This window comes from Bemisia tabaci, chromosome 8, assembly GCF_918797505.1.
Source record: "Bemisia tabaci chromosome 8, PGI_BMITA_v3".
NCBI lineage: Eukaryota > Metazoa > Arthropoda > Insecta > Hemiptera > Aleyrodidae > Bemisia > Bemisia tabaci.
In genome coordinates this window covers 26,374,449-26,446,537 of record NC_092800.1, presented here as the reverse complement: position 1 = coordinate 26,446,537, position 72,089 = coordinate 26,374,449, and positions in this window count along the sequence as shown.

Here is a 72,089-nt window from a genome sequence, read left to right as displayed (position 1 = left end):
ACGAAGGGTCTTTCACAGCTGAAAATAAATTTAGGGTATTGAGAATGAAGACGTGCGGGACTCATACTTATTGCGGTAATCATGGCGACAATGTGTTGTGTTACAGTCGATGATTTATTTAGCGGGAGACAAACGACGCATCAATTTCGGAACTCGGCAAAAAAGAACAAGTGCTGAAGTGGAGGAATGAGGATATTTCCGCTTCCTTGGGCGAGTCTTCACAGCGCACAGTGGAACGAGTCAAAGAGAGGAGTCGAACATAAAGTTTCTTACTGAAACTGCAAATTTTTATATTTAATTCGTCACATTTTAAATTTTAAGGGGTGTTTCCAAAAGATAATTTCACGAGGAAACCAATAGAACCACTTTTAAGACCTCAAAGTTTTGTATGAACGGAATAGAGAATTTGCAGGTGTCTGAAATTCGATGAATTTTGTGTTTAGGTCGAAACTACTGAGTGAACTGAACACGAAGATACCCGCGGCTCATGAATTGAACACTCATTAGAGAAGATATGACAAAATTATCTAACCTGCTAAAATACGTGTGTTTAAATGGGGAATGCCGCCAAATGACGTCACTAGGCGGTGCATTTTCTCACATTTAAATCTATTCTTACACTATTTCCCATATCAGAAAAATTGGATTAAAAATACTGTGAAATCACCTCTTTAAGCACTTTCAGATGAAGCAACTGGACCACTAGACAAGGCACGAATTCAAGCATTCTGATACCAGTGGCTTGGCGTGCTTTGCGATATATCGATTTTTATGCCATTTAAACCTATGGAAAAAGATCGATAAGTAGAGTGTTCGCAGCGAACACCTTAATAATCGATTATTTACAATAGGTTTAAATGGTATAACAATCGATACATCGCAATTCACGCCACGCCACTGTCTGATACATGTTTCTTAACCAGAATTTTACGTAGAACGCAATTCGCGCAACGAAAATTACTGAAACCAACTCCTAACAAAGATATTAACCTTCTTATTATAAAATTACAAAATATACTGTGAAATCAGCTCTTTGCGCACTTCCAGATGAAGCAACAAAAACTTTGCATGCAAATTCTCCATTGTGACTATTTTGAAACGTTCCGGGTTTGCCCTTTTCCCCCATTAAGTTTCTATTTTACTACGCGTTTTTGGCTGATTAAGTTGTTCTTCGTTCGTAAGTGCGTACACTGTGAAATAAGCTCTTCACGCACTTTTAGATGAAGCGGTAAAAAATTTGAATGCAAATGGAGATGTTGCATGTGTGAGGAATTTGCGATTTGACTGTTGATACTTATATCGCAAGAAACGCGATGGTGCCACTGGTTTCCTCTTAAATCAACTCCCAAGCTCAAAAAAAGCTCTCGAGTAGAGGCCACAATGGAGGGATATCCTACGCTATCCTGAGAGTCCACCTCTACATCAAGACAAACTCTCCATGCAAAGATGGGGAGCAAATACATTGACGGGGTTGCCGTGATTTCAGTTAAAGAGTCCCCAAATAAGGTGGCAGCCCGGTCAATGTATTTGCTCCCTATCTTTGCACGGAGAGTTTGTCTTCCTGTAGAGGTGGACTCTCAGGACAGCGTGGGATATCCCCTCCATTTTGGCCTCAACTTGAGAGCTGTTTTTGAGCTTGGGAACTGATTTCAGAGAAAACCAGGGGCACCATCGTGTTTCTCGCGAACTTTTGCGTAAGAATCAACAGTCAAATCGCAAATTCCTCACACATGCAACATCTTCATTCTCCATTATAATAAGCTTTTAAACCAAATTTTGTCCAACTTCTCTCATTGACTCGTTCCACTGTGCGGCGCAAAAAAATGACAACACTTTCTATCCGATGAGTTCACCGCTTCATTTTTATGTCTTTTTCTTTGCGCTCGTAAATAAGTTATGAAGTAGGAGCCACTCACAGAGAGAGAGTTCCCAGACGTAGCTCCGTCCGTGCCTCACACGTAACGATAACGCGGCCCGGAATTTTCATCAAAAGTTTCCTCCGATGTTGTCTCGAGGAGCGGGCCATTATAACTATGTTAATACTCCCCGGGCAAAAATTACGTGAGATGCGCGTCTTCCGAGCAGTAGCCCAGGCACGATTTGAAATTTTAAAGGAAAAATTGGGAGCGAGCCGGTTTGAGAGGGGGAGGGAGGAGGGGATGGGAGGGGGGAGGGGGGGGGGGGGGAGGGGGATGGGGGGGGGGAGGGGGGTGGGGAGGGGGGAGGGGGAGGGGGATTTTATTTTAAAAAAATTAATGTCATTCTTGTAGGAGATTGTGTTAAGAAAAAAATCGATATCCTAATATTTATCTCTTTTCTCCGCAATGGACCACTAGACAAGGTACGAATTTCAGCATTCTGATACATGTTTCTTCACCAAAATGTTACGTAAAAACGATAGGCACAACGAAAATTACCGAAATCAACTTCTTCCAAAGATATTTAGTGATTCTTGATGCGTGAATTCAAACCATCCGCTCATGAAAACTCAATGCTCTACGTGATTTACATCGCGCGCTAAACGTCATCATGACAGTCTCTGCGATATGAAAATCTGGCTAACCCCAATATCGACGCTTTGGCTCAGCTATAGCAAATTACTCATCGTTTGAACAACACACGGTGGGAAATGAACATTGCTCGATTGAGAAGCTTGCTGAAACCGTTGTAGTGCGCGATTTGACTCACGTAGAGTTTTGAGTTTTTTGTGAGCGGGCAGTTCAAATTCCTCGTCACCAATGTGAAATATAAACGTTAATATCTTGGTTAGGAGTTGATTTCAGTAATTTTCGTTGTGCGAATCGTGTTCTACGTGAAATTCTGGATAAGAAACATATATCAGATTGCTTAAATTCGTATCTCGTCTAGTGGTTCATTGAAACGATTATAAACTTGTGAAGTGTGTACACGTTGAAGATTGGAGCGCCTTCAAATTGAGTGATACGTTCAGCATATTCGTGAAGTTGGTTTAGTTGCGTGACCTAACTTTACCCAACCTGACTCTATTCCAATCAGTTGCCGAGCTTTGTGACCGATCAGGATAATAAAATTCGGACTCACATAATAAAATCACAGCAAAGACAAAATGTATTCCAACGTTCCGGAATCACTTTTTTTAAACATTATTTTTTACAACGAATCTCATCAGATTTTTTTTCTGGAAGTCAGTTAAGTAATTTTCGTTGCGCGATTCGTGTTCTACGTAAAAATTTTGTTAAGAAACATGTATCAGAATGCTTAAATTCGTACCTTGTCTAGTGGTCCATTGCGCGGGAGGGGGGAGAGGTCAAAATACGATCAGAACTGTTTATTTATTTCGTCGCTCCGGTTTTCGGCGTGCAAACCGAAACTCCCACCGCCCAGCGACCCGGGTCGCGGGAACCGGGAACATCTGCTCGCCCCCCCCCCCCCCCCCCCAATATCTCCGAATCTGACCTTTCCCGGCCCCGGCTCGGAGCCGCACGAAGTCACGGACTAATTGTTTTCCATCCGCCGATATATTTGCCGTTCGGAATCATTCAAAACTTTCCCAGCCCCCCCCCCCTCCGGCGGGGCGGGAGCGGGGGGCCGGGGAAAAAACCAGAGTAAAAACGGTTTCCTTTTAATTCCCATAAACCCCCGCCACCGTCCATCGATCATTTTCAATCATGGGCAGCTGTCATAATTTCCACATTGATACCGCTGACAGTTTCATTAACTACCTCGCATCGCTCACGCTTTGGCAATTAGTTGTTGATACACCGCGTAGCCGCCATTTCGGTGTAGCGTACGCTCGGCGCATTAATTCCGGAAAAGAAAAAGAGAGCCCGGTCCCCTGCCCCCCCAACTCTCTTCCAAGAGAGGAAAAATGCCGATTCAGATGGATTCTGAACTTTCCCAAGCCATCGAACGGTTCATTAAAGTAAGGACTGCGTTATTTGAGAGGAGGAAGATAGTATGTATCACGAAGGAGCTTGAATAGGTCGGGTATAATGGAGATGTTACATGTGTGAGGAATTTGCGATTTGGCTGTTGATTAAAGGTTAAAGGTTGCGAGAAACACGATGGTGCCACTGGTTTTCTCTGAAATCAACTCCCAAGCTCAAAAAAAGCTCTCAACTTGAGGCCAAAATGGAGGAGATGTCCCAAGCTATCCTGAGAGTCCACCCCTACATCGAGACAAACTCTCCATGCAAAGATAGGGAGCTAATAAATTGACAGGGCTGCCACTTTATTTGGGGTCTCTTAAACAGAAATCATGGCAACCCTGATAATGTATTTGATCCCTATCTTTGCATGGAGAGTTTGTCTTGATGTAGAGGTGGACTCTCAGGATAGCGTGGGATATCCCCTCTATTTTGGCCTCAACTTGAGAGCTTTTTTTGAGCTTGGGAGTTGATTTCAGAAAAAACCAGTGGGACCATCGTGTTTCTCGCGAACTTTTACATAAGAATCAATGGTCAAATCGCAAATTCCTCACACATGCAACATCTCCATTCTGTATCAAAGAACTTCGAGACACAAGTACAGTTTTGCAAACAAAGAATTTGAATCATTCGAGTCAATTTTGCAACATTAGAATGGAGTTACGTCCCTTGGTGTGGAATACGACGATGAACAAAATAATATTACCGGCGCGAAATCATGGCATGCCACCTGCTCATTCAACTTGAAATTTGGTCGTAGGATTCGGGCCGCAACACCATCTGCATGGCGGGGTACTGCTTTCAAAAACCTTTTCACTTCTGCTCCCCAAAATTAATTGAAAAACTCGCTTAAAATTAAGCTGGAGGCCACTATTTAATAGCGAACATGCCTGATGCATCCGACGCCAACACCAATAAATGAACCGCTCATGGTTGCCATGTTTACGCATTTAGTTAAGGGCCACTATATTTTAGAGACCTTTTTGGGCCTTTTGGAAAATAACCTCTCCGTTCAGCGGAAGGATTTTGAGTACGTTTAGTCGCGAGGCGGCTGAGTTCGGAGTAAGTTCAGACAAAAGGTCCAGCAAAATAGAAAATTGAAATTAGAGTAGCCTTTTGCGCGGCTTTCAGTGGATAGAACGGGGTTGCTTCTACATTTTTGCTGGCGTGACTGGTACTATTAAATTGTGTTTATTGAGAAATTGAACAGGTTATTTGAAGGAGGGCGTAACCATCAAATTCTCAGAAATTGAATTTTCAGCGGTATACTATTCTTTAAGGGGAGGGGGGGGGGCATTTTACTACCGAGCGGTCCTACTAAAAAAGGCTCTATGCCACAACTTTTTTAAACATTTAAATATATGAATGGTGAAACTACCAAACTACCGTATCTCGTTTTAGGTGTTAGAAAATCTCCGATCCATTTTATTTTTTTGGAAAAGACACATCAATATAATTCCTTGAAGTTATCACAAAGTTTTCTTTGCAGATAGGAAAGAAAAATCACGGAAGTTTTTAAAGAATTTATTCAAGTTTTCACAGAGTCTTCTTCAGACAGGGAAGAAAAATCACAGAAGTTTTCAAGAATTTAGTTAAATTTTCAGAAAATTTTCTTCAGACAGGGAAGAAAAATCACGGAAGTTTTTAAGAATTTAGTCAAGTTTTCACAGTTTTTTTTAGACAAGGAAGAAAAATCACGGAAGTTATCTAGAATTTAGTCTCTTCAAAGAAATAAACTGGGAGCAGAGATTTTAAACGACCGCAATAAAGATAAGTAGTTTTGAACTTTAGCCGTCGATATGTTATAGTGCTGTATAATTAGATACGTCTTTTTTCAAAATTCTGAATGTAGATTGTAGGTATGACTGTTTCCCTTATAGATATATCAATTTATATCTTTCACAGGACGAAAGAGATGTGAGCCCTGGGCATACCATCAATATCTGCTTCAATATGCGTACCCATACGGTAGGGGTGCATATGTATCAGCTCATTTATCTTTGATCCACTGGGAGAATCTCGTAAGTTTCTCGTTTGGCGGCTAGCGCATGAATCATCGATCATCATTTCTACCAATATTCAGTGGCCCGCGGGTTCTTTATGGAACCTTCATGCATGTGGAAATGGCTCAAGATTTTTAAGAGGGAAGCGAGCTTCGTAGTTGCCGGGCTCAAGGGGTGAGACCCCTCAGTATTGATAACTTGATCAACGCTCTTGCCACCGCAACGTCTATCTTGCAACGTGAAATAATGGGTCACTAAAGGAGGTAGGAATCAAATTACAACATTGTGTGTCCTCCCTGAGAATTTGACGTAAATAGCATTCTATACAACGAGAAGTTAGGAAATCAACTTCTAAGTAAAATGTTAACATAATACATTTAAGATAAATCAAATCAAATACTAATCATATATATCACAACTTTTGTATTTCAAAACTCAACGAGTGTTCATATAAAAAACCCATATTTTCTAGAGGCGTTGATTCCAAAATTCCGGTCCTGAACAGTCCCGGCGACGCACAGGAGTCATAGAATTCGGTGCCTTAAAAATACTTAAAAGTGGCACCAGCTCCACCATTCCTATTACAGTAAAAGCTCGTTAAGACGAAATACGATTGAGACGAAAATCCGCTTAAGACGAAATTTTTTTCGGTCCTTTGATACTTCCATAAGAGTCAATGTAAAAAAAATGCGGATAAGACGAAATTTCGAAATTTTGACCCGTAACCAAAGCCGGTTAAGAAGAAGAAAAAGTTCCGATTGTTTCCCCTGAAATTGGGTAAGAACGACAAAAAAAGAGCCAATTCTTAGGGAAAATAGACTTAATTTTACGTACCTTGACATAAAAAGAGTAGGTTGAGAGTAGATCGTGGGTATCCTCCGTTTTGCTGGATGACTGAGATGCAGTCGACAGCTGACGATAAACCGATTTGCGTATTTTAAAAAAATTCAAAATTTGGATTTCGTATTGTATAAAATTTAAACAAGTTGGTTTTTGCAATCGCTAGCGATAGCAATATTCGTCATGGGAACTTTTGCTTCTGGGATATGAAAATGTTAAGGTACAGTTCGTTTGTAGTATCTTCAGAATTGAAGGGGCTATGTAATTTTGTGTCGACATCTCTTTTTTAACTATTTTAATTTTTTTTCTTTGCATACAAGAAAGCTGTTATTTACCAATTATTTATTTTCGTTGGATTATGTATGGTTTTTGGAAGTTAACGCATTTAACTTTCAGTTTCGTTTTTTCGGCGTAAAGTATGATATTTTTACTCTACGCATATGCCCGAATACGCATCATAAGTGACCTATGTGCTTCCTAAGTTGCCATTTTTTTCATTCAAATAGATGTAACTGAAATGTTAGATGTGTACTACCTATACTACTTTCATGTCATTGCTTTATTTATTTATTTATTTATTTATTCATTTACTTTTTGCGTAGGTATAAATTGTTATTTTTTGCTGAATTTTGGAGAAAATATTGCTTTCAGAACGTGGAATGTAAATTAATTTTATTGAAAAAAGAAAATACCATCATTAATTTGGGCGAACAGAGAAAATATACATCAATATTTGGGTCAACATCTCCCTGATTATATAAAGGATGAATATATTAGTATTTCTGTATCAAAAAACTTAGCTTTTATCTTCAGAGATACAATGATTCTAGTCCCAGTCAATTTGTTTTATTGAAAAAACAAAAAAACAAAAAATAAATAAAAAAAAAACAACTGAAATGTTAGACATACTATTTTCATGTCTTTCTATTTGTATCAATAGGTACTTTTTGCTTAACTTGCGAACGTTGAATGCAAATTAACTTTATTGAAAAAAGAAAATAACGTCATTAATTTGGGGGAACATGTGGCTGATTATATGAAGGAGGTATATTCCAGTATTTTTGTTTAACATATTAACTCACGAGAAAATGTGCGTACATTTATCATCTAGTATTAATTATTTTTTGATGATTAGTCTAAAACATTCAATACAACCATTAAAAAGTAAGACCCATCGTCGGGTATCGAACTCCCGATCGCCTATTGCCCGCACCAAATCGAAAATATGAGCCGGTTTAGTCAACTAGGCTACAACGGATCGGCAAGTAAATTAGTAAAAATAGCATACAAAAGACTCGGACGATGGGCGGGACTTATCACAAGAGTTGTCCTTGAGACGCTTCGTAGCTTCTGTTTTTCTAGGATATGAGAAAAATGAGCTAAGCGCATTACTGTAGGAGCCATGGTTCGCACTGTTTTAATGTGTCTCGAGGTTCATCCCAGCATGCATTCGCGATCGCGGCAGTTGAGCTAAGGCAATATTTGCGTATCCATGAATTAAATCAATCAATCGAGGTCTGATTTTGACTTATTTGTCCATAACGAGTCCTCCAGAGCAATTTTCCACCTTGTACGATGGTTATTATGTCTTTATTTCTATTTGTAAAATTTGAGGTGGGATAATGGCGGCTTCTCAAGAGCACCGAGGTAGGCGATCTTTTGCACCAACGAACAGAAAACTGATGGCGAAAAATAACCAATCAGAACCTCCCAAAAAAAAGAATTTGCCCAAAATCGGAACTTCGTGGTTCTGCGCAGATTTACCAGTCAGACACGACATCTCAAGGTGGAAAAAAACTCGCTGAAAGCGAATTTTAGAAATCAACACAACTTGACGTAGAGACACGATTGGCTAAAAAATACAACGGTTTTGATACATCGGAAAATCAACCGAAAATCGAAGACTGGGCGAAACGCTCAAGGTCGCAGAGGCATAGGGAATCCCATAGCGAAAGCAACGGAACGATTGTAATATCATGGGGAACTCCGTTCCCATGACAAAATAAAACTGATAGATAATAAGGTCCCTTTAATTTTCGTCTTGACGAGCTTTTACTGTACAACTCTATGTACTCTATGCTTCTGTGCTAAGGAATAACGCTGAGCATTCGAGAGTTGCTTATTTTCCCCGGATAAAACATGTATTTTTGAAGAGAATTTTGCGCATTTTTCCTCGAAACTCTCAGCGATTTTAGATTAAATTGCGTACAACATTTTCTGAAAATATGAAAAAGTTATTCACAATTTTCCGAGTGAATTCGGATTTTATCGGCGAAAATGTGACGATGGCTGAAGGCTCATACTGCATTTTTCCTTAGCACGGTTGTCTATGGGCACACATGACAACCCTACTACACTGCCGTGCTAAGGAAGAACGCCGTATGATCATTCGAGAGTTGCCATATTTCCCCGGACAAAGCATGTATTTTTGACGAAATTGATGCATATTTTTCCTTGAAATTTTCAGATATTCTAGATTAAATTGCGAACAAAATAGTCTGAATAATCGGAAGAAAAATATTCACAATTTCCCCAATAAATTCGTATTTTATCAGAGGAAATTGGGCAACGCCTGAAGGCTCATACGGCGTTCTTCCTTAGCACGGCAGTACAGGGAATAGGACACACATTGCGACGCACTTGTTGCCGTTGCAGGCCGCACGTCATCGCCCGCACCGGGAGTTCGAATCCCAGGGCCAAACCCAACGCCAATGGCCGGCCCTGGGGACAGGGAGGGTGTGAAGAGCTGGGAGCGACCGCAGTCCACGCCCGAAGATCGGTCGAGAGACCCGAGCGGGGACGCTTCTTTGGAGCCGCAATTTATTTATTTCATTAAAAGCGGGCACGGCGCAATTCCGCAAAGCCGCGCCGCCTAATTACCCTCCTTCCGGCCTCGCCGCATAGCCGTTGCCGAAACGAAATCCTCACCTTCCGGCCAAAGTGTTACAAGCGCCATGCGACGTTTTAAAATTTCCGCCGCCAGTTAATTTTTTTTACAGAGAATCTGCTCAACGAAGCTGTCCGAAAATTTTACTGAATTTACTTGGTGTTGTCGATAAAATTCAAAGAATTTTCAAAAAGATTCAACCAACAATTTCTTTCCTTAAAAACACAAGGACAATTTTGGTAAAACCACACTCGCTTGCGTAAAAAATTGTTTTTAAAATAACGAGACGCGTTTCGGGACCTTACCTCCCATCATCAGCCGCGACTCAACAATTTTTTACGCAAGTGAGTGTGGTTTTACCAAAATTGTCTCTGTGTTTTTAAGGAGCTTTAACTTGTGTAGGCCTCTGACGGTATTCAAAGCAACAATTTCTTTGTAAAATAATGAAATGGCGTCGGGTTGAATCTGTTTGAAAATATCACTGAATTTCATCCCGAAATGAAATCGTCACCTTCCGGCCCGAGTATCTCAAGGGCCATACGACGTCTCGAAATTTCCGCTTCCATTTTATTTGTCTACAGAGAAATTGTCGATTGAGTCTTTTCGAAAATTTAACTGAATTCTATTCCGAAACGAAATCGTCACATTCCAGCCAAAGTATCACAAGCGCCATGCGACGTTTCAAAATTTCCGCCGTCATTTTATTTTATTACAGAGAAATTGTTGGTTGAATCTGTTTAAAGATTTCGCTGAATTTTATCGGCAGCGTCAAACAAATTCAGGGAAATTCTCGGACAGCTCCGTTGAACAATATCTCTGAAAAAAAATAAAATGGCGGCGGAGATTTTGACACTTCGCATGGCGCTTGTGATACTTTGGCCGAAAACGACGAAATGTCCACGATTAGGCAAGTTTCAGGCCTCCACAGTGTGAAAAACCGGAAATAAGATAACATTTTCACTAATTGCAAAGATTATGGAGCTTGTGTATACCGGCGAATTGAGTTTTGTCAGAGATCGCTTTAACAGCATGGTGTCTAGAATTCTAACTCATCCTTACTCCTTGATTTTTCCCTGATTTTCAGGGGTACAATCCCTAATGAGAAATCGAAGTTTCTCTTGCACTTCCTCGGGATTTTCTGGCGAAACTATATACTCTTGGAGTTTTAGATTTGAACATCGAATTTTGTTCATCTTTGGGCCGATTCTTTGACCCACATTCAAATGTTTACTTCCAAAAGCGTTCATAATGTTTGAATTGTCTGGCCAATAAAATATGTTCCATTATAATGATGATTTGAAGATTCAAAAAAGTCATTCAAGATGTCCAGAATAGCGGCTCAGGTGCTGTGACATGAACCTTAATAACAATTGGTGCTTAAAAGTTCCGCGAAATTCGAAAACAAAATGGTCTCTGAGCGGTAGAGGTAGAGAATCCGGTTTCTACGACAGAATCTCTGATTTTTCCTTCATTTTCACTAGAGAACTCTGGGTTTTCCCAGGACCAGGGGCGGATCCAGAAATATGGCAACACCGGATTTCCTCCATTTAAACCCTTGTTAAATAATCGATTCTTGTCGGAGACCTGGCCGCTTCCAGAATCGATACACATCCATAAGTTTAAATGGGGAAAAAACCATGTTGCCGATTTGCTGGATCCGCTAATACCCGGGACACCATGCTTTACAAGATACTTTGTCCTCGCTTAGGACAAGCTACCATTGGAACACCGAGTCTGCTCTAGGGCTCCAAATAAGGTGCGAAATGCAAAACAAGTTTTACTCACATACTTAATACATAAAGGGCAATCTCGAGAGCACTTGTGTTTTTCCAATAGAAACTGCTTACCTGTAACAGAAGAAAAAATTTGAGTATTAATTATTGTAAAAAATTTGAATAATTGAAGTAAATTTTGCAGCTTTGGAATAGAGTTCCGTTCCTTCGTGTGGGGGACAAGTAGTGATAGGTGAGGCAAACGCAGTTTGAAAGCAGTGTTTTAAATGTTCTACTTGAATAATGACTTTCATTTTTTTAAGACTACCAAAAATAAATACCTCCACTGCCGCGCTAAGGAAGAATTCCGTATGAGCCTTTAGATGTTGCTATATTTCCTTCAATACAAAACGAAGTTACACGACTTTTCTACAAATTAATCAGACAATTTTGTTCGCAATTTTATTGATAACGTATGAAAATTTCGAGAAAAACCATGTTTCATCCGAGGAAATTTGGCAACTCTTAAATGGACGTGTTTATGCTAAAAGGAGATATGTGCAAGTGGAAAGATGGGGTGTGCTCGTTAGTTGGGTCATAAGAAACAATGTAAAAGTGGATATAGCTCCTTTTGAGAAAATTGAAAAGCGGGATTTGACATTAAATCAAAAGGAGCTAAACGCCAAAATATGCTAACTCATGAGCCGCGGGCATGGCAAGAGAGCCTTGTGGACAGGGCTCACGAGTTACAGCGCCCCGACGACCATCTCCCCGTCGTTAGAGTGCGCACTCATTGCCGCTGACGTCACTGGCGCTTTATATTCCCCATTCATTCTTATGGCCCGACCACTAACGAGCACACCCCATCTTTCCACTTCCACATATCTCCTTTTCGCATAAATACGTCCAAATGTTCATACGACGTCCTTCTGGAAGCACCGCGATGGACCTGTTGCAAACATTTGCTAAAGCAAAAATAAGAGTTGTTTCCTATAGAAAATGGTTCGAAAATTACGATGAGCGCATCAACAAAGTCTGAAATGCACTCCTAACTTCACAATGTGCGTGAGAAATTTGCGTTTTTTTTAGTTTCCCGCTTTAAAAACGATACTACGGTACAAATGAACGTTTCGTTAAAGAAGTCGTTCCTTCAAGCCTATGTACACTAGGATACGGCACAAAATCCAACAGGGCTGACGCTAATCCGCCGAAATCGGCCAAAACTCATGTGCCGAGATGAGATTCTAACCATTTGTTAACAACCTGACGTGTTCACTTTCACGTGTTCCTCGCGTTGATAAAGATTCGTCTTTACAACTGGGTTATGTTGAGTGTTGCAAAACATTCTAATGCACAGGGGTTGAATGGTACGACTCCTCTGAAGAAATGTCCACCTCTACCGTGGTATCGTTTTTGAAGCGGGAAGCTCAAAAAAAAACGCAAAGTTCTTACGCCGATTGTGAAATTAGGAGTGCATTTCAGACGCGCTCATCTTGATTTTTGACCCATCATTTCCCATGAGACCAACTCTTATTTTTGCTCGATTAAAAGTTTGCAACAGGCCCATTGAGCAAATTTCATTGAAAACATCCGAAAATTCCAAGAAAAAACATGTTCAATCGGAGGAAATTTGGCAACTCATGAATGTTCATACGGCGTTCTTCCGGGAACAACGCACCGACGCGCTACACACTGCGCGGCAACGATGAGTGTCTCATCGCTCGACGGCTATTCCAGTTGCACGACCCAGATTTTAATAAAGATACGAGCGGTTAAAAGTGCATTCTCTCCGAATTAGAAAACGGAAATTCTGTCCATCTGTCCTGCTCCCCCGCCGAGCGCGGGCGGCGCACAGTGGAACGAGTCTTCGGGAGAAGTCGGACATAAAATTTTTCATAAAATTTGAAAAATGTTACGTTTATTTTGTCCCAATTTTAGTTTTTAGGGGTGCTTCTCATAGAAAATTTTGAGAGAAAACCAATGAAACTACTTATTGAACACCAACATTTCATATTACCGAAGATGTACGCTTTTAAAGTTCTTAAATCATGTCCGACCTTTCCTACTGACTCGATCCACTGTGCGGTGCGCCGTGTGGGGGCGACCGCCCCTGTTCCGCGAAACGGCGCCGTGACCACTGCGTTCGCTGTTATTGTTTGTTTGCGTTTTTCCAATTAAAATTTCTCGGTCCTGTAAAGCGGTGCAGCCCTTTCTCCTCGTCGAGTTCCTGACCGGACGAGATAAGAACGATCGTCGCGGTGGGAAAAAAACCGCTCGGCAAATTGAAAAAAGGATCGGGAATTCGTGCGAGCGAAGAGCTCGGACGGAGTACAAACAACCTTGAACAAATGTAAAATGGGGCGAGATGACTCTTCTCTCGCGCGTTTCCCAGAAGTTAAAGTGCATGCATGCATGCATGCATGTTAATGGCCAAAGTGCGGAACCGCGTATCTCCTCTGCATTGTTTCAAAATCTCTGCTCCTTCATTTTTTCGAAAAGGAACAAGTCAACTGTATAGCTCGTATTCGATACATCGAGCAAGTGAGATTGTATCGATATCGATTGGTTCAACATGTAAACATGGCCTCTAAAGTCAGTTGAGTAATGTGTGGGAACGAGCATTTTGTGACAGATTTTTTATTCTTATCAGTGGCGTGGCGTGTTTTGCGATACATAGATTGATCTGTCATTTAAACCTATGGAAAAGGATCGATAACAGGGTGTTCGCAACGAACACCTTAATATCGATTATTTACCATAGCTTAAAATGAGGAAATATCGATAATCGATCATTCACCTTGTAAGTACCACATGGCAATTAAGAGTGAAATTGATAGGTATTTTCTCTTTTTCAGCTATTCTAACTTTAATCCAGGTATTTGTGTTTGGGGTTATGTTTTGTTGTTTTGAACCAAACGATACATCGAACCACCATCAAATACGATCTGTATCTTGACAATTCTACGGAATATTCTTCTAATAGAGAAGAAAAACCAAGGAAGTTTTCAATAATTTAAGTTGACTAATTTTCTAATGAAAAAATTAAGTATGACAGGAAATTAGCGACGTCGTAAACGAAGTGACGTGGTTTTTCACCTTGCTTATCGATGTATGAAAAACATGTTCTCAATGGCTCTATGGGGCCGTCAAAACATACAAAAGGTGTCAAGGAGAGAGGAAGGTCAATAATTGCTTAGGCAATCAGTAGTAAATGTGCTGGGATAGATTATTTAGCGATGCTTAATAAATAGTTTCAATTTTGTTTAGACTTCATTTTGCAATTAGGAGCTGCAATTTCTGGTTCATTTGTAAATCATTTATGTGCATAGGGAAACTAATGGCGCATATGTTGTTCCTAAACTGAACCAGGAATTGTAGGTCCAAATTGCAAAATGTATTCCAATCGTTGGAACATGAAATTTTATTAGCAATGATGTCAGTGGTGAAAGCAATGCTGATGATAGTGATGATGGTAGTGGTAACAGTGATGCAGATGGCAAAGTTAACAATGGTGGTGGTGGTATTATGAAAACATCAGCTAGTCCCTTGATACATCTCTATGGATCGAGTCAATTATATTTGGAAATCAAATCATAGAGATCAAGTTCTTTCTCTAAATGTTATTGCATTTTTTCAGACAGTTCATACGAGGCGCTTTCTGAAGCTTTTGGTGCCAAAATGCTGTATTATAATGCGCCAACTTCTTTTACACAACCTACGTAAAAACAAACAAAAAAGGCCCGCCCGAATCGTTATATTTTTCCATCAAAATTGTGTTCTTTACGAGACTAAATTGAATCTGAAAAAGTTTTCCCCTTCCTCGAAAGCCGGAATCCGAACTTTCGGAGATTGAGCCGCTTTGTAAGACCCCTTTTTAAGCCTACCTGCCTTTGTTTTGTAAACTTCCGAGTTTGAGCTAGAGACCGCATAAACTCTCAGAATTGCTAACTTGAGAACTTGGAGCAATCTTTAAGTGGAGAAAATAAATGTTAAAAAAAATTCCCGTGGTGATCGCCGATTCTGGCGATGTATGTGAGTAGTATAGGTGTATGTGTGTAGTACTGCCGTGCTAAGAAAGAACTCCCTACGAACATTCAAGAGTTGCCAAATTTCCCTCGATAAAATGTTCATTTTTGAGAAAAGTTATGAATATTTTTCCTTAAAGTTTTCAGGGACTTTAGGTGAGATTACGAACAAAATCATCTCAAAAATTGGAAGGAAAATATTTATAAGTTTACCCATAAATTCGTGTTTTACCATGAAATTTGGCAACGCGCGAAGGTTCATACGGCGTTTTTCCTTAGCACGGCGGAGTAGGCGATGTAAGTGCGAAGTATGTGCCTTTTTCTCCCATATAAAGCATGTAAACTTTTCAATGGCACTGATCATCAGACATTATTGAAAATGCTTTCCAAATCGTTCCGGACTTAAAATTGATTTATAAATCAAATCTTCGACACCAAAAAGAATCATGCCCACTTTTACATAGTTTCTTGTGTAGCTTTCTAGAACACAGCCCCCCCCTTCTCATCCGTCTCTAGCTTTTTCCGGCATCAATACGTTCAACACTAAATTATTGATAGATCCAACACTACTTTTTTTCCCATGAATGGTCACACATCGTCACTTTCCGGCCAAAGTATCACAAGCGCCTGGCGACGTTCCGAAATTTCTGCCGCCATTTTATTTTTTTACGGAGAAATTTTTTTATTAAATCTGCTTGAAATTTCAATAAATTTTATTTGTATTTCCGATAAAATTTAATGAAATTATCAAAGAGATTCAACCTACAATTTTTCTCCGACATTCAAACATTCTTGGTTGAATAGTACCGTACATTGAATTGATCAAAATAGGAATCGTGTACTATACATTTCTACATTGCCAGTGTACCCATGACCTATACATGTAAGTAAATAATTGATAAAATTTATAGTACCACGGTGTGGAGCAATCCTATTGATTGAAATGAGTATTTCTCATAAACAAAAAAGTAAAGGCAATGTGTCACTAGACAGGATATATAATAATATAGGATAATAATATAGGAGTCGTGTACTATACATTGCTACATTGCTATACATTTTGCTGTATCCTTTACCTATCTATGCAAGTAAATGATTAATAAAATGTAAATTACCACAATTCCTATTTTGATAATGTTGACTATTGGATTGCATTTTGCAAAAAGGAACCACTAGCATTGCAATGTTGCTAAGATTGTGCAACTTCTTTTGTTTTGGAGGAAAAACCCGATTATCCATTAATAGTCTCCATTTTACTCGCTAAAAACTGTGAATTTAAGACAAAAATTACCATCTAAATTTCATAGTTTTTCACGATTTCCGCAAATTTATTGCAAAGGATGAAGTTGCACAATCTTAGCATCATTGCAATGCTAGTGGTTCCTTTTTGCAAAATGCAATCCAATTGATCAAAATAGGAATCGTGTACTACACATTTCTACATTGCCATACATTTTGCTGTACCCATTACCTTTCTATGTACGTAAATGATTAATAAAATGTAAATTACCACAATTCCTATTTTGATAATTTTGACAATTTGTCTGTAAAAAAATAAAATGGCGGCGGAAATTTTGAGAAGTCACGCGCACGGTGCTCATGATACTTGGGCCGGAAGGTGACGATATATTCATTCATCCTTGCCCAATAAAGTCACACTTTTGCTCAATCATCATTACTTTATTTATCTGCGGACGGGCTTTCGAATCTTTCCGCACTCGGTTTGATTTATTTATCGTTCCATTCGTCGCCGGCTTAATACTCGGCATTGTGCGCATTGTTATCGGGCTGGAGCGGTAGCACCTGTCTGGCGCTTCATATTTCATCCGAGGTCCCGCTGCCGCAGCCAAAGGGCCGCTCCACCTGAAACTGAGGTGCGGATAAGGAGACGCGACGACGCGACGCACACTAGTCCGAATCAATGGGAGGAATCGGAAAAAATCTGGGAACTTTCAAAGCTTTCAAAGTATCACTAAAAAAATAAAAAAAAAATATAAGAACAAAATAGAAAAGAAAGTAAAATCAACTTTGCTTTAACTTCGACCGGATGTGGTGGAGTGTGAAAAAATTATAAGTTTCCTTATATAAAATAATGTACATAGAGTGATTACGAAACGTTGGAACAAATTCTGCCTTTGCTGTGTTTAAAAAGTCCGAATTTTACAATCCTGATCAGTCACAAAGCTCAGGAACCGATCGGAACAGGGTCAGGTTGGGTTAAGTTAGGTCACGCAACTAAACTAACTTCAAGGATATGCTGGAAGTATCACTCGAATTGAAGGCGCCCCGATCCTCAACTTGTACACGGTAATCCTACAACTTCGATCGATAAAACTTGATCAATTAATCCGTGATATAACTTTAATATGAATACTACCGTATAGTGCCAGGTAATTACTTTCTCAAACCGACTAACGTACAAACTCATCATTATTTATTCTTAAAGAATCATGATTTTTGGTGAGTTTCTTTGAATCAGTGATTTTTAGATACCAAGTAGAAAGTCTTACTTTTCTTTAGAAAAAAACGGGTTTCAAAAGAACTATCGCGCTTTGGAGTGCTGTGCGTCCGGAAAAGATTGTGAAAACATGTTACCTAGTAGAGGAAGTATATGTTGAAGTACAGGAGGAATGTGCTGAGGACAGTCGCCGGCTGTGCCCAAGTGTGGATTGGAAAGGTATGGAAAAAACATCATCCGCTGCATGTTCTGAGGAGCAGATTCTGGTATTTAGCGCGGTTTCATTTTTTCCGGGTATATTTGCGATAATACGACGCAAAAAATTTTGAGAGAAGTTCTATTGAGTTTTTCGGGGGATTCTCTTTCAGAAACACCCCTTGAAATCGAATCTGAGGGGAAATAAACGTCAAAATTTGAACATTTAGTCAAAAATTTCATGTCTGACTTCTTCTGTTAGCTTGTTCCATTGTGCGACGGCGAAGCTTTGAATACATCTTGAGACGCAGCGACGCTTATTGGACCGAATCAATAGAAGGAGTCGGGAAAAATCTGGAAACTTTGAAAGCTTACATATATTTGCGAAAATATGAGGGGGGAAAAGTTTGAGAGTGGTTCTATTGAGTTTTTCGTGGAATTCCTTTCTGGAAACACCCCTTGAAATTGAATCTGAAACGAGTTAAACATTAAAATTTGCAATTTTAGCCAAAAAATTCACGCCTGACTTCTTCTATTGGCTCGTTCCACTGTGCGGCGGTGGGGCTTTGAATACACTTGAGACGTGGTGACGCACACTGCACCGAATCAATAGAAGGAGTCGGAAAAAATCTGGAAACTTTCAAAGCTTATATTTGCGAAAATATGAGGCAAATAAGTTTAAGATTGGTTCTTCTGGGTTTTTCGTGAAATTTCCTTTCAGAAACATCCCTTGAAATTGAATCTGAGTCGGAATAAATATCAAAATTTGAAATTTTAGCCAAAAATTTCATGTCCAACTTCTTCTACCAGCTCGATCCACTGTGCGGCGGCGGAGCTTTGAATACACTTTCATGAGAGTGGGAGTATGGGGGCGAGCAGTGAGTCAAACGTAATAACTTCGCTAACAGACGCTAACGTCGCGTCGAGTGCTTGAATCTTGAATCCTCACTCGGAAAAACTGTCGCCAAGTGTAAAGTGATTATCTGTAATTGCGAGTCCTTGTCATATTCTGTTTCGATGACCAAAAAGCGAAACCAACAACGACCACGGTGAGGTAATGGTGATGAAGTAAAGTGTAGTAAGTGCACTTATTTTTGTATATTTGCAGTATGATTTGTAGGATATTTTATATCATAGATTGAGTCGTGTTGCATTGGCCATCTGTCGGGGATTTTTAAACGTAATCCGCCGGGATTTGGCTCGTTCTGTTGAGGATTTGGCTGAAAATTAGATACTCGATTCTGATTGGTCCAAATTTCAACGATGATACAACAGTCTTCAATCCAAAAAATTAGCCAAATTCAGTCGCAAAAATTCGTCTCATAACTTTGTCAGTCAATTACAATAATCTACCCGCTGTCTAGTGCCCTATTTGCCTTTCCTTTTTGGTGTATAAGAAACATCCATTTCAACTGATAGGATCGCTCCACACTCCTCACGTATCTTTGTCTATCGCTTTGTCTATCGATTCAATAATCAGCCTACTACATAGTAACCCATTGCCTCCACTTTTCTACAAGAACCATCCGTCCCAACCAATAGGATCGCTCCATACTCCTCAGGTATCTTTATGTATAGCTTTGTCTATCAATTTCAATAATCAGCCCGCATGAGTCTCCAGACCCATTGCCTCCACTTTTCGTCTATAAGAACCATACATATCAACCAAAGGATAGCTCCATACTCCGTGTCTTCTTTGTCTATAGCTCTGTCTATCATAATCAATAATCAGCCCGTTATCTAGTGACAGATCGCCTCCACTTTTTGGTTTAGAAAAACCACCCATTTCAACTTATAAGATTGCTCCATACTTCTTACGTACATTTGTCTTTAGATTTGACTATCAATTTCAATGATCAGCGCATTGTCTGGAGACCCATTGCCTCCACTTTTTGGTCCATGAGAATCATACAATGGACCACTAGACAACGTACGAATTTAAGCATTCTGATACATGTTTCCTGATCAGAATTTCATGTAGAACACGATTCGCGTAACGAAAATTACTGAACCCAACTCCTAACGGAGATATTAACATTTTTATAATCCATTGGTTACGAGGAATTTGAACTGCCCGCTCACAATGAAACTCAAAGCTCTACGCGAGTCAAATCGCGCACCAGCACGGTTTCAGCAAGCTTCTCAATCGAGCAATGTTCATTTCCCACCATGCGTTTTTCAAACTATAAGTAATTTGCTATGGCTGAGCCAAAGCGTCAAGATTGAGGTTGCCAGATTTTTCATCGCAGAGGACGTTCATGATAACGTTTAGCGCGCGATGTGCGAATCACGTAGAGCATTGAGTTTTCATGAGCGGGTGGTTTCAATTCATGCACCAAGAATCATTAAATATCTTCGGAAGGAGTTGATTTCGGTAATTTTCGTTGTGCGCATCGTGTTTTACGTGAAATTTTGGTGAAGAACTATGTATCAGAATGCTGAAATTCGTACCTTGTCTAGTGGTCCATTCAATCAATATGATCGCTCCATACTCCCTGCCTTCTTTGTCTATCGCTCTGTCTATCAATTTCAATAATCATCCCTCTGTCTACTGACCCATCGCCTCCAATTTTTGGTGTAGAAAAACCACCCGTTTCAACTTATAGGATTGCTCCATACTTCTTACGTATATTTGTCTATAGATTTGACTATCAATTTCAACGATGAGCCCATTGTCTGGTGACCCATGGCCTCCACTTTTTGGTCCATAAGAATCGTACAATTCAACCAATATGATCGCTCCATACTCCCTGTCTTCTTTGTCTATCGCTCTGCCTATCGCTCTGTCTATCAAATTCAATAATCATCCCTCTATCTACTGACCCATCGCTTCCAATTTTTCCGGCCGCAATGGACCACTAGACAAGGTACGAATTTAAGCAATCTGATACATGTTTCTTAACCAGAATTTCACGTGGAACACGATTCACACTACGAAAATTACCGAAATCAACTTCTAACGAAGATATTTAATGATTCTTGATGCGTGAATTCAAACCGCCCGCTCATGAAAACTCAATGCTCTACGTGATTCACATCGCGCGCTAAACGTTTATCATGACAGTCTCTGCGATATAAACATCTGGCAACCTCAATCTTGACGCTTTGGCTCAGTTATAGCAAATTGCTAATAGTTTGAACAACACGTGGTGGGAAATGAACATTGCTCGATTAAGAAGCTTCCTGAGACCGTTGTAGTGGGCGATTTGACTCACGTAGAGCTTTGAGTTTCTTGTGAACGGGCAGTTCAAATTCCTTGTAACCAATGTGAAATAAAAACGTGAATATCTTCGTTAGGAGTTGGTTTCAGTGATTTTCGTTGTGTGGATCGTTTTCTACGTGAAATTCTGGTTAAGAAACATGTATCAGATCGCTTAAATTCGTACCTTGTCTAGTGGTCCATTCGGCAAGCTGGCGCTGGGAGACGCCCCGAAGGAGACAAAAGAACCGTCAGAGCTTGAAAATCAATCTGGTGGCAGGATCTGGACGGGCTTTATCCGGCCGGGGCTGCCCGGGCGTCTCGTCTCGTCCCATCTCGGGGCCGAGGGTGGGTCATCGGGGACGGTGGCGGTCGGTGGGGCACCTGCCGCTCACCCCGACCTCTCATCAATTCTTGCCGGACTTCCGCGTCGCGTCGTCCGAGCGATGATTGATTGGCTCGCCCCGATCCAAATCCGACCCCGGGAACGAGTCCCGGTTCATACACAGCTCCGACTTCATTCATCCGATCCCGGGCTCCGTGTTGATCAAATCGCCCGATTAGAGCGTCGCACAGTGGATCGAGTCAATCAGAAGAGTCGGACATTAATTTTCTCACCAACTCTGCAAATTTCGGTGTATATTTCGTCAGATTTTACATTTCAAGGGGGGATTTTGGAAGAAATTTTCACGAGGAAACCAACGAAACAACGTTTAAGACCTCAAAGTTTTGTCTAAACAGAGTTATATAAGCGTTAATAGTTTCAAAATTTTGTCCGACCTCTCCTATCGACTCGATCCACTGTGCGTCGGACGTCGGAGAATGGAGTGCCTGCATCGGCGGACCCGCAGAATGTCGCTAAAAAGTCCCTCGTACGATTTTTAGATGATCTCTTGACCGCTCTTGATTGAGCTCTTTGATTGTTGAACTGTACCGATTGACCTTGATCAGGGTGGCAAAATTTCATGAAAAATAAAATATTGAAATTTCACGTGAAATATTTCATGAAATTTCAAAAATTTATGAAAGGTATTGAAAAATATCGGTTCCTTTTCTTGTTTCGCAAAATGTAAAAATTGTGACTTTCTTCTATTTCCGTGTGTTTTGAGTGTAGGTTGCATACTCTGGCCCCTAAGAAATATGAAATATTCCACAGCCTCGTGTAATTTCATGAAATATTACACTGAAATTTCCAATCTTTCATTTCTGTCTTTTTTTTCATGGCGCCCTGACCTTTATCGGTGAATAACGTTGCTGGATACAGGAACCGAGATAGCGTTTTGGGCTACGTCCGCCCTTGGATTTAGAAATACTTAGCGGTCAGTAGGTTCAAATTTGATAAGTTTCCTTGTAAAAAAGAATGCGTAAAAAGTAATTCTGAAACGTTGGAGCTAATCTTGTCTTTGCTGTTATCGAACAAAAGCTAAAATAGCATATTAGGTTAAATCCACAATCTTGAATATTTGAATTTGGAAAATTGGCCTGATGATTTGAGTTCCTCGTCCAAAAATACTCACTTATACCAAGTTAAATGAAACTCGAATGAATACAGGAGCTGAGACATCATTTACCTACCAAACCTACATAGAGATAATTCACGGAGGACTTCGAGAAAAAACAATTTGATGAGTTTCCTTATAAAAAATAATGCACTTAGATGATTTCGAACCGTTGGTACGAATTTGGCCTTTGCTGTGATTAAAAAGTCCGAATTTTACTATCCTGATCGGTCACAAAGCTCAGGAACCGATCGGAATAGAGTCAGGTTGGGTTAAGTTAGGTCACGCAACGAAACTAACTTCAAGGATATGCTGAAAGTATCACTCGAATTGAAGGCGCCCCGATCCTCAACTTGTACACGGTAATCCTACAACTTCGATCAATAAAACTTGATCAATTAATCCGTGATATAACTTTAATGTGAATACTACCGTATAGAGCCAGGTTTCTCAAACCAACTAACCTACAATCTTATCACTATTTATTCTTGAAAAATCATAATTTTTGGTGAGTACCTTTCAATCAGTGATTTTTAGATACGACGCAGACAGTCTTATTTTTCTTTGGAAAAAAAAGGGTTTCAACGGAGTAATCGCGTTTTGGAGTGCTGTGGGTCCGGAAAAGATTGTCAATCTGATCGCTAACATGACGACCCTCTAGCACCTCGAACCCCCCCCCCCCCCCCCAACCTCTAGCACTTGCCGGCGTGAAGAGATCAAAAAAAACCAGCTAGTCCTACAACGAAAACTCCAACGCAGCGATAGGAGCGTTAGGTCATTCATTCAAAGCGAACCAACTTCCGCATTTAAAACGGCACTTACTTCTGCTCCTTCGCTCACCGGTGGGGAGACGTTTCAGGTCGGTTTTGATGGAAACTCGAGTCGAGTAACACTACACAGAAGTGTCAAAGCGGGATACCACATATTTTGACTTTAAGCACTAGGAAATAGCAAGTGGCTGGCGAGGGGGGGGGGGGGGGGTGGCGGGAGGGAGGCTGAGAATGGAGAAACTTTATACCGCCCCGGACCTGCTTTCTCGGAGTTGCGGCGAACACGTGATATCGTTTTCGACTTCCTTGAATAAATGCAGCAAGTTTGCTTGTTTGCTTACGCACGGGGAGCCAGACACCTTCCTGTCATGTAGCCACCTTTCGTGGGTGGCGTTTGTGAGCGGGCTCAGAGCGGCGGAGCACAAAGGATCGAGTCAATAGGAGAGGTCGCACAAAATTTGGAAACTTTAAACGCTTATAACTCCGTTTATGCAATAATAGAGGAAAAAACAAAGAAACAAGTATTCGCGGAGATTTCGAGAAGAACAATTTGATAAGTTTCCTTGTAAAAAATAATGCACATAGAATGATTCCGGAACGTTGGAACAAATTTTGCCTTTGCTGTGATTAAAAAGTCCGTGCAACAGTATCACGTTGGGTTCAGTTAGGTCACGCAACTAAACTAACTTCACGGATATGCTGGAAGTATCACTCGAATTGAAGGCGCCCCAGTCCTCAATTTGAACACACCATTTCTGCAATCTCGATCAATAGAACTGTCTGGCACTTCATCTCTTTCTGTACATTTTAAGCAGCCATGCTGCAAAAATTAACAACTTATGGAGAATTCGATGTTGCCAAATTTCATCTGATAAAATTCACATTTTTGGAGAAACGTGTGTACAAATGTACATTCACAAAAAATTATATTCTCAATTATTTATTTAATTTATAGAAGGTTTTGAAAAATGTTCATTATTTTTCTTAGACGTTAATGTTATTATGTCGTCACCATATCACAAGCGCCATGCGACAATTTCTGCCGCCATTTTATTTTTTTCCGCCGGCACTAAGAAAATTCAGTGAAATTTTCGGACGGCTTTGTTGAACAATTTCTCTGTGAAAAAATAAAGTGGCGGCGGAAATTTTGTAATGTCGAATGGCGCTTGTGATACTTTGGCCCTCCATACTAAGGCGCCCCAGTCCTTAATTTGAACATACTATTTCTGCAATCTCGATCAATAGAACTGTGTGGGCACTTTATCTCTTTCTGTACTTTATATGCAGCCGTGCTGCAAAAATTAACAACTTATAAATAATTCGATGTTACCAAATTTCATCTGATAAAATACAGATTTTTGGAGAAACGTGTGTACGTTCACAAAAAATTATATTCTCAATTATTTATTTAATTTATAGAATATTTTCGAAAATGATTAAAAAGTTCGAATTTTACTATCCTAATCGGTCACAAAGCTCTGAAACCGATCGGAACGGAGTCAGGTTGGGTTAAGTTAGGTCACGCAACTAAACTAACTTCACGGATATGCTGGAAGTATCACTCCAATTGAAGGCGCCCCGATCCTCAACTTGTACACGGTAATCCTACAACTTCGATCAATAAAACTTGATCAATTTATCCGTGATTTAACTTTAATGAGAATTTTATCGTACAGAGCCAGGTAATTACTTTCTCGAACCGAATAACCTACAATCTCATCATCATTCTTAAAGAATCAAAAATTTTTTTGAGTACCTTTGAATCAGTGGTTTTTGAGTACCAAGCAGATAGTCTTATTTTTCTTTGAAAAAAAGACGGGTTTCAACAGAGGAGGAAAAACAAGAAACAAGGCTAGAAATACACAATTAATAAAAACCAAGAAGTTTCGACTCAAAACTGAGTCATTTTCAGTCGAAAACAATAAAAATTTAAAAGAAAAAACGATAAAAAAAAACCTGATCCCGGCCACCACTACGAGGGTTCAGGTTTTTTATCGTTTTTTCTTTTAAAATTTTTATTGTTTGCGACTGAAAATGACTCAGTTTTGAGTCGAAACGTCTCGGGTTTTTATTAATTGTGTATTTCTAGCCTTGTTTCCCGTTTTTCCTCCCTTGTTTTTTCCACTGTTATCATTGTCTTGGGCTGCTCTTGAAAATTTGTATTTATGCAACAATTTTATGTTCTAAAAGTGGTTCCATTGGTTTCTTCGTGAACTTTTCTGACATAAGCATCCCTTGAAATTTAAAATGTGATGAAATAAACGTCAAAATTTGCAGTTTTAGTCAAACAATTCATGTCCGACCTCTCTCATTGTCTCGATACATTGTGCGGTGGTTCATTCTATAAAGGAAACGTGTTGATAGCTCCGCTCTGGGAGCACGTAAATCGAGGTTTCTCGATTTTGATATGGCTGTGAAATACGGTTGTGTATAGAGACGGGTATAAAAATGCTAGAAAAATGGCTTTGAAACGGTGCTTAACACCTATCTTTGCATGGAGAGTTTGTTTTGATGTAGACGTGGACTCTCATGGTAGGATGGGATATCCCCTCCATTTTGGCCTCACTTTGAGAACTTTTTTTGAGCTTGGGAGTTGATTTCAGAGAAAACCAGTGGCACCATCGTGTTTCTCGCGAACTTTTACAAAAGAGCCAACAGTCAAATCGCAAATTCCTCACACATGCAACATCTTTATTAGGCTGCTGGACATTTGATCAAATACCTGATTTGCCTACGATGTGCCTAACTGCGGCAAATACAAAACACGGCTTTGTCGATCGAGCTCATTCGACAAATGAGCTATAAAGCTCCGATTAACCCACCCAGGGGCGAATTAGCCTTTGGGGCTCGCGCTATCGCGAATACTAAAAATACACATCCTCGTTTGACGCCGTTCAATCCTCGCTGGCTCGTTTTTTCGGCCCGTTTTTTCGGGGTGTTTTACGCTCGGGCTATTAATCCGACGATGCGACACCCGCGGGGAGGGGGGGAGGGAATCGCGAGTAAATTGGTTTGAATTGCTCCCGCGGCGCGAGACCAAGCCGCGTCGGGGGGATTTGTAAAATATTCATAAATTTTTTAATGGATGTCAAACTCCCGGATTACCTTTTAACCCGACGGACTCGACCTTCCGCCCCCGCGGTCCTCCCCCCTCCTTCCGCCTTTCGTTCGGACTGTTAAATGATTTAATCATGGGAAAAAAGCGGGTGACTCCCGCTAACAGACGCGGTTATTCTGCCGCGCTAGGGAAGAACGCCGTATGAACATTCGAGAGTTGCCAAATTTCCCTCGATAAAATGTTTATGTTTGAGAAAAGTTATGAATAATTTACCTTAAAATTTTCAGGGACTTGAGGTGAGATTATGAACAAAATCATCTCAAAAATTGGAAGGAAAATATTTGTAAGTTTACCAATAAATTCGTCTTTTACCATAATAAATTTGGCAACGCACGAAGGATCATACGGCGTTTTTCCTTAGCACGGCAGTATTCCGAGCCAGGTTTTCCAACTCCGCGGCGAACGCAAGTCAGATCTGTCATTAGTCGGTTGTCGAGTTTTCCTTTCTTGAGCACGACACGTACTGTTACCTTTTTTTCCATGTAATTCTATTGGTTTTTATTTGATTTGATATTTGGAATTCGATTTTACAACTGACGGACACCCCCAATTGGAAGGACAATCCGGTGTTATATCGCGTTTCAGTTATCGTTTAACTTCTGCCACGTCTGTTTTCTTGCATGGGTCAACATAAGTCAAATTTCTGCGAGTGAATGTGACACACTTTTTGACCTGATGCTCAAGCCCTGACAGGGCTGCAGCTCAAGAGAGGAAAATGCGAGGAATTGATTCTGCGATTTGATTGGATAAGGTCGACGTTTGTATTAATCAAGTTTTCTATAGATTGAGGGAGTGTAAACAATTTTAATTAAAAAATTGTTTTGAAATTCCTCGAAGAAATCTCTTAATTTTAATTAAATAGATAAGACTAGGGGCTTATGGGGCTGCTTCGCAGCCCCTTATTTTTCCTGTACACTTTTCACTTTCACATGTTTTTTTTTTTTTTTTTATTTATTTTCATTTAATTTTCTGTTTTGTATTTGAATCGGGTCTAATTATTTTTTTGAGAGAATAAATATAACAATTGTTTTCAAAAATTGTAATTTTATTTAGTAAACTTTAAACTAAAATTTTGTTTTAATCTTCATACAAAATTATTTTTTAGGTTTTACATTTGTTTTCAAACTAATTTTAAAGAAGATCTTTTTTTATTTTTTAAATACTTCGCTTTTTTTTCGATTTAATTGTTGATTCTTCTTTTGCCATTTCTGTCCTGCTTTTCTTCCTATATTTCCTACAACTTTGCTCTTCTTCTTTCCTCCTTTTGTCTTTTCTTTTTTTGCTTCTTCTTTTTCTTCTTCAGTAGCTGTTCCTTCTGGTTCTTCTTCTTTTTCTGCTCCTGTTTTAACTTCATCTAATTTTTCCGCTTTTTCTTCTTCGTTTTTTCCATGTTCAGTCTGCATTCTGGTTCCGGTAATAAACTTACCTATATATGGATCCTTGAACTTTAAAGCAATAAGGTCCATCACCCGGAATATCAATTCGATTTGCAGAGAAAGAGGCAAAAGCAACAGCACTATTATAATTTCTGATCTGCTTTATGAAATTTGGAGAATATAAAAATAATGATTTCAAATCGGTATTTGTCCGAATACTCGGTAAAGAAATTAAGCCATTTTGGCAGCAGTTATTAAAATGACCATTGGACATTTCACCCTGAAAACGGCGAGCATCACAATGATGACAAATTATATTCATTGAACCGACTGAAAATTTGGTAACAAAATTTTCATCAAAGTTCTGATCATCAATTTTATACTTCCGAAATGAAGAAATGAAACTTTGATTTTCTATACTAATAACAGAGTTAAGTTCTTGCTTCACTAAACGAACATGCGAAGAATTCTGGAAAACGCGACCACGTTTTGGAGGACGACCGCCTCGGTCATTGAAAATTTCACTCATAACAACTGTTAAATTTAAAATTAAAATTAGTAAAAATTATTATTATTTTAACAAAATCATAACTGAAAAGTTCAATTTTTAAATTAAAAAAAATAAATCAGAAGAAAAAGGATGAAATGAAAATGGAAATTAATATTAAACATATTTATACACATTGAAAAGAAACAGCGTGAAAAGTTCTGATCGGAAATGAGAAAAAAAAACTTGGAGGTTATTGACTTAATGAGGAAAAATTGGCAATAGGAAAAAGATGGAACCAATCATGAAAAACCGTAAAAAAAAAAAAAAAAAAAAAAAAAAAAAAAAAAAAAAAAACGCGGGAAAAGAAAAATGTAAGTTGATGGCAGTTGAGTGTTGGAAGTAACCTCACTTAATGATGATTGTTGAATGAAACAACTGATAAAAAGACAGCAAACGGTAAAGTAAGATGCGTAGCAACAAAACTTTTCCGAAAAACAAAAAACAAAACACCCCCACTTCCCCTCATCCAATTTATGAGTTTTTAGGGATTTAAAAATCGGGGACGAACCCCAGAAAATAATTTATAGTTTTCCCGAAGCATTGAGAACAACACCTTTCAAATGAACCAACGCCCCTCGCAATTAGTACAGTGGTTGATTCACAATTTCATTCTATTTTTCAAATTAGATATTAAGATATGATATAAAAAAATTTGTTCAAAACAGATTTAGTTGATATTCTTCTTATTTTGTCAGGCATTTTAATATTAACTGATGGTGATGTGTCAAAAAATAACACAGGATCAACTATAAAGGTGGTCTTTTTTCAACAAAGGAGTTGATCTCAAAATTGGAGAAAAATGACGAGTGGCTGAAAAAATGGAACCAATTGATGCAATATATCGCATGCCGTTCTGACACATTTGGCGTCCATCGAATCACCTTTCTACACTGCAAATTGATGTGATCCAACAATTTTTCTATGACATTTCCAGGTTTTCCCTGACTTTTTGAAATTCCCTGGCATTTCCCTGTTTTCTTGGTATTCCCTGGCTAAGTATTACCAAGTCTAGTTTTGAACTAAAGCTAAAACTTCCTTTGGAGGTACCTAGCACCATGAGGTTTTGTTTGGGCACATTTAAACGAAATCCCAGAGTTCCCCCAAAAAGGGCACACTTTCGACAGGACCCTTTCTTTGACGATTGAATTTCCCGCCCTGTCGAGAGTTCCACCGCAGTGAACACGACCCGAAAACATCGATCGGGAATCCAGCCACGTTGCGGAGGATACGTGGATTCGTCGGAGCAAAACATAAATCCAGTTACCGAGTGGACACTATAATTTGCATTGTTCAACGAGTGGGTCGTTGAAAACGCTACCTCCGTTTCGGCCCCCGCTCGCGTTTTCAAGAGGCCGCCCCGCCCTCCCCCGAGGAAAAACCACCCCCCGGAGTCCCCACTTCCGCTTCCGTTTTGCTTCAATTAATTCCTCCGGCTGACCCCTCTATTCCTTTTTTTTTTCGCCGGCCAGATCTCTGCCTGCAATTGATTAAACGGTCCGCACTGCTATACCAACTTCGATTGGAGTGTTCCGATGATTTTTTAAATGTTAGATCAATTAGTGACATTATTCGGACGGAGGGCTTGGATTCGATCGAAAAATAAAAACGCGAATTGGACCGCGTTAAATAGAAAGGAACCAAGCCACATCAGCTATTGCCAAATTTAACAGGGGCATTTGATTTTTTACATGAAAACGGTTGTGCGGATTTCTTTGAAAATGTTAAGGAATTTAGTTTGTACTATGGAGAAAATCCAATGAAATTTGCACAAAAATCTGCACGACCGTTTTCATGTAAAAATTTAAATTGCCCAGTTAAATTTGGCAACAGCTGATGTGGCTTGGTTCCTTTCTGTTTAACGCGGTCCAATTGATCGACGTGTACCGATTGACACCCATTCAATTGAACTGGTTATTTTCCAAATCGCGTGAGCGCCGAAATTGCGAATGCGAGAAAAACATGAAAAACGTTTTTATTCGCTTCGTTGACAATTTTCGAATTCCAAAAAATGTATGTTCTTTTAGAAGGCTATTTTGAAATTAGACATGATTGATTATACCAGAGAAAATGAAGAAAAAACAACCCTTCAACCATCAAAATAGAGGTTGGTGCTTACGTGATCTGGAAAATGATCGGTTCGATTGATAAATAATTAAAGAACCGGCGTTGACTCGATCAACATAAATCAATCGGAAGATAAAAACGTGAACCGATGGGCATGATTTGATCGACACCGATTAGATCTACAACCGAAAATCGATCGACTAACCTGGAGATCGATGGTTTTGAAAGTAATAAAATGTGTTCTACACGAATATTGAGTGCTCTCGAAATAAAATACTCTTTAATAATGGTGGTTCAAATGGACTACATTTTGCAATTTAGAACTATAAATTCTAGCCTGGATTAAAAACAAAGTATAAGCCATTAGTTTCCCTATGCATATAAGTGTTTTTTCAGATGAGCCAGAATTCATAGCTCCAAATTACAAAATGCAGTCCAACTATAACTTCGTGTCCATCGGAAAGCATGTTTTTTCAAAATGTAAACATTAGATTTATGTTGACCGTTAAACCAAGCAAGAGCGCCTGGAGCAAATTTTTATAAAAAAATTGGGGATATCAAAAATCCTACAAGCTTGAGAAAATGAGAAAATAAAAAAAATCGTTACATTTACGAGTAAAACGGCGACAGGGCACGGAGGCAAGGAGTCGAAAGTGCACGGAGCGAATAATGAATAGATAAAAAGGACAAGGTAAAGAAAATAAAGTCACCGAAATAATGGACAGAGTTCGCATGCTTTTACTCAGACCAGCGCGAATAAAAATATTCATTGGGACGACGAAAATATGAGCGCTGATTCAGAAAGCGAGGAATTTATTCGCCGCGACTCGAGGAAAATGCAGTTCTGCTGCACTCTGTGTTACCTGACAGGCTGAACAATCGTCATTTTTTACGTTTGCCGCACCTCGACCGTCGATGCTCCGCAAACTTCGACGCTCCTCTGCGGCTGCGGGGGCGTAGCTCAATTTCCACGTGAGCCCTGGTCTTCGTTTAACTTCACGCTTTCCAAGGCTCATGTGGAGCGGAGAAACGCCCTTACGTTCGAGAGGCGACGACATCTCTTCACATCAAGTAGCTTTGTTACTGGCTCGCTCGACCGTCTGGCGGAGCGAGTAAATGATAGGAACCTGCGAAGGAGCAGAGGAATAAAAACACGAGAGACATCGAGTTCTCGACTTCAACTTTTATCAGCAGGCCGGCTCGTGGAGTGGTTGACTGTGGCACCGATAGAGGGAAAAATGTTCTCCGCGGTCACTGCGCACTGTCTTCAAACTAAATTTTTGAAGAGCTTAGCGGGCGAATATTTATGAGTGGGTTGGGATCAAGATTTGACGTATTGCCATCCTCCGTTTTGGTGGGAAAACCCCGGTATTATATCCTAGTACACTGCTGAGTGTATATGTAGTTCAATTTTGTCCTCAGGAGACTGAACAGCATTCACTGAATCTGAAATTGCTATATTCCGCAAAACCGCATTAAAGTTAATAATTTACATGTAAAATTTAAAAATTTGAAATCGGGAGCTAATTATACCGCATAAGTTTTCATTTTAAATAAGAGGTTTTCAAAAACTCACTTGCGACGACTTTTTCCTCTCATAGGCAAACGCGTTTCGAGCAGCGGTTCATCTTCGATGCGAAGTTTTTGAAAACCTTTTATTTATAATATACAGTAAAATCGACCTTAAATGTGTGATCAAGGACCCGAAAAACCTCCACAGACATACATTGAACGCCAACAACGAAGTACTCTAAATAACACTACCTAGATCGCAGGGTTGCCACTGAATTTAGGAAATGAAATTCCCTGACATCTCCTTGATTTTCCTGACACATTTTGGTGCAATTCGCTGACAATTGGACCGCGTTAAACCAAGCCACGTCAGCTACTGCCAGATTTAATCGGGCAATTTAATTTTTTACATGAAAACGATTGAGCAGATTTTTGAGCAAATTTCAGTGAATTTTCTCCATAGTACAAAGCGGATTCCTTAAAATTTTCAAAGGAATCTGCATAAACGTTCTCTTGTAAGAAATGTAATTTTCTTGTTAAATTTAGCAGTAGCTGATGGGGCTTGGTTCCTTTCTGTTTAACGCGGTCCAATTGGACGTATTTCTGCCAAACGGAACTATGTGCATCATGACGTGAGCCCTGTTATGCATATACTCTTACGGGTCTCAGGGCTCATGTCTTGATGCACATATAGTTAGTTCCGTTTGGCAGAAATACATGCAATTGAACATATGAACAATTGTTAAGAAGACATAATTGAAAGTAGCTTTCAGCCATTTGTTGTTCGAAACCTCAAACTCATTCTAGAAAGCAAATAAATGTGGCTTAACATATTTCCCTGACATTTCCCGGTTTTCCCTGACTGGAAACCCTGAAATCGGGCTCTGCATGGACCCATTTTGTTCCCATGATTTCCCTGGCACATTTTGGTTAAATTCCCTGGCAATTGAATATATTATGACCGATGGGTAAGGAGACGTAATTGAAAACAATTTTCAGGCTTTGTTTTGCGAAACCTCAAACTCATCCTAGGAAGCAAATAAAGAGGATTAACAGATTTTCCCTCACATTTTTCCTGACAAGTCCCGGTTTTCCCTGACCGGCAACCCTGAAATCGGGCTCCGGGCCCAATAAGCGACGTCACGTAGCGTCTCGACCGACTCGAATCCATCCAGGTTGAAACGGATCCAGGTCAGCGCGTCGATACACGTATCCGGGGATATCCCCGGGGGCCGCCCCCGGCGCGGCTGCCCGCCCGTCGCGGGGCGCAGGGACGAGGGCGTCTCGGGCCCTTTTTCGCCCGGTCCGGGGGCCGAGGATCGGGCAACCGTGGCTCCTTGGCCGAGGCGCGGGAGCTCCGGCCTGTCACAGAGCATACGTTTGACCGGCAATAAAAGATTTTAGTGCCACTCCGGCGGTGTTCCGCCGCTCTCTTCTATTAAACCATTTATCACGTGCATTTTGTAGCAGCGGTCCATTTTTTCCTGCCCCCGAGCCTTCGCAGCGCTGCCAAGTCGCTCTCCAGTTTGGTAGGACGTGAAAAGACTCTTTAAAAAAGTTTGGATTACATTCAAAGCTGGAAAATTTAACATTGAGAGCCTTTCCAGAGAGTTGTTCAGCAGCGACGGTACATAGATGGCGATAGAGTACCTGTATAGCGAGAGTATGGACAGATCGCTTCATGGAGGTCTTAAGGCCCAAAAGTACAGCCATCCTCCTAACAAACTTCTGACACACAAAATTTCACTGCCAGTCTGCAGAGTCTGCAGATTCCAATTCTATCCAAGATGGCCAAGAATTTACAGAAATGAGCATTCTTCCGCAAAAATGAGTTTTATGCAAAAACTGAGTCAAATGCGTGCTTTATAAACGACGGTTCTTAACAATAGTATTAGAAAATCGTTCTAGGTAATTGAAATTCATGGGTTGGCTGCATTTCTGGGCCCTAACTTTATTCGCAGAAGCATCGGTGAAGGCCTGCTGGATTCTCGGAGTTTCACATCTGTCCATACTCTCACTATACAGGTACTCTAGATGGCGCTAGAATCGCACTTTTATGACATATCTCGCGCCATATTCAAGTCGGCGTCTCAATGTCGAACGAGATCTAACGAGTCTAATGATTCTAAGCTATGCCCACTGACGAGTGCGTGATCTACTGATAAAGTCTAGGAATACCAATAACGTTATAATTCTCTCGGGGTGACCTCAACTCAATATCCAATGCAAGCTACCTGAGCTGACCACTTTCCCCACTCAGTCTTATACCGGAACGAATTAGGGCTCAAAGTTTTTGACAGTAATTGAAATTTTTGAACTTTTCGGCCTTGGTTTCCCCGCAAAATTGTGTGGACCCAGCACTTTTCCATCATCTCGTTATGTTACATACAGTTCGGACCACGTTTCTTAGATTTTTTCTCGTTAAAATTAAGAGCTGGAAACACAGCTGCAAGTAGACGTTTTGCAACGTACATAGACGCTAATAAAGCCCAAAACTTAAGATCATAGCTGAATGATGTAATGTTAAAAATAGCGTAGGGAAAGTCGGTGCCGGAGTTGATCTAAGTAGCGACCAAAACCCCTCGTGATATAAATGCGATGTGAAATTTTCACTATAAAAGCGTACTGCACTCCACAAAAAGAGAAGATTCCGCTCCATAAAAGTGTAAGTCACTCCGTAAGGAGAATTAATTCCGCTCCAAAATCACGTTACTCAGGGTTTTTGGGTGATATATAGACTCCGGTATAGGATTTCACTCAAAAATGTTTAGCAGTGTGGAGCTTAGAAGTTTCCAGTTCAAAGAGGTGTAGTTTCAAGAAAAAAATTAGATGTTTCAATCTGACATGTTTGGCCACAAATTGATACAATTAAATGTAAACGTTGCCAGTAAAAACTGCAGTAATTATCCTAAAGAAGGCTTGAGTTGGGTTTGAGCGTACCAAGCAACTGTTCGAGCACGAGAGATGTTTTGTTGCATAACCAGTCTATTTGAAGGCGCAAAATGTGTCTTCATTGGCACAACAATGGACTAAAACTAAACGCTTGCGACTTATTCGAACTCGATTCACACTGGAGATTTAAACCTATTAATGGCTGATAAATCATGGGATTCCAGCCTTGTAGATCTTCAGATAAAGATTGAACGGAAAAATGAAAATTTGGAGCTTCAAAGAGCTCATTATTGATGTAGGTGCAAGAATATTGAAATTAAGATAAAAGTAAGTGGATTCAATTGAAAGAAGCGTGACTGAGATGATCTCAGCTTTATTTTTAAGAGAATTAGTTACTATTTCTATTCGAAGAAAATTTGATTTCTCACGCGAGATCCGGCAACAAGGTAAAGCTCGCTCTTCCCTATTCATCGGCGAATGTGTGTTTCGTGACTCCGCCTGTCTCCTGGTTTTGAATTTAATATCTTGGCACAAAATGGACCGTGTTCCTGCAAAATAAATCGTCTTGCCGGCATTTTTGCATCCTCAGAATCCTTGCCTCCCGGTTTTTGACTCCTATTGTGCGCCTCGAAAAAGGATTATCCCGGACCTGAAGAAACCTACCCGGCCAGCCTTCAAAAGAGCCGAGAATATTCGCGTTCCAAGATATATCGTCGCTCTTTGGAGAAAAGAGCGTAACTACACTTTGATATGAGCCATGTTGTACGTATAACTCCGTGCTTTCTGGGATTTAAGTGCAAGCGGAACGACGGTATGTACACACTAATGCGAGACGCAGCGGGGCTGAAAAAAGTGTCACAACCGGCTCCATCAATTATAGCCAATAAGTAGGTATCATATGCTCTTTTTCCCACCCTCTGATCGATATTTATTGGAATGTTCAAAATTTCTTTGGAAAACATACAGAATCAAAGCTCAGATCTTAGTGACGAACATATAAGAGTCATAAAATGAACTTCCAAGATTATTCGCTGGGTGTTAAAAAATATTAGGACAGAAAAGTCATTTCTTTACTTTGACATTCCGAAGTTTCTGTAGGTGGACTTTTTTAAATTTTTCTGCATTTCTTCTGGAATTTTTCGAATTTTGAGACTCAATATTTTTTTAACTTTTCTGAGAAGCGTTAAGCGAACCTGCCACCTTTTCCCCCCAAAATTTGTAAGGTATTCTAGAACAGTTTGTTCAAGTTTTTGCTTTGATTGGGCAAAATGGCTTCCATTGCGTAAAATAGGAACATACAGACTCAAAGTATGGTTCAATTATTCTTTTTAAAGAATTAAAAGGTCACGCTTTTCAGATTAAATGAGAGCTGTGGATAACTTTAACTTAAGTTCGAAAATAAATAATTATTATCGCTGTTTAACACCAAAAAAACCATCGAAAACATTTTCCAAAAGTTGACTTCCTAAGTGCGTCTTTACTATTCCGTTTGAGTTGAGGTGAAGAGTATTCAAATTAATGATCTGATCTCACTGGCCCTTAAAATTGTCACGCAGGTGCTTTGGTTGCATAAAAAACTTCAACATTATATTTAACATAAGAATGGTCCAATGTACTGAAATTTCTCACCTCTCAGCCGTCATTATAGCAGATCAGTTTGAGAAAACTATTTATCATACGTTTTTCATAGAAATTCACCCGTAGGAGCAAATACATCTCAAAGGAAGATGAATAAATAGCTATTTCTAATAATTTAGTTTCACCTTTCCCCGTGGCATTCACTGATACTGCTTTCGTCTTCGTAAAATGTAAGGATACACGCAAGGTCACCTACCTGAAACACACAAGATAAATGAAACAATTAAAATATAGAAAGGTGGCACTAGAAAAACCCTTCACATCGCATTCAAAATAATCTACGAACAGTCTTTGATCGATTGTTTTACAAATATTAAATTCTCTCTGAAACATTCTTAAAATACACGATCAGAACTTTCTTCAGGAAAAAACCTTAATGCCATTTTTATGCAATTATTTTAAACTATGACACGGAGGTATGGGTTACTTGTCTTTTAAAATGTACATTCGATTCCTTGCAAACGCTGGCATAGTACACTGAGAAAAAAACTATAGTTTATAAACCTATTAGAGGTAAATATGGAACACCTATAATAGTCGTAAATAAACTAATGATTCTCGGTCTGTGAACCATACTAAGGTCTCTGTACCTAATTAAGGTACCCCGTACCATAACTAAGGTATATGTGCTATTATTATATGTAGAGGTACTACTATTAGTGGTGTTCCATATTTACCTCTAATAGGTTTATAAGCCATAGTTTTTTCTCAGTGTAGGAATAGATAGCACTTAAGGCGATTCGATGGACGCCATATTTTGTGTCAGAACGGCATGCGATATATCGCATCAATTGGTTCCATTTTTTCAGCTACTCCAAATTGGGATTTGCATTCGAATCGCATTCCATCGCATTCGAAAGCAGTTTCGATATTAGTATCGAATGCGATATTTTTTTCTCTAAAAAAACCACTCCTTTATTAAGTTGAATTTCTCGGTTAAAATTGGTGAGTGCTTTAGTCTCCTGACAACAGAATTGCGATCTCAAAATTGGAGAAAAATGACGAGAAGCTGAAAAAATGGAACCGATTGAAGCGATATATCGCATGCCGTTCTGACACAAAATATGGCGTCCATCGAATCACCTTAAAAATGTGTATGTTGAAGAAATGAACAATATTCGTTAGGAATCTAGAGCCATCATTAGACATGTGTTTACTTGAAATATTTATTGACCGTAGACATTAGCGGGAGCTCGGCACAAACATCCATGCTCTAAGCTTTTCAAATTCTCAGGGGTTGTTCGCTTTGAAATCACTTTTCCTCGAAGGACGACGGCAAGCAAAATCTAAAACGCGCTTCATCCGACAACGAGGGACCTGACACATATTCCGAGAGCAGCGTGGGGGCGGGGGGGGGGGGGGGAGCGGCAGGGACTAGTCCGATCCGATCCCTTCCTACTCCATGGAAATGATGCCGTTCATTAATTTCGAAAAAAGCCTCCGCTCCGATCCGTCACAGCCTCTCATATTTCTGCCGAAAAGACGTGACGAACAACCGCGGCAACGTTGTGACGTCACATCGGAAAAATTGACGTCACTCCAAACGCATACTACCCGGTTATGGAAAAAAGCCGTAGAAACATCCACACGTTGCCAAATTTGTTTAGATTTTACCCGAAATTTCTGGAGGAGTTAAGGAAATTTCCCTCTGAATTTTTCACAGGATTTCTTTCGCACTTTGATGCACAAGATCTAAAAATCCCAAGGAAAAATAAACATAACTTATATTTTGATGAAATATTTTATCAGTGGAAATTTGGCAACGTTTGGATGTCCATACGGTGTTTCTCCTGATCAAAACGGCTGTAAACTCGGGTTGGCAGCCTTGGGTGCCGTCGGTGATTCAACGTGAAAAACGCCCGACAGCTGTCAAAAACACAGCTCCGATTCCCGAAGATCCCTTGTCAATTCTGGTCGACCCATCGCGCTCCTCTCTTGTAATATCCACTCCGGACTGGGACACTTGGCAACGGTGCCTTTCACTTTTAAAATTTTCATTGGCTTCCCTCAATACGCGTTACTCCTCAAGGAAGGTCGAGTCTCCAGGAAAGTTTTCAATGCAGGTTCGGTTCTGGGAAACAGAGCGCGACAGGATATTTGAATGATAGCTACTGAGGGGTAGAATGAAAATATGCAACACACTACCGTTAGCCAAAGAAAAACATCGTATTAGCCTTTGAGCGTTGCTGGTTATTAGGCAAAACACGAATTGTTTGGAGAACTTTCAAGAAAATAATTTTATTCTAATTTTGAAAATACCTTAAAATTGAAGGAAAAATATTTATGACTTTCGGCGAAAATGCATATTTGTAGAAAATTTTCCTTTGAAAATTTCAGGTACTGAAGACTGAATAGCAAATAAGTCTCTGAAGAATTGAAAGAGAAAAATCCAAAAGTTTTATTGAAAGTTTGGTACATCATCAGAAGAAATTTTACAATGACTGAGGGTTTACACGGCGTTTTTCCTTAGCACGCTGGAAAAAAGCCGTATGAACATTCAAGAGTTGCCAAATTTCCTCCGATAAAATTTTAATTTTTGAGGAGAGTTATGAATATTTGTCCTTTAAATTTTCAGATACTGCAGATTAAACTGCAAATGGAATTCTGTGAAAAATTGGGAGAAAAATATCCTCTGGTATTCCATGAAATTCGCATTTTATGGAAGGAAATTTGGCAACGCCTGAAGGCTCATACTGCGTTTTTCGCTCCACGACAGTACAATCTCAAATCATTTCTACCAGTTTTCCTTTAAGAAAATGGGCCACGGCGGAAAGTTCCGAAATGTTACTTGCAGTCTGTGTCTTCTCGCTCGAGTACATCCATTCACGGGTCCAGAAAGTAAAGCTCGCGACACTTCACCTCACCTGCCCGGGCTGGGAGCTGTTTAAAATGCGAGGGGCATAAGCTCTCAAGTATCGGGCCAAAGTTTACGTCCTCGGTAAACGACTGCCTCCCACGTAGTTATCTGTCGCTGTTCAATGTTCAGTTTCGATGTAGTTGCACGGCGACATAATCTTTCCCCTGCTTTTTTGCTCGGCACTTGGAAAGCACGATCCGGAGGGAGAATGACTCGGTCGTTCCTCAAAGCTCTGCCGCCACCCCCGCACCCCCCTAACTCCCCCCAACCCCCGCCCGACGCGGAGAGCATCAAGGAGAGCAAATATTTAGTCAGAAAACACATAACGCTACACTGAGCCAGAAAATTAAACTTACGTCCTGGTTTTTTTCTCACCTACCGCCGGCGTGGCTCTGTAAGCTCTGTGCGTGTTCGCCGCGAAATTTACGGGGGGATGTAAATAGAAACACCGGCCCTGTCTCCGCAAGTTTACAGCGTGGCAAACTGTTTTGTCATCCGAAAAATATGGGATGGTGCTGGGACGTGTAAAAAAGTTCGCCACGGTGAAAAAAATAAAATGGTCGTAAACAGTAAATCAAAATTTTTCCTCTTCTTGTCCTTCCTTACTCTGTTGGAAATGACGGAAAAGGCACTGCGACGCTTCAATCGTCTGTCGCGTTTCATCCGCAACTTTTCCTCTACTTGCTCCTTTATAATACAGTATGATTAAATCATAATTGCCCCTACGGAAAGAATTTTTAGAGAAAAAAGTTACACCACACAAACTTCTTTTTTTGACCCAAATAATCGACTCCTTCAATATTCGCACTTACTCCTGGGACACCCTGCACACAACTACCACACTGCCATTATTCTTTCGCCATTATCAATAATCAGGAAAAAAGCAGAAATAACTCATACATGACTCTAAGCCGTTGCACGAAGGGCGCATATTCTCCAAGCGTCAGAATAAGAATAGATCAGAACGATCCTGTTAGTGTTATTCTCTGGGATTTCCTTTCGCGAAGGTCTCAAAGGCGGCGAGGGAGGGTAAAACCTTTTGCACGGCATTTACAATACATGACCAAGACTTTGTTACTTTCATGTGCACTTTCGGGGATGCTGGTCTGCTTTCAGGCTCTGTATCTCGGGGCGAGCGGGGGACGTCGAAGCAGAGAGGCGGACGAAACAAGAAACATTTTAAGAAATAAATAAAAACTCCGTTGCTTTCCTACTTCCTGACGAAAAATGATTTATACCTTCCTTCCTCTTCTCCTTTTTTCTCTCGCAGCAGTAGCGCGGCGGCTCTAAACTTTGGGAGAGTTAGACACGGCTTGGGTAATTTACCCAGCTTAACTTCGAACTTAGTATTCCCTTATTTTCACACTCCCTTCATAATTTTCTTTCTCTCTCTGTCCGGTGCATCAACCGTTTTGCGCCTTCATCCTCTATGATTTATGGTCCCAGGGCCCCCCTCCTACAATTATTATCAAATAATTTAGCTTCTTAAGCATCTCATCTTTGCCAATTAGACTTACGTTGCTAGTTTATTTGCCGGCGCGGTGAGTCATGGTTTTTAAATTTTCCTGTCGACTCATCACGATATAGAGGAGGTGGCGTTTTCACGATTTCGTTTTTTTTCCCCATCGTTGAATTACAGCGGGTATAATTTATGACACTGTTGAAAGGCGAGATCGGATCGGTTCAAGTAATCGATAATCGTTACATTCAAATTAGCGAAGAAAGTATAGCGGTGCAAACTGGAAGCACATAATTTATGGCTTCCTCATACAAAATATGTAAAAAAAAAAAAAACAAACAAACAAAAAAAACAAAAAAAAACACTTGATTGAATTTCCGAAATCTGCTCTCATTCATTAAAAAACCACCCTCTACTTCACGAAAAAAATGAAATTTCTGATTTAACCGTTTTGTAGTTTGAAAAAAGAGTCCAACATGTTTCAATGTAGATTTTACAATAAAAAATGATAATTTAACCACGACCGTAGTTGGATTAGCTTTCCACTATTTAAAAATGTACATTTGAAACGTGTTAAAGCTAATGAGCTTGTTAACCTGTTTCTAATTCTTGCATTTTCAGAAACTGCATTGTCTCCTGATCACGCAGTAATTTTTTCAGATTTTTTCGAGCCGTTTTTCCCTCCGAAATCGACTTTTGAAGTTCAAAATTTTAAAATGCCGCGTTTGCCCGCGCTTTAGCGGCAATTCAATATGGCGCCGGAATTACCCCCTAGCTTTCTTGCCACACATTCGACCGGGCGCCGTCAGCGGGACCTCTACGCGTTCGAATATCGAGGCTAATCAAAACAACCAACTGGCTGTTATCAATTTCATCTTTTGACAAAGATTTCTCTAGTTTTTGGCATATTTTCTGAACTGTTATTCGTTCAACTGAAATATCTAACCCTGCTGTACAAATATCTCGACCTGCAATCTCCTTGAAACGTTGGGAAATCCGGAAATAGCTTCCAAAACTGTGTTAGTTATATGCGTGTGTCGGCCTATCACTTAAGTATCTAAAGGCTTGGTTTTTCAGTTGAAATCACCGTGTTTTCGGTGTTGGGGTTAACATTGCACACGATTTTTACAGTGTTTGTGTTAGTCAAAATATACTTATAAGTGTTCTTCTAATGATACATTTTCTGCGGTCATACATAGATTCTTGCACTTGCAACGATTGGGTAATCAAACAATCTTCACATTGGACGGGCTTTATGCTGCTAGAACATCTGATACCAAGCACTTACTCTAAGATTTTTCCTCCTTTCTTGCGAGTGTTAAAGTCAGTAATCTGTATATTTGCTCATTAAGTACTTCTACTTGTATATCCACATATTCTTTCCTTTGCTGTTGTGAATACTTCCTCATGACCAACTCCCTTTGAAGTCTGATAGTGTAGTAAATTATGCTTCAGTCATCTGAGCATTTATTTACTAAAAAATCAGTTCAAAGGAATTTTCTTCGACATGGATCTCCACTCTACCCTGGAACTGTGTGTGCCGGCACCAACCAACAGACCCTTCGGCAAAAGCCGTTAAATCCTGAAATTGAAAGGTACGTACCAATAATGTTCAAACTAGAACAGAAGTAAATTTGCTCCAACGTGCACATGACTTGTTTTAAATTCTTTGGAACATATGTAGTTTTCTCATAAAAAATGTTTGCGGTGTGCAATGAATGTAATATGCAGTAATTGAAAATCACAAAAAATGTAGCAAGTGTTATTTCGAAGGCACACCAAGGTATTCTCTTATCACTGGATTGACATGGAAACCTGAGGTCTCCATTTCACAGCAGAAATGTCTAGGTACTGATCAAATTATAAGTCGAAGAAAATTTGTCTAGATTTTCCTTCAGTACACCCATGGAAACCCTTAAAATCAATTATGCGCAGATGGATGCGCTAGACTCCAGCCAACAAATTCATGTGATAGCAATATTTTGAAGTGGATGCTTCCAGTTGGTAGATTTTCTCACCTCATTTTATACTGTCACCATTATCTTTTTTTGTCTCAGTCTTTAAACTCAGTTGCTTTTCCATAGTGATATTTCAATGATAAAGAGCCTTATGTATTTCATTTCAATAAATGATTTGCAAGAAAGAGGGAAGAACAACTACGAGGATTGTCCAGAGATGAGTTTACCTGTTCAATATCTCCTAAACTGAGATAGGTACTTCGAGAAAATCTGTAATAAACTTTAGAAAAGCCACCACTCTGGGTTCTCTAACGCGCCATAGATTTTTAAATTTGGCTTGATAGAACTCTAGAAAAGTGGCTTTTTCTGAATCCACCTCCTCTCCGCACAGGTCCAAAATTTTACAGAGCCTCATTCGCAAATGAGCCACTGTGTCTATCACTAATTTTGAACCCGTGCGGAGAGGAGGTGGGTTCAGAAAATCCCACTTTTCTAGAGTTCTATCAAGCCAAATTTAAAAATCTACAGCGTATTAGAGAACCAGGGTAGTGACTTTTCAAAGCTTATTACAGATTGTCTCTACCTATCTTCGTTTAGGAAGTATTTAACAGGTAAACTTACTTTCTGGACGACTCTTACTATCCGCTATTAGAAACCATACACTTAGGTCATCGAAATTGAGAAGGGAACTTACAAAGTAGTTAGCTACTCACCTTTCATCTTCAGGATTTTTAATAACATCCATTTATTCAGAGTCAGGGCATGCATCTTCACAAAATTTGTATGTAGTTCCATGTCGAAGAATGTAACTTAAAGCTGACTTTCTGGTAAAACGCTCAGCATAGTGAGCCATTACTTACCAAAAAAAATCAGGTTCAAAGTGAATCAAAGTCATGTGTAGGATGTGATTACGTAGAAAATGAGTGGATGAGAAATTTAGATTAAATCACGGATGTTATATCTCGCATTGAGACAAACTATCAAAGAATGGCACACACTAGCAATTCACAATATACCTGTAATAATTATGGAACACTGAACAGTTTAATAAGTTTACGGTCCCAGAATAAAAAATTGTCGAAGGCTATTTATTCTTGGGTGGCTTCCCAAGAGTAAACAAGTGATACCTACATGTAATATGTTGTGGATATTTCTTTAAAGAGAGCCATTGAGGGAAGGACATTCGATTACTGATTCTATTTAGATTGCTGTAAATGAGAAGTAGGAAGTTTTCTCCAAAATATTTACTTCCCGAAACAAAGCACAAGGCTTCGCATCATGAAGCTTCGGCATGGTCAGTAACAGTGTCAGGATTTGACCGGCCGATCTGTTGTTGTTTCTGAAGTTTAAGCAAAAACTATTGCAAAAACATATGCACTCAACATTTTCAAGAAGAATTATTCCCAAATTCACTTCACTACCATGGAAACTCAGTATCTCAGTGTACTGAAATGACTAAGTAAACTAGCACAAATTTGGTCAATATTTTCGGATTTTCCAACGTTCCAAGGAGATTGCAGGTCGAGATATTCGTAAAGCAGGGTTAGATATTTTAGTTGAACGAATAACAGTTCAGAAAATATGCCAAAAACTAGAGAAATCTTTGTCAAAAGATGAAATTGATAACAGCCAGTTGGTTGTTTTGATTAGCCTCGATATTCGAACGCGTAGCCCGTAGAGGTCCCGCTGACGGCGCCCGGTCGAATGTATGGCAAGAAAGCTAGGGGGTAATTCCGGCGCCATATTGAATTGCCGCTAAAGCGCGGGCAAACGCGGCATTTTAAAATTTTGAACTTCAAAAGTCGATTTCGGAGGGAAAAACGGCTCGAAAAAATCTGAAAAAATTAGTGCGTGATCAGGAGACAATGCAGTTTCTGAAAATGCAAGAATTAGAAACAGGTTAACAAGCTCATTAAGCTTCAACCTGATATGTCTCCATGTTAACAGAGTTTTATATACATACGCATTGTAACGCTATAAACCCGTGTGAATAAAGTCATATCCACAGCATTACTATGAATATTGTTATTATAAAAGTGAATGGTTATTCAATAGTTCTGATTGTTGCTAAATGTACGCAACAAAACGTATCGAACATATTTGTTAACCACACAATTTTTAAATCAGCGATCCATTTTTTCTGGCAAATGTCCTCAATGGCAAATGTCTTTCAATGTCCTGGGCAGTTTCCCTCAGCAAGATCATTCTTCAGATTTTAAAAATATTAATAATATTTTGATATCTTAGGGGTCAATAAAAAATCTTTGATCACAGACACCTCGCTCTTCTCCACCTGAGCCGCAGGGTGTTCCTGATAGCCGAGCGAAAAGTTCAATGTTATGAGGATGGAGAGCGAATCTTTATGTGAGCTATAAAATAAAGTCTTTACAATGTCGGATCACGCTTTATGATGCGATCACCGTATTTGCGAATGAAAACATAATTTTTAATCAGCCATTTTATACGGCCCTAAAGACGAACGATCGATATTATAAAAAAGTTTTACGCGTAGATGATAACACTACATTTTTAGACTGAAGTACATCGTGCGAACAAAGAGCTCAATTTCTCCGAGCTAGATGAATTTCTGTCAAAACAGTAAAATCTGAGAGGTCATTGGAAAAGGAGTAAACTGGTAGTCTAATTTTCATTATGAATCTATTAAGCTGACAGGATTACTCTGTTGATATCTCGCTGGGATTCGTACATCAACTTCGCTTTTTTTGTCAGTGGTAAGTTGGATCCATCTCAGTGGCGTGGCGTGAATTGCGATAAATCGATCGTTATGTCATTTAAAACTATGGAAGATCGATAAACAGGGTGTTCGCAGCGAACACCTTAATGATCGATTCTTTACCATAGGTTTAAATGGCATAACAATCGATATATCGCAATTCACACCACGCCATCCATCTGAATGCGAACCGTGTGCGAACCAGTGAGAACCATACAGGCCTTCCATAAAAAGAAAGCGTTCAAAAGACGACTTATAGCCAAAGAAGTTAGCGTCATAGTTACCGGACCGCGTTAAACTCTTAACCAAAAGGTCCTGAGTTCTGATCCCAGTGATGGCAACGGATTCACCGAATCTACGAGTAAATCTGCTGAAATAGATTCTTCTCTGTCAACATCCCTTAATATTTGAAAACCCTTAAAATGGATGTGCCTGTGCCTACGCCCTTAAGTTTCCTTACTACACTGCAGGGAAATCAAGGCCAAAAAATTAACACTAACTTAAATACTACTTTCGTGTACTTTGATATTTTAAAGGTAACAAACAAACGAACTTCCTCCCCTCTCTCACCAAAAAGAGAAAAAAATCACAATCAGGTCCTAAAATTATCTTGGTAAATTATTGAAAATGCTTCTTTTACCCTCTTCATCGCATTCTATTTAGGACGGTGGGTCTTCTGATTTTAAACTTCTTCCTTTCTTCTCTTCATTTTTATTCTTCCCTCTTTTTATGGCCCTAGAGGGGGGAGGCATGCTACTGTGCCCGTCCCTCTTTCACCATACGTCTGCCTCTGCCGGTAAGTCACAAGGGACCTTTCTTCATACAATTTGAAACCTTCTTAAACAAAATTAGGGGTTTTTTGGGACGCACAGTGGGCAAGAATCGAAGGACAGACAACAAGTAGGCTCTGTATCAATTCAACTATAATCTTACGAAAATATAAGGAGAATCCTGTGGTCAGAAAAGAATTAAAACGTTTATGTTGAGGGGAATGGAGGTAAAAAACTTTGTAGTGCGTGTCCTAGTGCGCCTAAATGGAAAGTCCGGCTCTGTGTCCCTCTAGTTCTCTCTACGTTGCGTATGATGGCCAAAGGTTCCTGACAAAATATAAGCCAAATAAAACGGGGGCAAAAAGGAACGACCCTGAATGCTGCCGTGCTGAGGAAAAACCCCGTGTGGACCTCCAGGCGTTTCCAAATTTCCTTAGATAAAACACGAATTTCCTGGTGAACTTATGAAAATTTTTCCCCGATTTTTCAGATACTTTTGCTGGCAATTTCACCTAAAGTTCCTGAAAATTTCAAGGAAAAATATTCATAACTTTCCTAAAAAATAAACATTTTATCGAAGGGAATTTGGCAACTCTCGAATGTTCTTACGGCGTTCTTCCTTAGCACGGTAGAATGCACTGAAAAAAAAAATCTCGGTGTATTAACTCTGAAAAGGGTAAAATTACCAAGAATTCAGGGTTCTATTTGATCCCAGTTATATCTTGGTAAAATTAACATTTATGGAATTGGTAATTTTACCGAGAAATTTCGGTAAAATTATTGAACTTTTTGGTAATTTTACTGAACCTTGGTAAAAACGCCAATGTTTTTTATCGACTGTCGTAGAATTACCGAGATAAAATGACAAAGTTACCGGGAATTGATTACCAATAAAATTGGTATTCTTACCTGGAAAAAACAGTAAAAATACCGGTTTTTAGGTAAGGTTACCAGTCTGTCTTGGTAAAATTACCAATAATTGGTAAAAAAACTGAGATGGTAAAGGTACCAACGGATCTTGGTAAAAACGCCGAGAATTTTTTTTAGTGTGTCTCTCTAGTTCTCTCTACATTGCGTATGATGGCCAAAGGTTCCTGACAAAATATAAGCCAAATAAAACAGGAGAAAAAAGGAACGACCATGAATGCTGCCGTGCTAAGGATAAACCCCGTATGAACCTCTGGGCGTTTCCAAATTTCCTTCGATAGAATACGAATTTCCTGGTAAACTTATGAATATTTTTTCTCCGATTTTTCGGATACTTTTGCTGGCAATTTCACCTAAAGTTCCGGAAAATTTCAAGGAGAAATATTCATAACTTTCCTAAAGAATAAACATTTTATCGAAGGAAATTCGGCAACTCTCGAATGTTCTTACGGCGTTCTTCCATAGCGCGGTAGAACGGGACCCGAACGGCGAGGCATCGAAGAAAGCCGGGAGAATCGTCATAAACTTAGGGGCCGGATTAATTTGAGTTAAGGGCAGATTTATCTGCCCGCGCGGCGGCGCGCAGCGGGGTGTCAACAAAGGAAGGAACACGCTCTCAGAGACCAGAGTATCTGCAGAATCGAACTATTACAAGGAAGCGATTGTCCAGAAATCCCCCCCCCCCTCGATCCCGGCGCTCCCTTCATTTTTTTTGCCTTTGTTTTTCTACTCGCCCCCCCCTCCCCCGCCCACCCCCTCGCCCCTCCCACAAATAAAATTGATGCTCCTCTCAAGCTGCGTCACGTTTCCGCGCGATTTTTTATCGGGGATCTATAGAGTGGACCCCCGCAACGCTCTCACCGTTGTGTCGTTGCGTCTTTAACAACAGCTCTCTCAATCGTTTTACTTGTCCGAGAACTTTATTAATGTTATTTATTTTCGCTCTTTCTCCGCCTCCTCCTCCCCCCCGCATCCTGCCGTTGCTGCTCCGGGCGTGTGTGCATGTGATCGGAGGCACGACGCACAGTGGATCGAGTCAATGGGGGAGGTCGGACAAAATTTGGAAACTTTAAAAGCCTATAACTCCGTTTATACGAAATTTTGAGGTTCTAACAGTGGTTTCATTGGTTTTTTCATGAAATTTTCTTTCAGAAACACCCTTTAAAATTTAAAATGAGACGAAATAAACATCAAAATTTGCAGTTTTAATCAAAAATTTCATGTCCGACCTCTCAATTCGATTCGATCCAGTGTGCGGCGCACAATGGATCGAGTACATACTACATAGGTGAGGTCGGACAAAATTTGGAAACTTTAAACTCCATTTATACAAAACTCAGAACGTAAAAACTCAATGAAATTTCAAAGAATGGGCATGGTTACTAATTTAGACACCATGCATGGTCAACATCGTGGTTACACGAAAAATGTCCTGGAGAAAATCAGCACCCTGGAAAAACTCCGGCCGTGGAAGCCGTACTCACGGATTATATAGACATACCGTCCGCGTTCCAGGCTCAGAGGCCTAAAGTTCCGGGCGTATCACCCGGAGCAGTTGAGGCTACTGCTCCGCAGCACCCGGAACTTTCGACCTCTGAGCCCGGAATGGACGGTATGTCTATATAGCTCGTAACTTTTTCTTTCAATGAAGGGTTACAAATATAATTCCTGATCTTTTGTGCCGTCAAAAGTAGCGCATGGTCCGCTGGATACTTTTCTATTTTAATTTCTCACCGCCATGTTAGGGTTAATTAATGTCGAGAGTGCAGACTCCCCGCGGAATATCCAGTTCCGATTTATGGGCCATAAATAAAACCTGCGGAAATAGTGCGTTTTCCCGCGGCGATGACCGATTTACAGAGGAAATGGCCCGGGAAAGGGACGAGATCCGGCGGGAAGGGGAGTGTTTGGCAATAAAATTGCATCGTGACATTTTCGTGTGTAAGTTACCCTCGCCGCTGCGCTCGCATGAACGGAACCGGGCACGGGGGCCACCCATTGTTCCCGTGCTCAATCCGACCCCTCCGCTCTCCATTTCGAAACCACCGGTTTTGCCTGAATTTAATTACCTCCCAGCCATCCGAAAATGCTCCAATTCATCAACATAAATCCGCGGATATTTCGGGAGATGTTCAAATGTATGCAAACCCATTTAATAGGTCGTGTTAACCTAGCGGAGGGAAGAAATCTCTTTCGCGTTTCCAGAAATAACGTTTCTGTTAGCGAATCTCCAACGAGAATTAAGTGATTTTGTTAACGTAGATTTTCAGCCATTTCTAGGACGATTTGGACCGAGTTAAACAGAAAGAAACCAAGCCACATCAGCTATTGCCAAATTTAATTGGGCAATTTAATTTTTCACATGAAAACGGTTGAGCGGATTTTCATGTAAATTTCAGTGAATTTTCTCCGTAGTACGAAGCAAATTCCTTATCATTTTCACAGAAATCTGCAAAAACGTTCTTTCATAAAAAAATTGAATTGCCCAGTCAATTTTGGCAACAGCTGATGTGGCTTGGTTCCCCTCTGTTAAACTCGGTCTATTTGATATTAGTTGGACCGTGTTAAACAGAAAGGAACCAAGCCGCATCAGCTATTGCCAAAATGAATTTGGCAATTCAATGTTTTACATGAAAATGGTTATGCGGATTTTCGTGCAAATTTCAGTGAATTTTCTCCATGGTACGAAGTTAATATTCCTTAAAATTTTCAAAGGAATCCGCACAAACGTTCTCTCGTAAAAAATTAAATTGCCCAGTTAATTTGGCAACAGCTGATGTCGTCCGGTTCCTTTCTGTTGAACGCGGTCCAGTTGATGATGATTCACCAAACTTATGAACGTGATCAACCGATACGAGCAACTATTGTGGCTTTTAAGTCGATCACTTTGTCTAATCAAAGTTTTGAAGGCGGTCCGGTCCAAGCCCGTACGAACTCATGTGCATCGAACCCTCATTTGGTATGAGGATAAATGCATTAAATAAGCAATGACTTGATTATGTTTCCTCTGTCCCGGCGTTGTAAGTTTTATTAATTTCAATCTTGAAAGTATAAACCTATTTCACTCAGTAAGTATTCTTTGTAAAATTTCACTCAAAAAATACGTTTTATTTTAGCAATTATTAGTGGAAAGTGAGAAAAGAGAAAGATTTGACTGCCGTAGTACGTAACTTCTATCATTTTTCCGCCATTCCGGCACGTTTGAAATTCCTTCGAGTCATTAGACTTTTCCAAAGCGAGCTTGTTCGGGATTTCGGCTCAAAAAACACGCAATAAATCACCACAGAATCGATCTCACCTGGTACCCTCAGAATTTTAAATAAAATGCACAAAATTTAGTGACCCATTTTTAACAACCAGGATGTTAATTCAATATCCTAATTTTCTCGGTGTATTCTACGCACTTGCATTACTTACTTTGAAATATCTCTTCAATCTGCTCAACTGTCTTTACTGAAAAAGTTGGATGAATCAAAACTAATCTAAAATCAGCGATTGATTAATGAAATTTATTGACAAAGCTATAGACAAAAACGTATAAAAGGTATATGGAGGGATCCTATTGGTGGAAGCGGGTGGTTGCAATGGACAAAGGCAGTAGGTAATAGACTAACTAACGGCAACCAACGAGAGATCCTTTAGTCAGTCCATCATTATCTCTCTTGGTACATAGGAACCAACCATCTCAGCCGATAGGATCGCTCAATACTCCCTATATCTTTTTCGTCTATTGCTTTGTCTATCAATTTCAACAATGAGCACGCTACAGTCTTTCCAGTTCACTGGAAAAAAATTCGTTTTAGGTGGATCTCCTTTTGATTCAAGCAAAAAGACTAATTGAATCAATATAATTTTTTCTTGCAAGAAATGTTTTCAAGAGTCTGGACTCAAGATCCAAGCGACTTTTTAAGTCAGTGTCCATCATTTTCTCTCTTAGTCTGTAGGAACCAACCATTTCAGTCAATAGGATCTCTCAATACTCCCTATGTCTTTTTTGTCGATTGCTTCGTCTATCAATTTCAACAATCAGTCCGCAAAAGTCCTTGAACCGGTTTTTCAAGTCGAAGATTACCCGATCCATCGCATCGTACCAATCAGAGTGTTTTAAAATGAGACGGATGTATCCCTTTTCACCGGGGGTCGCTTTGCGTGTCGGCAGGTCCGCGCTAAATCAAATCGGGAGCCTTTCGCTCCAAAGCCCCTTCTCAGCGCCTGCATAAATGAAGGTCGCCCGGGCTCACGTCCTCGCAAAATTCCTTTTTATACGCCCCGGAATTACGCGCGCCGATCGTAAACCTAAGGCCGCCCACCTCTCCGCATTCAAATCGTCGCCCCGATCTTCGTAAAGTGTACATCTAAAATGATTAACTTCGAGCCGGAACGTGTTTACTGCCTCTTAATTGCGCGCCTAGTTAAGTCGATTGTTCGCGAAGATCCGTGCGTAGATTGTGCCGGGCTTAGCTCTTTATCTCGGGGCCGAGCAATTACAGCTGCTTTTACAGCGCGGGCTTAAATTTGATGACGTTTTCGAGATTCGGGTAATCTCATCGACGAGCCCAGCGCATTCGTAACAGCCGTGATTCTGTATCAGCATCGTGCTCGTGTCACTTCGTATGATCAAGTGGTGCAATGAGCATTTTAAGCGACAGTCACTGCGCCTGATATGTACTGAATCGTCAAAGTACAATTATTCACCATCATAAAGATCATTTTTCCCAACATTTTTTAATTAAGGGAGCGTTTCCGCGCAAGCCATAGGTCAAGTAATCAAATTTTTATTAAAATCATGTTTACCTTTTTGCAACGAAATTCCGCAATGGACCACTAGACAAGGTACGAATTTCAGCATTCTGATACATGTTACTACATCAAAATTTCACGTAAAACACGATGCGCACAACGAAAATTACCGAAATCAGCTCCTTTCGAAGATATTTAATGATTCTTGGTGCGTGAATTGAAACCACCCGCTCATGAAAACTCAATGCTCTACGTGATTCACATCGCGCGCTAAACGTTATTATGAACGTCTCTGCGATGAAAAAATCTGGCAATCTCAATTTTGACGCTTCGGCTCAGCTATAGAAAATTACTTATAGTTTGAAAAATACATGGTGGGAAATGAACATTGCTCGATTGAGAAGCTTGCTGAAACCGTTGTAGTGCGCGATTTGACTCACGTAGAGCTTTGAGTTTCATTGTGAGCGGGCAATTCAAATTCCTCGTAACCAATGTGAAATAAAAACGTTAATATCTTCGTTAGGAGTTGGTTTCAGTAATTTTCGTTGCGCGAAACGTATTCTACGTGACATTCTGGTTGGGGAACTAGTATCAGATTGCTTAAATTCGTACCATGTCTAGTGGTCCATTGAGAAACGCGATGTCACACTTTAGCCATAATGAATAAATTACCAAATATAAGCGTCTTTCCTTCTTCCGTCCTTCTTTCCTCTTTTTTTTCGGGAAAATGGAGGGGGGAAGGGGCACACACCCGGTACTACCCCTCCTGGATCGGCCTGCGCTCGTAAACGAGCCACCAAGAAGCTCGGCAACCGTGGCGAAGAACGAAGGGTGGCGAACCGCAGATTAGAGAAACAGCGCGGAGACACGGCTGCATGTCGAAGCGGTGAATTTTATCGAAGGGATGACGAATATGATCCGGATCGCGACGATGCTGAGGGGGGGGGGGCGGAAAGGGAGTGCTCCTCGACACGACGCGATGCGCGGGGAGGGGGGGGGGGGTGCGTGGCGATACGGGGTCGCCCCGATCCCGGTCCCGGAAGAGATTGACGGAACGTCGAATACGTCGCGAGCATTCTCCTGGCTGCTCCCCGTGAAAAATGGAGAGCGGCCGGAAAAATATCGCGGATTAATAAACGCAGACGTTTAGAGGGGATGCTCACAGAGACGCGGTCCTATCCAGGAGTTGGGGGATTTTAGCCGGTCTCCCGTAGGACCATATCTTCGTGATGGATCACTAGACAAGGTACGAATTTAAGCATTCTAATACATGCTCTCTAGTCAGAATTTCACATAGAGCACGATTCGCACAACGAAAATTACTTAAACCAACTTCTAACGAAGACATTAACGTTTTTATTCCACATTGGCTACGAGGAATTTGAACTGCCCGCTCACAAGAAACTCAAAGCTCTACGTGAGTCAAATCGCGCACTACAACGGTTTCAACAAGCTTCTCGGTCGACCAATGTTCATGTCCCACCATGTATTGTTCAAACTATAAGCAATTTTCTATAGCTGAGCCAAAGCGTGGAGATTGAAGTTTCCAGATTTTTATATCATAGAGACTATCATTAAAACGTTCAGCGCGCGATGTGAATCAAGTACAGCATTGAGTTTTTATGAGCGGGTGGTTTGAATTCACGCATCAAGAATCATTTAATATCTTCGCAAAGAGTTAATTTCGGTAATTTTTGTTGTGTACATCGTGTTTTACGTGAAATTTTGGTTTAGACACATGTATCAGAATGCTGAAATTCGTCCCTTATCTAGTAGTCCATTGTGTTTTATGGGAAAATTTCATGATTTGAAAAAAAAATCGCATTTTCTTGCTTCATACAGCATGTAACCGTACTGCCAGATTTTTTTAAAATAATACTTACACTTTTTTTGACTTTGGAGAGAGGAGCACTTCCGATAAAAGTATTACAGGTAGTAGACAAGCCGTGGACCAAAGGCAGAGGGGTCTTGTCCACACGAGCACACGAGCGCGGTTCGTGAAACTTAGTTCGGGGAACTTGTTCCTGGAACAAGTTTTAGCTTCGCTAAAACTTATCCCTCCAAACCCCGGAACTTCCCCCATACTCCGAGCTTCTATGTTTCTTTTATTACGAATTCTTTTTGTTTTTTTTTTTGTGGTTTTTTACGTCTTTTATGTCTTGACATTTGTTTTTGTTACTCTCGCGGCCGTAACAATCTATTATTTTGCAATCTATACTATAAGCTCCAAGACCTCCTAATTTTGCGAAACTGGTGACGCTTAGTTCCAGCGTTCTACCGGGCCGATTTTCATGATTTTTGCGGCAATCGACGGGCAATTGTCTCTAGATAAGCCAACTCTTTTCGGATTTTCAAAATATGGCCCAGGTTTTTTTATATTACGTGGTAAAGTTGCGAATTCTCCCATTTAAACAATGTAAATTTATACTTTTTGTCATAGTTCGTTTGAGCGTTCTACCGGGCCGATTTCCATGATTTTTGCGTAAATCGACAGGTAATAGGCCCTAGATGAGCCCGCTGTAATCAGATTTTGGAAAAAGGACCCAGGTTTTTTTAAAATCACGTTATAAAAGTGAGTGAGTTTACAGAATGCTCCGGTACTGCTACCGCTATGCGCGGGAGGATGCGCAGTGGTCGAGGAGGTTGCGCAGTAGCTGTGTAGCCTGCGCATCAGCTCTACACTTATCTACACAAGATTCGCGCCAGTGTCCACACGTCGAGCGGTGGTCGAGTCGTCTAAGACGTCGAATGCGTCCATTTTGAACTCGGTGTGGGTTCGATCCCCGACCCACGAAGTCTTAATGATTACCTGTGTGACTATCACTGTGCATTGTTTTACTGCAATATTTCATCAAGCAGTCATTCCAAAACGCGTCCTTTTAATTTTAAAGTAATTTTAAGTAATGTTTAAAATTAAAGTATACCTCATATCGTAATTTTTTAGGGGAAAAATAAAACTAACACCGATAGGAGGGTAAAAATAGGGCCGCGAAGCGGCCCATTGATGGCGCGGAGCGCCTTCAGGGGGTTGGGCCGCGTAGCGGCCAGGGGGCGTAGCCCCCTAGTAATTGTATAGTTCTACTGAGGTTCCGGTTCCAGCTCGGGCGAACTCGTGTGGACAGCATCCTTCGTTTTAAGGAACAAGTTTCGGGAAACTGAGCAGTTCGTCGAATAGGTTCCTCGTACCGCGCTCGTGTGGACAGGACTTTATTACTGGCTTGAAAAACTTAATATTCTTGCTTTGAAACTTAAAGTAAAATTAGAACATGGAAAACCCTCCAAAAAACGAGTTGAGTATACGAGGGTTGCCGTAATGAGCAAAAGTATGTTATAGCAGAATGAGATGCAATTCCTGATCTCAACATCGGTTTCCAGACCAATTTCTTGATTTCGCACTGGGCTCCTCCTAGATGACATCCCTGGTGGATTCTGAGTTCCCAACTATTTTGGTCAGTCAGCACTGGGAAAAAAACACATTGGATCTAGAGTCCAGACTCTTTAGAACATCGACAAGAAAAAATACTCTTGATTCAATCGGATATTTGCTTAAATCAAGAACCAAGCCTCTCAATTTGAGCGGATTTCCTTTTCATTTAAGCAAAAATCTGATCGAATCACGAACACTTTTTCTTGTAAATGTTTTCAAGAGTCTGGACTCCAGATCCAATGTGTTTTTTTTTCTAGTGAGTAGTACCGCGGTGCATACTGACAGCCAAAAAATCATTAAAACCAACCGGTAGATTCTCATAAACAGCTATAAATAAAACAGAAAGAGACAAGAGGAAAATCCGAGGTTTTAAAGATTTAACGCCGCACTTGTTAGATCGCAAATTTCAGCCATCGTTAAAGCCCCATTGCTCCCGGCGACGCAATTATTTTCACAACAAGACTAGATATTAATGCTAAATCTTTCTTTTTGTCCCGCCGAGTGTAGCGAAACCCACGCGCGGGAAATTAGCGTTCATATTTCTCGAAAGTGGGGCAGCCGGGGGTGGGGGGGCTGGGGCGTGGGGGGTGGGGGGTGGGGGGGGGGGCACCGGGCAGTGCTCCCCGGCGCCGCCTGCGCCCGGAGCAGTGTGTTTGTGCCCACGCGAGCGCGAAAAACCTCGGGCATTAATATTCGTGAAAAAGGTGAGTGCGCCAGAACCGCGTCGCGATCCGCGGAGCAGGGGGGGGGAGGGGGGACGAGGGGGGCAACAATAGCCAGCTGTCACGGTGATAAATATATTCTTGTCATCCTTTGAAAGGCGGCGCATTAATCGGTTAGATGGGCAACTGAGGAGCGTATCGGATTTTTTCGCCGGTGCCGAAGAGTGTGCGAGGAGCACTGCCGCGCGGAGGAAGAACGCCGTATGAACGTTCGAGAGTTGCCAAATTTCCCGGATAAAACATGTATTTTCGAGAACATTCATGCACGTTTTCCCTTGAAATTTTCAGATATCTCAGATTAAATTGCGTACAAAACCGTCTGAAATTTTCGGAGAATAATATTCACAATTTTTCTGGTGATTTCGCGGTTTTTATCGGAGGAAATTTGGCAACGACTGAAGGCTCATACGGCGTTTTCCTTAAGCCGGCAGAGCAGGGGTTCGCTTACGAGTTACGAGGCATGGGGCTGCGCCTGGCATCAAAAGTTGTCAAGTGCCGAGTATCGACGATCCCCCCCCCCCCCCTGCCCCACCGCTGAACCCCCGGCATAGCGCCGTTATTAGTTTCTCATCCGCGATACAAAGTGATTTCGCGCCACACCCGGGTCCCGGGCCCGTGCATCTCCGTGTCGATCGCCCCCTCCCCCACGTTCCCCCTCGACGGGGGCGATCGGGGTCTGAGAGGTGGTGGGGGGTTAGAACCTGAGCGGCATACCGGCGAGTTGCGAAAGTTCGTTCGGCGGGAAAAAGCCGAGCCTTTGCGGGTTGACAAGAATGGGGCGCTAGATGGGTTGTGATTAGGGAAAAGGAAGGGTGTCGGAATTGGGGCAGTGGGTAGGTCGCGCCCGAGGTAAATAGGTAAAAAGTAGATATTGATCCTCAAACTCAAGGGAACGTGAGGTTGTCGGAGAAGGGTTTTAGTGTTATGGTGGTTTTTTTGCACTTTAGAAAGCGATTCGATAGTCTATCGATAGGATATCAGAATTGAAGGGGGTTGGTAGGGCGCGCCCGAGGTGAATAGGTAAAAAGTGGCTTAATTCTCTTTGATAAACCGATAAATTCAAGGAAACGTGAGGTTTTCTGGATAGCATTTTAGCTTTGGGGTGGTTTTTCAGTACTTCAGAGTGCGATTTGATATTTGATGGGTCAACTGATAAAATCTGGATTTAAAATATTTCTTTCAGAACTACATACGTGAAAAAATCCAATAATAATGAACATACGGAAACAACAAAAAGCACGAAGCAGTTCGGAGCTAAGCTTCATTTTAACGGGCGTGAAATTAAATTTTCAGCATACAGCAAGGAAAAATGGTAAAATATGCACAATTAAACCGAAACTAAACGATGATTCAAAAATGTTACCAGACGACCGAAACAAAACAATTTTTTATAGCTATTATTCCTATGACTTGCACTCTATTGATATATTTGAGTTTTACCATGTTTCCATGTTGCATGCTTTAAAATTTCATCTCCAGCTAGATGGCCTATATAGGAAGAATGTAGGCATGTCAAAATATGAAGTTCTTATGGCCCGAAAGGGGAGCCAACTTTCTGACACAAAAAATGTCACTGCTATCCTCAAATTCCAATATCAAACCAAGGTGGCCAAAAATTTTCATGAATGGACGTACTGTCGCAAAAATAAGTAAATTTATATGAAGAGTAAGTCAAATACGTACGCTTCACGAACGACGGGTCATAACAACTGTCATAATGTACCACCCTGGATAATTTGAATTCATCGGTTTGCTGCTCTTTTGAGCCCTAAAAGCTCCATGACCTAACCTCCAAAATACCGACATGTCCATACTCTCCCCATGTATGTACTCTATTGATGTGCTACTGAAGAACGCCATAAGAACATTCGGGAGTTGCCAAACTTCCTCACGAAAAATATTCATTTTTGAAGAAATTTATCAATATTTTTCCTTGAAATTTTCCGATTTTTAAGATCTAATTGCAAACTGAATTACTTGAGAAATTGGGAGAAACATATTCAGAAATCATCTTGAAAATTAGTGATTTTTCAAAGGAAATTTGGCAACGCCTGAAGGCTCATACGGCGTTTTTCCTTAGCACGGCAGTCTAGTGGTCCACTGCTTCTGACTTTTTATTATTTAAGTTTTGTTGTGCATTACGTGTTTTCAACCCTTGAGTAAAAATTTAACGAACGCAAGGCAAAGGCAACCATTCTTTCATGGACTTTTCCTCGGGGCGGTTGAAGTGGGTCCGGCGTAAAAATGACTCGGCGCGGCACTGCGTCACGACAGGTGGGGCAGGATAAACGTCCGAGGGTGTTTGTGCAGGAGCGCGATACACTCTTTTTTTAAATAAATGAATTAACGCGTTGAGGAGGAAGCCCGAAAAGGCTCCGTCGAGAGATGATTAAAAGAGGGAGTATGACACTCGCGCCGAGGCAAAGGCGCATTGTTAAAACTTTTCTCCATTCGAGTCGAGTTGAGAGGACTGCATGTCCCGCACCGGGCCTCCGCCGCCGCCTCCATCCAACTTCCACCGCTAACGTTGCAAAATCGACACCAAGAAAAGGCGAATTTCTGCAGGTGGATTTGGTCCATTTTTTCGACCAAATCGGCAGGGTTGTAGCCCAAAGATGTAAAACGCTCAATTTATTGTTGAAGTCAATAACTAAACTCAGTTACTTAAGGCATTTTAGCCAACGTTTTCATCCATCCACACATTTCGGGAGGTAGACCGAGAATTTTGGATGTGGTCGTCGATGCTGCCAGCATGAAAACTAAACCGTGTAGGCGCACTGTCGCCCGAAGGGAATTTCGTTTCGTTGTTAACGGAGGTTAGCAGTAAGTGGAAAAGTTAACTATCGTAAATCCACTTGCAGGAATTCGACTAAGTAAAAAGTCCTCCATCCCGAAGACGTCCGGGCTGAATTCATCGGAAAGAATTGTGGCAAATCATGTTATGCAGGAATGATTTCCATCAAGATAGTTACATTAGTTTTAATTATGTTGTAAAAATTTATGCGTCGCAAACAAATTGCATCAAAGCAGACATTATATCACATACCTTGGCAAATACTCAAATATTCTCGCTAAGATTAAAATTCTGATTTTTCTGCTAATTTTGAAGAAGAATAAGCAATTATTGCTGGACAAAATAAGTCACTAATGTTGCTCGCGGGAACTTGAGTTGCCTACCTTCTAGAATTAAGGAGAATCCACTTTCACGAATGCCTTGCGTTCCTTGATCCTTGACTCTGTCGGGAGCAGATTTCTAGGATGAGCATGCAGTCTCATGGATCCCCTCGAGAATCCCATGAGCTCCCATGCTTCCCTTTTGGGATCCAATGGGCTTCCATGCTTCTCTTTTGGGATGCAATGGGCTCCCATGATTTCCCTTGAGGATAGCATGGGCTCCCATGGGTTCCCATCTGTCTCTGCGGAACATTCTTGTTATTTCAGCAGAGGCCGTTCTGGCTCTTTAACGAGATATCCGGTGGTTGACTCAACTAGAAATCTCGCCCCGGAGTTACTCCCTGGACAATTCTTCTCAGTGTTCCTGCGACATATACGTAACTAAAAATCCCGCGACTTCTCCTCGGGCGAAGCGCCGAATCCTGGAAGCTTCCGGGGCCGACTTGGCATTTCCGAGGACGACCCCGCCTCCCGCGGAGGAGTTACGGGATGCAGATTGCAGAGATCATATTTCGCAGCGTCGCCGGGCGGGACACAATGGGACGTCGGCTTTATTGTTCACTCGCAGCCCGGGCCGGAGATTCTCATCAGCTATTTGTTTTTAAACGCACAAAAGCCGTGTCACAACACTCGTCCCATTAAACTGCCCCCATCCTCCGCCCCGGCCCGGCCCCGGCGCCCCGAAGAAACGGGTAACGGCCACTGTAATAAGCCTTGTAACGCTCCTTGAGTCTCCGTCTCGGCATCACGCAACGCCTCGACATTGTCTCTTTTAATTACTTTCGAGTTTAGTTTAATTTGAAACCGACACCCCTCCCCGCCCGCCGCCCTCGGTTATGAGACTTATTTCCAAAGTCAAAGGTGAGAACTGCCGTGCTGAGGAAGAACGCCGTATGAACCTTCAGGCGTTGCCAAATTTCGATTGATAAAACACGAATTTCCTGGTAGACATATGAATATTTTTCTTCCAATTTTTCATATGATTTTGTTCGCAATTTCACCTGAAGTTCCTGAAAATGTCAAGGAAAAATATTCATAACTTGCCTCAAAAATAAACATTTTATCGAAGGAAATTCGGCAACTCTCGAATGTTCATACGGCGTTCTTCCTTAGCACGGCAGAGAAGTCGAAACCGCGCCGCCTCGTATAATCTGTCGTGCCACGGAAAAACGCCGTATGAGCCTTCAAGCGTTGCCAAATTCCGATTGATAAAAAACGAATTTCCTGGTAAACTTATGAATATTTTCCTACCGATTTTTCAGATGATTTTGCTCGCAATTTCACCTAAGGTTCCTGAAAATTTCAAGGAAGAATATTCATGACTTTCCTCGAAAAAAAACATTTTATCGAAGGAAATTTGGCAACTCTCGAATGTTCATACGGCGTTCTTCCTAAGCATGACAGAATGCACCTAAGTTACGGAGACATGAAAGCGTTGAGGCGAGGAAATAAAATATGTTCAACGCCGTAAAAGGAAATTTACACTTTAACTGTTTTCATCCAACTTTCCACGCGGGCTCCGCTTAAAGGAGTGCTGAAAAGTTTGCCTAACTATTCTTGATTCGGACAGCTTTGAAAATATGTTCTTCAATGGACCACTAGACAAAGTAAGGAGTAAACTTCTACGAGACGCGCGTGTTTTCTTATCAAAATTTTACGTAAAACACCTTGATTTTATCGAAAACTTGCGGAAATAAATTAGAAGTGACGAATCAACTTTTTTACTTAATATTATAGAATCAATCATTTCAAACATCTTGCTCGCCAAAAGACCTAAAACCGTCGTAGGTCAGATTGGCTATTAATGATGATACAAATTATTCCTCTACTCTGATTTCTTGGAAATATCGTGGACTTATTGAATATTTTGCAAATAAAAATTACCTTGGTAAATATATTTGTACTTCCAACATTTAAAACGGTGAAATTCACGACGCCCCCAAAATATTATCAAATAATTTGGACTAAATTGTGCAATTAGGAACTACAATATATGGCTCATCCCGAAAAATACTTAAAAGCATAGGGAACCTAATGGTACATATGTTGTTTTTAAATTGAGCCAGAAATTGTAGTTCCTAATTACAAAATATAATCCATTTCTCATTATGAATCGGACTAGATTTTGCAATGGGGAGCTATGCCTAGCTCTTTCACAAAAGCACCTGTCTGCATTGGAAAATATTAGGAAGATGTGGGAGATTTATGACCAGTCCACCTTCAAAAAAAAAAGGATTAGGCAAATTGATCGACTTCAGAGCCGTAATAGTTGCTTGTAGTCGAGTTAATAAGTTCGGAGAATAAACTGATATGAGGCATCCTCCCTAAGCCTTATTGATGTGATTTATTTGCTGGCTTTTCAATCCAAACCTTGTCTATTGAGAGCACATAAGAGGATCTCTTGCTATGCACTGGTATTTACGAAGAGAGAAAAAAATTGCAAGGAAAATCTTCACCTTTCAGTTTTAATTTGTACCTCATTCCATTTAGCCGTCAAATACTGGAGAATTGGATTGCAGAGCCTTTGAGTATTAATCAGGTTTCTTTAACTCTAATTCACTTCGAGAGCTAGAAATAGCAAAATTGAAACCAATATCTCCCTGAGGTATGGTCAGAGAAAAAATGAGGTCGCTTGAAGTCTATGCTCATGAATAAATTATAACAACGATAGAGTTCCGGTACGTCAATTTCATTAACAACAAGGCAACAGTAAATCTTAGATTACTTTCATTACGCTACCCGGTTCATGCCTGTACTTTAAAAATAGAGCGCAGTAAAGGAAGAATATATTCATTTACGTAAATGAAAACCGGTGTCAATCGGAGTGCATCCTTCTTTAATTACTTTACTTGGCTCCATGTCTACTCTTGTTACTTGAGATCAGATCTTTAATATAGGCGTCGTAAGTAAGTAGAGAGTAGTACCTACAAGTAGTTCAATCTGGCGGCTCAATTTCTTGCCAAGTTTACTCACCGATCATATACTCGTTGCGACTCAAATCCTTAAGACAATGATAGATATACTCGTGATTCTAAAGGGGGGATCTTTTTGCTTACCATTGCGTCACATGTAGTCTTGCAAATAGATATCAAAAATTACAAAATTTACTTCCGATGAACTTTAATATTTTCGGCAACATTGGAACTACCCTGAATGATGGTATAGAAGAAGAGCGAGGCATAATACGTGAGTGAGAGAAAATATTTTTAAGTGGAAACCTTGTACTTCAAATTCATTTTTTGAATCATTCATAAGACATTTGTGTCATTTTTATTACACAAAATGGGCTCACAAGGACATAGAGACATATCTTTACGTCAGAAGGACAACGCACAATGGGGCGAGCTAATAGAAGAGGTCGGACATGAATTATTTGGCTAAAATTTCAAAATTTGATGTTGATTTAGTCCCAAATTCAATTTCGAGTAGTGCTTTTGAAAGGAAATTTCTCAAAAAACTGAATAGAACCACTCATGAACGGTTTTGTTTAAAATTTTCGAAAATGTGAGCTTCCAAAGTTTCCAGATTTTTTTCGACTTCTCTTACTGACTCAGTCCAGTGTGCGCCGTTCCGTCGGAGCGGCAGCGAAATAAGATAGGGGTACTTCTGCGCGCGAAATGCGGTGGCGGATTCGGGGTTTGGCAACGAGGCCGGGTGGCGGCTTCATCCCTCAGTTGCAGGACCGGCCGGCGCTTTTTTTATGAGTGAGCTCCGCGACTCAGTTTTAGAGGCGGGCCACGGGGCCACCAGGGGGGTCGGGGGGAGAGGGGGCGGGTTTTAATATTCCGAGAAGCAATTAAATTAGCCTCGCGATCCCGTATGTTCTCCTCTGTTTTTACTCACCATGACCCTTTCGGGGGGCGCTTTTGGCTTCCCAAGCTCTATCCAGCTAATGCGCACAGTTGTCGAGTCGTTTATACAGCCCTGAATCCTCCTAACGCTTTCAATTATTGCGACCGTGAATTGGATAGCGTTAGGCAAACGAGTCAGATTTACATTGAGATTTTTTTAAAAAAAAAAGACCTGTGCATAGTGCAGGGCTGGTAACATAAGGTGAATTAGGAGGCATATATGAAATCGGAGCACTTGAAACAGTATGGCCACAGTTTTTGGAAAATGAAATTCTCTGACATTGCCCTGATTTCCCTGACACATTTGAGTGAAATTCCCTGATGATTGAGGATGTACTAGATGGCTCATATATTGCCAATGAAGATATATCTGGTTTGTTTAATGCTATCTTATTGCTATTTAGTGACTCCCATTACAGTTAAACAACAATTAGAAAGCGTTTAGGGGAAAGGAACCAAACATGCACACAGAGGGGAAAAAATGGTCTGGGGCAAAATGTTGGTATGTTACTTCTTATAAAAGTGACTTAAAAATCACGGGGAACACATTGGGAAAGATTATGTAGATTCTGACGTTCTGAGTAAATGTCAGACTTTCCCGTGCTCATACCGTGATTTCTCAGTCATTTCAGAAGAAAACAACTATTTTTCTTATTAAACACGTGGGACCCATCGGAATAGTATAATTACTCGTGTTCCCTAAAAAAGTAGGTCATTTTCCTCCCTTACTCTTCCACTCCTTGAAATCTTTCCGCATTTCACCAAGTAGGTGCAAAATTGTTCACTCTGTAGTTAGAGTGTCCGAACGAGCAGTTACGGGGAGCGCTGAGATGAAATTCGAGATTACACGATGACAAAACGACGCAACTCTCTCGTTATCACCCTCTACACTCCCGACCGCGAAATAAAAACCCGAGTCTCGGGCTCCCGACACACGGCAACAACAACAACGAAGGTGCATTCCCGGCCGGAGAGGGAGGTATAAAAACTTAGGGGCAAAGAACTAAATAGGGCTCATAAAAGGTAACCGTTTCCAATTTCCTCGCGAGAAAATAAATCCTCTTTCATGCACGGACCGCAGCACCAGCACGCTGCCGTCATCAGCAAAAACAGCTTAGCTCCAGTCTACACACTTTCTCCTTTTCCCCACAAAACGACTTATTACACGCAAACAAGAGAATAACAATCTATCATATTTTTACAGTGACCGTAACATTCCGTTGGCAATTCTGAGTGAGAGAATGAATCATGATGGTGATCTGGTTTTTTGTGTAGTATTGGAGTATGTGTGGTAGATAATACACAAATTGATGAATTACGACGTGTTTGCTTTACACGGTACAGCAGCCACGATGACGATCTCGATGGACGACGACACGGCAATCTCCTCCGGCGATATCTCAGAATCCATGGGTTCGATTCCATTCAAAATTTGCAGAGGACACCATATCTATGGTATCCTTATGCACGTCAAACGATTTTGGGGTACGCTAAAATTGGGGGGGGAGGGTGAGGGACCCAATGCGATTCTCAGCAAAATTACACGGAAAGCTCATTTTGAAGGACAGAACATTTTTTTTCCTGCGAAAACAACGTAATTTCTTAAAAACTTCGTTGATTTTTTTCTACGGTAGTAGAACATTCTGTATAAATTTCAAGCTATTCAATTGAAAAAAATTTTCATCAAAAAATAAAATAGGAGCGACATTTTTAAAACACCGCTAAATGAATAAGTGATCTCACACTTTGGCCATCGATAAGTGGAAGATGTATAGAGGTGTTGTCAGCTAAGTTGACGGTTGTTTACTTTCAGTTTGCAGGCGTTTTCGCGTCACTACTATCCACATGAAAACATCTGGCTCTCTCAGAAGCAAGAACACAAGCTTAGATAAGTTTTATAATACTTTCAAACCTTGTAACACACACAATCTTTAGCGACACAGAAATCACAACCACAAAAAAGTCGCAAATCATAACTGATAAGTAGTTTTTTTACGATACGATCATGAGACTGATGTTTTCAATGTGGATAGTAGCGAACGCCGCTTTGTTCAGAGGCCTAAATTCGTCGTTGGCGCTTGCAAACCGAAAGTAAACGACCGTCAACTTAGCTGACGACACCTCTAGGAAAATTGAAACAGAGTTCCGGCGTTTTTGTTGTTGACGGACGTAACATGTGCTGGGGACAATCTCGATGGAAATCCCACGACCAGGAAACGTTGGACAGGTTGTAAGGTGTAAGGACCCATTTAATACGTTGTAACGTATTTATTGAGCGGCCGTTAAGGGTAATTACGGCGACTCATAAAAATATACCCCCTCCGATCCCCGCGGCCGGGCAGTTGAGTGTAGCGAGCGACCGTGTTAACTGGTTGCCCGGACCCGAACGACGGTAATCGATTGCATTGTCTCGTCTCGGCGAGCTTTGCGATATATCGATTGATCTGCCACTTAAACCTATGGAAAAGGATCGATAAAACAGGGTGCTCACAACGAACACCTTAATGATCGATCCTTTACTGTAGCTTCAAATAGGTAAATATCGATAGTCGATTCTCACGCCTCGCCAATGCTTATGATATCATCTCTCCTGCGCCTTGGCTTTTATACGGGGTGTTCCAACTAAGATGTGCGTGAACATTTAACACTGAGTAAAAGGCTATATATTCAGGAGAAATCCGCATTTAGTTTGCCCCCGTTGCATGTTTTGTTCTTGAAAACCCGATAGGTATGAGTACAGAAAGGGATCTACTCTCTTTGTGGAGAGGTGTCCCCCTCTTGCAGGAGCGAATTTCATCTAGTATTCGTATTGCTTGGATTTTTCGGGGATGAAATGGGGTCGAGCACTCAGTGGTCAACGGGTTTCAATTTGATGAGTTTTTTTTATAAAAAAAATAATGCAGGAAAAGTGATTTCGGAACGCTGGAACAGATTTTGTCGGACAGTAGCTAAAATAGCATTTTAGGCTAAGTCGGCCATCTTGGATTTTTAAATTAGGAAAATTTGCGTGAAGATTCGAGTTCCTCGTCCAAACATACTCGCTTTTACCAAGTTAAATGAAAATCCAATGAACATTTACCTACCAAACCTACAAAGACACAAAAATTCACGGAAGGACTTCGAGAAAAAACAATTTTATGAGTTTCCTTTATAAAAAATAATGTAATAGAGTGATTCCGGGACGTTGGATCAAATTTTGTCTTTGCTGTGATGGATGCACCCGAGTTTTATTATTCTGTTCAGTCTCAAAGCTCGGGAACCGGTTCCAACAGTATCACGTTGGGTTAAGTTAGGTCACGCAACTAAACTAACTTCACGGATATGCTGGAAGTATCACTCGAATTGAAGGCGCCCCAGTCCTCAATTTGAGCACACTATTTCTGCAATCTCGATCAATAGAACTGTCTAGGCACTTAATCTCTTTCTGTACTTTATAGGCAGCCATGCTGCAAAAATTAACAACTTATGGAGAATTCGATGTTGCCAAATTTCATCTGATAAAATACACATTTTTGGAGAAACGTGTGTACGTTCACAAAAAATTATATTCTCAATTATCTATTTAATTTATAGAATGTTTTGGAAAATGTTCGTTATTTTTCTTAGACGTTAATGTTATTATATCGTCACCTTGCGGCCAAAATATCACAAGCGCCATGCGACGTTTCAACATTTCCGCCGCCATTTTATTTTTTTACAGGATAGCTGTTAGTTGAATCTGTTTGACAATTTCACTGAATTTTTTCGCCGGCACAAAGAAAATTCAGTGAAATTTTCGGACTGCTTTGTTGAACAATTTCTCTGCGAGAAAAATAAAGCGGCGGCGGAAATTTTGTAATGTCGAATGGCGCTTGTGATACTTTGGCCGGAGGGTAACGTTACGACGTTAACATATTTTCTTCGAAATTAATCACCTTTATGTTTCTTATTTTTGAAACTCGACTCCCTATCGGCTGTGCGCTCGAATAAATAAAAAAAATCCACGAGTGTGACACCTTTCGGTTAGACACCCTGTACACCCCACGTTTCTTTATTCTTTTGATTGCCCGTCGGCCGGTCATTTTGCACGCCACACGTGCAACTCCTTCGGCGGCGAGCCAGGAGCTCCCGCTCGGGTATTATCAATTCAATTAAGCGGTAAATTGGCCGGGCAGTCCCCGGCGAGGAGGGGGTCGCCTCCCCCTTGCCACCCCCGTCGCAACCCTCTCTTTGCCCCCCTCGCATCCCTGACGGGCTCCCGCGTCCAGTGACAACATTGTCCTAGTTAATGAGCAGGTGAGTGGACACTGGATGACTCCGCGTTAGTAGCCTGATGGGCAGGTAAGTTCCCGCTTTATGCCTTGTTGTCGGGACCGGAGACAATATACAGGGTGATCAATAAGTCTAGATCTTTCTGTTAACTTTTGAACACACGGAAAAAATTAAGTTACTGATTTAACAATTTTGTAGTTTAAAAAAAAGACTGCAATGTTTCAATGTAGATTTTACAACAAAAAAAATGCTACCTCCACCCCCGTGATTAAATTAGCTTTCCGCTATTGTAAAATGTACATTTGAAACACTACAGTCTCTTTTTTTAACAATTGAATGGTTAAATCAACAATCAATTTTTTCGGTGAGTTTTTTTTTCCGACTTATTGTTTATTTTGATAATTACAGGGTGGAATTAAGTCGGACAGAACTTAACCCGAAGGCCTCTTTTACATTCTAATACATGATTACTTACATTTATATAGAGTGTTTCCCCCCTGTAAATTTTTTTCCATAAGAGTATCTTAAATCTAATTTTTGGAGTGCTGGAGGTCCTCAATCTCCATTTATCTATCTAAGTGTGTTTGTTGACCTCGAAATTGCCTGGTTGAGGCGTGTCGTCGAGAGAGGACGGGGGTTGGTAATTGCTGTCATCTTGGTCTAAGTTTAGTGCAAGTTGTTTGCATTGCAGAACTTCTTTAATAAATGTGTGTATAATTTTCCAGGTATGCATTTTTTCGATCATTAGTGCATGATGTTGTCCGGGGTAAGTTGGGCATTTATTTGTGATTCCAGATTTTTCCTTTGTGTGTAAAATTTTTTACATTTATAGAACGTGTGTTCTGGTGTATCCCTTTCGCCTACAATCTACATTCCCTAAAAATCGAGATTGATGAGCCACGTGACTCCTGAAACTCAAAGATACGTTTCGATCCCTGCGTGTGAGCTATGCAGTCGAAACCATCGTCCATTCCAAAAAAACGTGAAACTCGGCGACGTGACGCAGTAACGACGTCTGATTTTTCACTTCCAACGGGGACATCCGTCAGTCCGCGCGAATAATCCACATCTAACGATTGACGACGTCTGCAACATGCGGCGGAATGTTTGCGCACAAGTTCGCGGAACTCCCCTTGAAAGCGGGCACGGCGAAAGGGACGAGCCCGCGGGCGCCCCCCCATCCCCCACCCCCTGGCCCCCAACAACCCCCTCACTCTGGGGGGCGGTCGAGTGGGGACTGAAAAGAAACGGAAACCCGAGGGCGGCGATACGAGGCTGCGCCGCGCAAAACAAACGAACGGCAAAGAGCAATCAAATTAGCAATACCTGATTCCAGCTTACAATGGATCCTCCGCGGAGGCCGACCAAACCGCGTAACTCCGGCTTAAGTCCTTGTGCACATAAGCGGTTTTCCAACGAGCACACCGAATGTGTCTGAGCGACAGTGACAGTTACGTAAAATATAAAAGCGTCCTTTTCATTTGCATCGCTTTCACGTCCCCCGTTCCGTCGCGCTGAGGAGAAACGCCGTAAGAACCTTCAGGCGTTGCCAAATTTCCTTTGATAAAACAATAATTTCCTGGTAAACTTGAGAATATTTTCCTTCCAATTTTTCGGATGATTTTTTTCGCGAGTTTACCCAAAGTTCCTGAAAATCTCAGAGACAAATATTCATAAATTTCCTCAAAAATAGACATTTGAGTGAAGGAAATTTGGCAAGTCTCGAATGTTCATACGGCGTTCTTCCTTAGCACGGCAGTGTTGGGGAGGGGGGTTGCGCCGCCCGCCGCCGCTGCGCCCCTCGGCGGCCCGCACCCCTGACTGTTCCTCCGCTTGCCGGTTTTCCATGTCGCACAGAGGATCGAGTCAATTAGAAAGATCGGACAAGGATTTTTTGACTAAAACTGCACATTTTCATGTTTATTTCGTCACATTTTAAATTTTAAGAGCTGCTCCTAGAGGAAACTTTCAGGAGAAAACCAACGGTATCAATTTTAGAAACTCAAAATTGTGTATCGATGGAGTTATAGGCGTTTAAGGTGATTCGATGGACGCCATATTTTGTGTCAGAACGGCATGCGATATATCGCATCAATTGGTTCCACTTTTTCAGCTACTCGTCATTTTTCTCTAATTTTGAGATCGCAAGTCTGTTGTTAGGAGACTAAAAGCACTCATTTACCAGTTTTAACAAAGAAATTCAACGTAATAAAGGTGTGGTTTTTTCAGAGAGGAAACATCGCATTCGATACGGATATCAAAACTGCACTCGAATGCTATGTTTTCTTTCTAAAAAAACCGCGCCTCTATTACGTTGAGTTTCTTTGTTAAAATTGGCAAGTGCGTGCTTTAGTCTCCTGACAACAAAATTGCGATCTCAACATTGGAGAAAAAGGACGAGTAGCTGAAAAAATGGAGCCAATTGATGCGATATATCGCATGTCGTTCTGACACAAAATATGGCGTCCATCGAATCACCTTAAAGGTTCCACATTTCGTCCGACCTCTCCTATCGACTCGATCCACTGTGTGTCGCGCTCCCGGAACCGCAGACCTCGTTCTTTACCCTGGAAATTGAATCAAATCAGCGGTTCCCGAGTGATTTTAACACTGACTCCGACGCCTGTCTTTTTCCCCCGTTCCGATGATTTTCAGCGGCTCGTCGGTAATGTATCTCGTAATTAACGGGAGACTCGAAGTAGTGGCGTGGCGTGCTTGGCGATATATCGATTGATCTGCCATTTAGACCTATAGAAAGGAGCGATAAATGGATTATATTTTGCAATAAGGAGCCACTATCCCTGGCTCTTCCATAAAAACACCTTTCTGCATAGGGAAACTTATAATGACTCATACGTAGTTTTTAAAATGGGCAAGAAATAGTGGTTCCTTGTTGCAAAATGTGTTCCTGCCCAACGTGAGACTCTGTTATGCATATATTCTTATGGATCTCAGGTCTCACGTCTTAGTGCACATAGTTCCGTTTGGCAGAAATACGTCCAATTCAGCAACATCTAATGTAGTTAGACTGATTACGCCCAAATAATATTCAAAACTATCTTTCTTGAAATTTCGCAAATTTTATTTCCATTTCTCACCACAACATTGCAACAGAGCGAAACGCACAGCCCATCATCTCGCGATTCGCGAATCTGCCCGGAGTTCGACAAGCTCAGCATAACATCCCCATCTCCTTCCTCGTCCTCCATGGCTTCGTTATTGTAGTTCTTCTGTCTCTCTCGACCGCGGCCGGCGCCTCGTTGCCAAATCTCACTAAAATTCCGCATTACTCTCGACGGCATGAACGGCGAATTCTTCGGACTGGGAGTACCAATACAGCTTAGCTAAGGAAGACCGCTGTATGAATATTCAAGAATTGCCAAATTTCCTCGGATAAAACATGTATTTTCGAGGAAGTTTGCGCATATTTTCCCTTGAAATGTTCAGATGGTTCAGAGTAAGTCCCGGATAAAATTGTCTGCAAAGTCTGAGGAAAAATATTCAAAATTTTCTATTTGAATTCATCTTTGATTGAAGAAAACATGGCGATATCTGAAAGTTCTTAAGACGTTCTTACTTAGCATGAATATGCGGAGAGTACATGTCAAAGTATGGAGCTTTTAGGGCCCAAAAGTCGGTCGATCTTCTTTCACGAAAAACACTAGGAAAAAGCTGGTTCCAATCTTAAGATTCTAATACAGAAGCAAAACGGCCAATAATGTTCGTAAATGATCGTCCTTCCGCAAGAATTAGCAACATTCAAAAATTATGTCAGATCACTCAAAAAACAAGTATGGGAAGAGTGACTTGCAGGCCGAGTTATGGATCATGGAGCCATAAAATATAGTTCGGGAAGCCATGCTTAAAGGCTCAAGACCAATTAAGTATGGCTCAGAAAGCCATACTGTAGACGGTAAGTCACTTCCGTTAGAAATTATGGATCTCCGAGCCATTTTTTATGGGTGTCAGATCATACCTTTTTTTGAGAGAAATATATTTTTACAAAAGACGGGTCATAACAATTTTCTGGGCGATTTTGGCCCTAAGAGCACCATGCCCTAACCAGCGTACTCTCCTCATATAGGGACTCCATTCTCCGAACACACGGCCCTGTCCTCACTACCATTGTTGCCAGTTAGTGCTGAAAATCAGTACTTCCCCCATTTCATCCCCTGTAAAATATCCAACTTTATTGCCTAACCTGGCGACGATGCTTGCCACCATCGTTATGTTTATTCGGATATCTGTCTTGCCGGAGTTTGTGCAGGCCCGCTGAATTCCGCGAGACTCGATACCGTTTTTCGTCGACATCTGACGTAAGGGCTTACCTCTATTTCCATGAGAGCCCTGCTGTCCATATAACGTTATGTTATCTACGGCTCAGGTGAAAACAGAGATAGGCCGTTATTTTAGTGAGGCGACAAATTCTGACGGCGGTTTCGCTCGCGCGAAAACTTCGAATTTGTTTTGTTTACCTGCGGACTGATTATTGAAATTGATCGACAAAGCGATGGACAAAGAAGACATAGAGAGTAAGAAGCGATCCTATTGGTGGAAACGGGTGGCTCTTATAGAC